Below are 72,089 nucleotides of genomic sequence, written 5' to 3'. Positions count from 1 at the left end.
TTGTATTTCTGTGAGTTGAGTGGTGATCTCCCCTTTATCATTTTTTATTGTGTCTATTTGATTTTGTTCTCTTTTCTTCTTTATTAGTCTAGCTATCAGTCTATCTATTTTGTTAATCTTTTCAAAAACCGGTTCCTTGATTCATTGATTTTTTTGAAGGGTCTTTCATGTCTCTATCTCCTTCAGTTCTGCTCTTAGTTATTTCTTCTCTTTTGCTAGCGTTTGCATTTGTTTGATCTTGCCTTTCTAGTTCTTTTTTTTTTTTTTTTTTTTTTTGAGAGGGAGTCTCGCTCTGTTGCCCAGGCTGGAGTGTAGTGGCACGATCTTGGCTCACTGCAACCTCCGCCTCCTGGGTTCATGCCATTCTCCTGCCTCAGCCTCCCAAGTAGCTGGGACTACAGGCCCCTGCCACCATGCCTGGCTAATTTTTTTTTTTTTTTTTTGTATTTTTAGTAGAGACAGGGTTTCACCATGTTAGACAGGATGGTCTCGATTTCCTGACCTCATGATCCACCCACTTCGGCCTCCCAAAGTGCTGGGATTACAGGCATGAGCCACTGCACCCGACGCTTCTCTTTTAATCGTGATGTCAGAAGTGTCCATTTTAGATCTTTCCTGATTTCTCCTGTGGGCATTAATACTATAAATTTCCTTCTACACACTGCTTTAGCTGTATCTCAGAGATTCTGGTACATTGTGTCTTTGTTCTCATTGGTTTCAAAGAACTTATTTATTTCTGCCTTAATTTCATTATTTACCCAGCAGTCATTCAGGAGCATGTTGTTCAGTTTCCATGCAGTTGTGCGATTTTGAGTGAGTTTCTTAATCCTGAGTTCTAATTTGATTACACTGTGGTCTGAGAGACTGTTTGTTATGATTTCCGTTTTTTTGCATTTGCTGAGGAGTGTTTTACTTCCAATTATGTGGTCAATTTTAGAATAAGTGTGATGTGGAGCTGAGAAGAATGTATATTCTGTTGATTTGTGGTGGAGAGTTCTGTAGATGTCTATTAGGTCTACTTGATCCAGAGCTGAGTTCAAGTCCTGAATATCCTTGTTAATTTTCTGTCTTGTTGATCTGTCTAATAATGACAGTGGGGTGTTAAAGTCTCCCACTATTATTGTGTGGGAGTCTAAGTCTCTTTGTAGGTCTCTAAGAACTTGCTTTATGAATCTGGGTGCTCCCTTATTGGGTGCGTATATATTTAGGATAGTTAGCTCTTCTTGTTGCATTGATTCCTTTGCCATTATGTGTTGCCATTCTTTGTCTTTTTTGATGTTTGTTGTTTTAAAATCTGTTTTATCAGAGACTAGGATTGCAACCTCTGATTTTTTTTTTTTTTTTTTTTTTTTTTTTTGGTTTCCATTTGCTTGGTAAATATTACTCCATTCCTTTATTTTGAGCCTACGTGTGTCTTTGCATGTGCGATGGATCTCCTGTATACAGCACACTGATAGGTCTTGAATTGTTATCCAATTTGCCAGTCTGTGCCTTTTAATTGGGGCATTTAGCCCATTTACATTTAAGGATAAAATTGTTATGTATAAATTTAATCCTGTCATTATGATGCTAGCTGGTTATTTTGCCCATTAGTTTATGCAGTTTCTTCATAGTGTCAATGGCCTTTACCTTTTGCTTTGTTTTTGCAGTGGCTGGTACTGGTTTTTCCTTTCCATATTTAGTGCTTCCTTCAGGAGCTCTTGTAAGGCAGGCCTGGTGGTGACAAAATCTCTTAACATTTGCTTGTCTGTAAAGGGTTTTATTTCTCCTTCACTTACAAAGCTTATTTTGGCTGGATATAATATTGTGGGTTGAAAATTCTTTTATTTAAGAATGTTGAATATTGGCCCCCACTCTCTTCTGGCTTGTAGGGTTTCTGCAGAGATATCCACTGTTAGTCTTATGGGCTTGCCTTTATGGGTAACCCAACCTTTCTCTCTGGGTGCCCTTAACATTTTTTTTCTTCATTTCAACCTTTGTGAGTCTGATGATTATGTGTCTTGGGGTTGCTCTTCTCAAGGAGTATCTTTGTGGTGTTCTCTGTATTTCCTGAATGTGAATGTTGGGCTGTCTTGCTAGGTTGGAGAGGTTCTCCTTGATAATATCCTAAAGTGTGTTTTCCAACTTGGTCCCATTGTCCCCATCACTTTCAGGTACACCAGTGAAATGTAGATTTGGTCTTTTCACATAGTCCCATATTTCTTGGAGACTTTGTTAGTTCCTTTTCATTTTTTTTCTCTAATCTTGTCTTCACACTTTATTTCATTAAGTTGATCTTCAATCTCTGATATCCTTTCTTCTGCTTGATCCATTTGGCTATTGATACTTGTGTATGCTTCACGAAGTTCTTGTGCTGTGTTTTTCAGCTCCATCAGGTCATTTATGTTCTTCTCTAAACTGGTTATTCTAGTTAACAATTCCTCTAACCTTTTGTCAAGGTTCTTAGCTTCCTTGTATTGGGTTAGAACATGCTCCTTTAGCTCAGAGGAGTTTGTTATTACCCACCTTCTGAAGCCTACTTCTGTCAATTTGTCAAACTCCTTCTCCGTCCAGTTTTGTTCCCTTGCTGGCAAGGAGTTGTGATCCTTTGGAGTAGAAGAGGCATTCTCGTTTTTGGCACTTTCAACCTTTTTGTGCTGGGTTTTCCTTATCTTCATGGATTTATCTACCTTTGATCTTTGCTGTTGGTGACCCTCTGATGGAGTTTTTGCTTGTTTGTCCCTTTTTTTTTTTTTTTTTTGATGTTGATGCTATTGCTTTCTGTTTGTTAGTTTTCCTTCTAACGGTCAGATCCCTCTTCTGCAGGTCTGCTGCAGTTTGCTTGGGGTTTACTTCAGACCCCGTTTGCCTGGGTGTCACCAGTATAGGCTGCAGAACAGCAAAGATTGCTGCCTGCTCCTTCCTCTGGAAGCTTTGTCCCAGAGGTGCACTTGCCAGATGCCAGCTGGAGCTGTCCTGTATGAGGTGTCTGTCAAACCCTGCTGAGAAGTGTCTCTCTGTCAGGAGGCTCGGGTGTCAGGGACCCACTTGAGGAGGCAGTCCGTTCCTTAGCAGAGCTCAAGCTCTGTGGTGGGAGATCCACTGCTCTTTTCAGAGCTGGCAGGCAGGAATGTTTAAGTCTGCTGAAGCTGCGCCCACAGCCGCCCCTTCCCCCAGGTGCTCTGTCCCAGGAAGATGGGAGTTTTATCTATAAGCCCCTGACTGGGGCTGCTGCCATTCTTTCAGAGATGCCCTGCCCAGAGAGGAGAAATCTAGAAAGCCAGTCTGGCTATAGCTATAGAGGCTTTGCAGAACTGAGGTGGGCTCCGCCCAGTTCGAACTTCCTGGCAGCTTTGTTTAACACTGTGAAGGGAAAACCCCCTACTCAAGCCTCATTAATCATGGATGCCCCTCCCCCTACCAAGCTAGAGTGTCCCAGGTTGACTTCAGACTGCTGTGCTGGCAGTGAGAATTTCAAGCCAGTGGATCTTAGCTTGCTCGGCTCCACGCGGGTGGGAACCCCTGGCAAGAAAACTTGGCTCCCTGGCTTCAGCCCCCTTTCCAGGGGAGTGAATGGTTCTGTCTCGCTGGCATTCCAGGCACCACTGGGGTATGAAAAAAACTCCTTCAGCTAGCTTGGTGTCTGCCCAAATGGCCACCCAGTTTGGTGCTTAAAACCCAGGGCCCTTGTGATGTAGGCACCCAAGAGGATCTCCTGGTCTGTGGGTTGCAAAGACCATGGGAAAAGCATAGTATCTGGGTCAGATAGCACCGTCCCTTGAAGCATGGTCCCTCAGGGCTTCCCTTGGCTAGGGGAGGGAGTTCCCTCACCCCTTGTGCTTCCCGAGTGAGGCAATGCCCCACCCTGCTTCTGCTGGCCCTCTGTGGGCTGCACCCACTGTCTAACCAGTCCCAATGAGATGAACCAGGTACCTCGGTTGGAAATGCAGAAATCATCCACCTTCTGTGTTGGTCTCACTGGAAGCTGCAGACTGGAGCTGTTCCTGTTCAGCCATATTGCCCCCGCTTTCAGGGTTTTAAGAAAAAAACGTACAAAGTCATAGAATTCTGAGAAGACATTAATTATTTTTGCCTATTACATGCCAAGTACTATATATATATATAAGTTATATATATATATAACTTCTTATTTTTAGGACAGCCCTTCTAGTTATATAGCATCATTACCTTTTACTAGATGAGAAGTCTAAAGCTCAGAAAGATAATCATAGAGATAGAACCTGAGTTCCTATATTCCTAAGACTTAGTGCATACTTAAGTGTCTTAGCAACTTGAAGCATTTTGGTGCTGATGCCCTCTTCTTCAACCATCTCGTCTTACGAAGTACACACTGGCATAAATTAAGTTTAAATTTGATTTAAATAGTAAAAATATTATTTTCTAAAACCCTCTTCAGAAATATTAGAGTAGGCAGAATTATGAAATTCTAATTTATAACTCAGGGCTAATATTGGTGTGCCAATTTATCTATTTTTGCCAAATAAATTGAATTAAACATTTATTTTAATAAAATCTAAGCCATAGTTTGCTTTATTTTCCCATTGTTAGATTATTGAAATATACTCAAATGAGATAGAGTAGCTCAGACAAAGGGGTGTATGGGATTCAATTGCCAAATGATAGATTTCTCCCTCCCTTCCTCCCTTGAATATACACCAACTTTTTTAAAAAAAGAAGTTACTTATTGATACAATAACACTGTGTAACAAAATACTAGAAAATGCAAGAGCTTTAAAATAGTAAGCCTTTAAGTCAGGAGTCTGTGGGTTGGCAATTTATGCTGCACTCATATGAGTTCTTCTGGTCTTAGATGGGCTCACTCATATGTTTGGTGGTTGGTAGTTGATAGTTTAGTGATAGGAGCCACATGTATTTTATCATGCAGCAGTCTAAATTAGGAATGTTCTCATGCTGAAGGCAGAGTAGCAAGAAAAGAAACAGAAACACATAAGTACTTTTTAAATCCTTTGCTTGCATCGAGTTTTTTAATATCCAATTAGCCAAAGCAAGTCACAAGGTCAAGCCCAGAGTCTACAATGAGTAATGATATAGGAAGGATTGATACAGAGTGCCATTAACACACTCCATAAATCATATTCCACTCTTGACACAATCATTCACATCCTTCACACATGCAAAATATGCTTACCCGTAAACTAGGATCTCAACAGTCTTATTCAGTCAGGTCATCAGGCCCCGAATCTAGGATCTCATGATCTATTATCAGGTGCTGATATGGCTCAGATAACAATTTTCCTAATCAAAAGACCAATAACAATTTATTGGTCACTCAACATTCAGTGATGATACAGGGATTGGATAACTACATAAAGACTCTTGTTCAGAAACAAAAAATAAAAATAAAAAGGAAGCATATAGCACTGGTGTATAGTAATTATTGCTGGGCAAGTGTGGCTAAGACCCCACACAGGGGTGAAGAATGCTCCTTAATTACATCGTTACACTTCCTTGGAGTCGCTTACCTGTCCATTGTTCTTCATGGTCTTTACCTTCGTTGTCTGAAACATAATTCTTTTGCCATTCTGCTCGGTCACTTTTGAAGAAGGCATTTAAAAATATGATTTTTGAGCAACTTCTTAGCCTGCTTCCTGTGCATAGAATATTGAAATCCCAGTGCTTTTCAGAATTTATAGTCTCATTCTCTTTTAATCAAGCCTAGTAGCACTATTTCCCATGCAACATCTTTAAAACTTTTTGGGCTTCACATAAATGCAGTTCAAACTCACTCCATTGCAAAAAAGCCACAGACATAATTCTTTTTGAGATGGCCTTCTGTCTCTATACTTCATAGTGTTTCTTTAGGCCTGTCAGGTGGCTATAAGACAATGCTCTTAATATTCTTAGAAACACTTTTCTGTAGTTGAGAGAATCTATATAACATCTCCTTAATTACTTCAAAGATCTAAACAAAGAGTCTTACAAAATTATCTTGGTCTTTAGTACTAAGAACATGTTTCTGGCAGCTCCCTGGATTTGATTTTTTACTAGCTTGAGAAGATAAAGAGGAGAAAAAGTTATTTTCCAATCCAGTGAATTATGGGACTCTCTAAATGTTACTCACAAACTGGGCAGTTATTTACTTAGCTCATTTCTTTTCTGTTGTATCTTATCATACACTGCCAGTAAGATCCAGTTGACATTTTCAATATTTTGCGTGGAGATATCTTTGTTCCAGTATAAATGTTAATTTGATATATTTTCCATATTCAATGTTACCACATGTTTTGCCAAATGTTTCACCACTAGATAACACTGTTTGCCATTTATTCAGGCTGCTTTAACAGTTTCCTCACCACTTTTCTACTCTCTACTGTTTCCAAACTCTTTTACCACTCTTTACCCATTGCCTTTATAAAAGTCAATAACACATATTTTAGGTTTCTACTAGAGTGGCATTTAGCTTTCAAAATCAAACTTTTGTATATTTGTTATCTATTACTATAATAATGCTACATAACAAAACAAATCCAACTTAGTGATGCAGAACACTAGGTATTTATTTAGCTCATAAGCCTGTGGGCTAATAATTTAGAATAGACTTAACTGGGCCATTCTTCTGGTTTTAGTTGGGCTCACACACACATCTAGTGGTTGTCTGGCTGTCAACCAGGATAATAGCCATGACTGGGCCACATGTCTCACCCCACCTGGCAGGCTAGCCTGCACATTTTTTTTTCATGGTGAAGCCAGAAAAACAAGAAAAGAAGTAAAAACACCAAATACTTTTTAAAACCTCTGATTGCATCTTTTTTGGAAAAAAAAAATATTTTGTTTGCCAAAGCAAGTTTTGTGGTAAGGCACAGAGTTAATATAAAAAGATACTTACAAAGAATGTTGATACAGGGAGACATGAAAAATTGGGGTTATTAATGCAATAAATTTAAAACACTTATTATATAACCATCTCAATTCCGTTAACTTTTTTTCTTATCAAAAAGATGATAGAAATCTCCAGGAAAAGGAATTGCTGTGCCTTCCATGGTTTGCATGTGTGCCCCCTCTAAATCTCATGTTGAAATGTAATCCACAGTGTTGCAGGTGGGAGGCGTTTGGTTCATGGGGACAGATCTCTCATAAATAGCTTGGTGCTGTACTTATGATAATGAGTGAACTCTCACTGAGTTCACACAAGATATGGTTGTTTAATAGAGAGTGGAATCTCCATGCTCTATCTTGCTCCTGCTCTCATCATGTGATGTGTTGCTCCCACTTCATCTTTTTCCATGAGTAAAGTTCCCTAAGTTTTCGACAGAAGCCAAGCAGATGCCAGCACTATGCATCCTATACACCTTACAGAACCAGTTAAACCTCTTTTCTTTATAAATTTCCCAGCCTTAGGTATTTTTTATTTATTTATTTATTTTTTTTAATTATTATTATTATTATACTTTAGGTTTTATGGTACATGTGCGCAATGTGCAGGTAAGTTACATAAGTATACATGTGCCATGCTGGTGCGCTGCACCCACTAACTCGTCATCTAGCATTAGGTATATCTCCCAATGCTATCCCTCCCCCCTCCCCCCACCCCACAACAGTCCCCGAAGTGTGATGTTCCCCTTCCTGTGTCCATGTGTTCTCATTGTTCAATTCCCCACTGTGAGTGAGAATATGCGGTGTTTGGTTTTTTGTTCTTGTGATAGTTTACTGAGAATGATGATTTCCAATTTCATCCATGTCCCTACAAAGGACATGAACTCATCATTTCTTATGGCTGCATAGTATTCCATGGTGTATATGTGCCACATTTTCTTAATCCAGTCTATCATTGTTGGACATTTGGGTTGGTTCCAAGTCTTTGCTATTGTGAATAGTGCCGCAATAAACATACGTGTGCATGTGTCTTTATAGCAGCATGATTTATATTCCTTTGGGTATATACCCAGTAATGGGATGGCTGGGTCAAATGGAATTTCTAGTTCTAGATCCCTGAGGAATGGCCACACTGACTTCCACAAGGGTTGAACTAGTTTACAGTCCCACCAACAGTGTAAAAGTGTTCCTATTTCTCCACATCCTCTCCAGCACCTGTTGTTTCCTGACTTTTGAATGATTGCCATTCTAACTGGTGTGAGATGGTATCTCATTGTGGTTTTGATTTGCATTTCTCTGATGGCCAGTGATGGTGAGCATTTTTTCATGTGTTTTTTGGCTGCATAAATGTCTTCTTTTGAGAAGTGTCTGTTCATGTCCTTCGCCCACTTTTTGATGGGGTTGTTTGTTTTTTTCTTGTAAATTTGTTGGAGTTCATTGTAGATTCTGGATATTAGCCCTTTGTCAGATGAGGAGGTTGTGAACATTTTCTCCCATTTTGTAGGTTGCCTGTTCACTCTGATGGTAGTTTCCTTTGCTGTGCAGAAGCTCTTTAGTTTAATTAGATCCCATTTGTCAATTTTGGCTTTTGTTGCCATTGCTTTTGGTGTTTTAGACATGAAGTCTTTGCCCATGCCTATGTCCTGAATGGTAATGCCTAGGTTTTCTTCTAGGGTTTTGATGGTTTTAGGTCTAACATTTAAGTCTTTAATCCATCTTGAATTGATTTTTGTATAAGGTGTAAGGAAGGGATCCAGTTTCAGCTTTCTACATATGGCTAGCCAGTTTTCCCAGCACCATTTATTAAATAGGGAATCCTTTCCCCATTGCTTGTTTTTGTCAGGTTTGTCAAAGATCAGATAGTTGTAGATATGTGGCATTATTTCTGACGGCTCTGTTCTGTTCCATTGATCTATATCTCTGTTTTGGTACCAGTACCACGCTGTTTTGGTTGCTGTAGCCTTGTAGTATAGTTTGAAGTCAGGTAGTGTGATGCCTCCAGCTTTGTTCTTTTGGCTTAGGATTGACTTGGTGATGCGGGCTCTTTTTTGGTTCCATATGAACTTTAAAGTAGTTTTTTCCAATTCTGTGAAGAAAGTCATTGGTAGCTTGATGGGGATGGCATTGAATCTGTAAATTACCTTGGGAAGGATGGCCATTTTCATGATATTGATTCTTCCTACCCATGAGCATGGAATGTTCTTCCATTTGTTTGTATCCTTTTATTTCCTTGAGCAGTGGTTTGTAGTTCTCCTTGAAGAGGTCCTTCACATCCCTTGTAAGTTGGATTCCTAGGTATTTTATTCTCTTTGAAGCAATTGTGAATGGGAGTTCACTGATGATTTGGCTCTCTGTTTGTCTGTTATTGGTGTATAAGAATGCTTGTGATTTTTGTACATTGATTTTGTATCCTGAGACTTTGCTGAAGTTGCTTATCAGCTTAAGGAGATTTTGGGCTGAGACAATGGGGTTTTCTAGATATACAGTCATGTCATCTGCAAACAGGGACAATTTGAATTCCTCTTTTCCTAACTGAATACCCTTTATTTCCTTCTCCTGCCTAATTGCCCTGGCCAGAACTTCCAACACTATGTTGAATAGAAGTGGTGAGAGAGGGCGTCCCTGTCTTGTGCCAGTTTTCAAAGGGAATGCTTCCAGTTTTTGCCCATTCAGTATGATATTGGCTGTGGGTTTGTCATAGATAGCTCTTATTATTTTGAGATACGTCCCATCAATACCTAATTTATTGAGAGTTTTTAGCATGAAGGGTTGTTGAATTTTGTCAAAGGCCTTTTCTGCATCTATTGAGATAATCATGTGGTTTTTGTCTTTGGTTCTGTTTATATGCTGGATTACATTTATTGATTGGTGTATATTGAACCAGCCTTGCATCCCAGGGATGAAGCCCACTTGATCATGGTGGATAAGCTTTTGGATGTGCTGCTGGATTCAGTTTGCCAGTATTTTATTGAGGATTTTTGCATCAATGTTCATCAAGGATATTGATCTAAAATTCTCTTTTTTGGTTGTGTCTCTGCCCGGCTTTGGTATCAGGATGATGCTGGCCTCATCAAATGAGTTAGGCAGGATTCCTTCCTTTTCTATTGATTGGAATAGTTTCAGAAGGAATGGTAGCAGTTCCTCCTTGTACCTCTGGTAGAATTGGGCTGTGAATCCATCTGATCCTGAACTCTTTTTGGTTGGTAAGCTATTGATTATTGCCACAATTTCAGAGCCTGTTATTGGTCTATTCACAGAGAGTCAACTTCTTCCTGGTTTAGTCTTGGGAGGGTGTATGTGTTGAGGAATTTATCCATTTCTTCTAGATTTTCTAGTTCATTTGCATAGAGGTGTTTTAGTATTCTCTGATGGTAGTTTGTATTTCTGTGGGATCGGTGGTGATATCCCCTTTATCATTTTTTATTGCGTCTATTTGATTCTTCTCTCTTCTTTATTAGTCTTGCTAGCGGTCTATCAATTTTGTTGATCCTTTCAAAAAACCAGCTCCTGGATTCATTAATTTTTTGAAGGGTTTTTTGTGTCTCTATTTCCTTCAGTTCTGCTCTGATTTTAGTTATTTCTTGCCTTCTGCTAGCTTTTGAATGTGTTTGCTCTTGCTTTTCTAGTTCTTTTAATTGTGATGTTAGGGTGTCAACTTTGGATCTTTCCTGCTTTCTCTTGTGGGCATTTAGTGCTATAAATTTCCCTCTACACACTGCTTTGAATGTGTCCCAGAGATTCTGGTATGTTGTGTCTTTGTTCTCGTTGGTTTCAAAGAACATCTTTATTTCTGCCTTCATTTCGTTATGTACCCAGTAGTCATTAAGGAGCAGGTTGTTCAGTTTCCACGTAGTTGAGCGGTTTTGAGTGAGATTCTTAATCCTGAGTTCTAGCTTGATTGCACTGTGATCTGAGAGATAGTTTGTTATAATTTCTGTTCTTTTACATTTATTGAGGAGAGCTTTACTTCCAAGTATGTGGTCAATTTTGGAATAGGTGTGGTGTGGTGCTGAAAAAAATGTATATTCTGTTGATTTGGGGTGGAGAGTTCTGTAGATGTCTATTAGGTCCGCTTGGTGCAGAGCTGAGTTCAATTCCTGGGTATCCTTGTTGACTTTGTGTCTCGTTGATCTGTCTAATGTTGACAGTGGGGTGTTAAAGTCTCCCATTATTAATGTGTGGGAGTCTAAGTCTCTTTGTAGGTCACTCAGGACTTGCTTTATGAATCTGGGTGCTCCTGTATTGGGTGCATATATATTTAGGATAGTTAGCTCTTCTTGTTGAATTGATCCCTTTACCATTATGTAATGGCCTTCTTTGTCTCTTTTGATCTTTGTTGGTTTAAAGTCTGTTTTATCAGAGACTAGGATTGCAACCCCTGCCTTTTTTTGTTTTCCATTTGCTTGGTAGATCTTCCTCCATCCTTTCATTTTGAGCCTATGTGTGTCTCTGCATATGAGATGGGTTTCCTGAATACAGCACACTGATGGGTCTTGAGTCTTCATCCAATTTGCCAGTCTGTGTCTTTTAATTGGAGCATTTAGTCCATTTACATTTAAAGTTAATATTGTTATGCGTGAATTTGTTCCTGTCATTATGATGTTAGCTGGTTATTTTGCTCGTTAGTTGATGCAGTCTCTTCCTAGTCTCGATGGTCTTTACATTTTGGCATGATTTTGCAGTGGCTGGTACCAGTTGTGCCTTTCCATGTTTAGCGCTTCCTTCAGGAGCTCTTTTAGGGCAGTCCTGGTGGTGACAAAATCTCTCAGCATTTGCTTGTCTGTAAAGTATTTTATTTCTCCTTCACTTATGAAGCTTAGTTTGGCTGGATATGAAATTCTGGGTTGAAAATTCTTTTCTTTAAGAATGTTGAATATTGGCCCCCACTCTCTTCTGGCTTGTAGGGTTTCTGCCGAGAGATCCGCTGTTAATCTGATGGGCTTCCCTTTGATGGTAACCCGACCTTTCTCTCTGGCTGCCCTTAACATTTTTTCCTTCATTTCGACTTTGGTGAATCTGACAATTATGTGTCTTGGAGTTGCTCTTCTCGAGGAGTATCTTTGTGGCGTTCTCTGTATTTCCTGAATCTGAGTGTTGGCCTGCCTTGCTAGATTGGGGAAGTTCTCCTGGATAATATCCTGCAGAGTGTTTTCCAACTTGTTTCCATTCTCCCCATCACTTTCAGGTACACCCATCAGACGTAGATTTGGTCTTTTCACATAGTCCCACATTTCTTGGAGGCTTTGCTCGTTTCTTTTTATTCTTTTTTCTCTAAACTTCCCTTCTCGCTTCATTTCATTCATTTCATCTTCCAGGGCTGATACCCTTTCTTCCATTTGATCGCATCGGCTCCTGAGGCTTCTGCATTCTTCACATAGTTCTCGAGCCTTGGTTTTCAGCTCCATCAGCTCCTTTAAGCACTTCTCTGTATTGGTTATTCTAGTTGTACATTCTTCTAAATTTTTTTCTAAGTTTTCAACTTCTTTGCCTTTGGTTTGAATATCCTCCTGTAGCTCGGAGTAATTTGATCGTCTGAAGCCTTCTCTCAGCTCGTCAAAGTCATTCTCCATCCAGCTTTGTTCCGTTGCTGTTGAGGAATTGCGTTCCTTTGGAGGAGGAGAGGTGCTATGCTTTTTAGAGTTTCCAGTTTTTCTGCTCTGTTTTTTCCCCATCTTTGTGGTTTTATCTACTTTTGGTCTTTGATGATGGTGATGTACAGATGGGTTTTTGGTGTGGATGTCCTTTCTGTTAGTTTTCCTTCTAACAGACAGGACCCTCAGCTGCAGGTCTGTTGGAGTACCTGGCCGGCCATGTGAGGTGTCAGTCTGCCCCTGCTGGGGGGTGCCTCCCAGTTAGGCTGCTCGGGGGTCAGGGGTCAGGGACCCACTTGAGGAGGCAGTCTGCCTGTTCTCAGATCTACAGCTGCGTGCTGGGAGAACCACTGCTCTCCTCACAGCTGTCAGACAGGGACATTTAAGTCTTCAGAGGTTACTGCTGTCTTTTTGTTTGTCTGTGCCCTGCCCCCAGAGGTGGAGCCTACAGAGGCAGGCAGGCCTCCCTGAGCTGTGGTGGGCTCCACCCTGTTCAAGCTTCCAGGCTGCTTTGTTTACCTAAGCGAGCCTGGGCAATGGGGGGCACCCCTCCCCCAGCCTCACTGCTGACTTGCTGTTTGATCTCAGACTGCTGTGCTAGCAATCCGTGAGACTTCGTGGGTGTAGGACCCTCTGAGCCAGGTGTGGGCTATAATCTCCTGGGGCACCGTTTCCTAAGCCCATCGGAAAAGCACAGTATTCGGGTGGGAGTGGCCCGATTTTCCAGGTGCCTTCTGTCACCCCTGGAAAAGGAACTCCCTGACCCCTTGCGCTTCCCAAGAGAGGCAATGCCTCACCCCTGCTTCGGCTGGCGCACGGTGCAGTCACCCACTGACCTGTGCCCACTGTCTGGCACTCCCTAGTGAGATGAACACGGTACTAGTAATTCAGAAATCACCCCTCTTCTGCGTCACTCACGCTGGGAGCTGTAGACCGGAGCTGTTCCTATTCGGCCATCTTGGCTCCTCCCCCCAGGTATTTTTTATAGTGACAGAAAATGGAACTACACAATGCCCTTTTTGGTTTTGCTAAGAATAATTTTGAAACACGTATTTTTGAAATAGAATATATGGAAAACAGCAATAGTTCAAACAGACAAAGACTTAGATGAGGCTTTTCAATATCCAATGCCTACAGAGATCAGGAAGCTAGTGCAAGTTGCATATCCCATATTTAAAATGTTCCAGACCAAAGTGTTTCAGATTTTTTAGTTATTCAGATTTTGGAATATTAGCATGTACATAATGAGATATCACAGGGTGGAACCCAAGTCTAAACATGAAATTTATGGAAGATTTTGGAGAAGGTATGATACATTTTTTGTGTACATTTAAAGACTGCTGTTATTTTCTTCAGGATAAGCCCAAGTGCTTACAAGGATCAACAAATAAAGTCACAGGTAGATAGATTTTGCTTCAATACAAGAAAAAAAAAACAACTTACAGTCATACTTGCCTGAAGATGAAATAAAATAGATCAAGAAGTAGATTTTGGTAAAAATCCTCCAAGTAATGGGAAACAGTCAGTCTATGATGTGTTAGGAATGTTGCAGAGAGGATTCAAATTTTTGATAGAGGAGAAGAGATTTCAATTATGTGGATTTCAGAGTCTTTTCCAATTCTGTTTTTAGTACTTATGATTCTATTAGGAGCATAGAATATTTTAAGTCAGACAACCAATATATGCTTGAAAATCTTACATTCACTATCAAAAAAGTAATAGAAGAAATTTTGAAAGAACAAAATGAGAGCCATAGGGCAGAAGAGAAACCAAAATTAATCTGAGGTTAATGTCACAAGTGATATAAGCTGCCAAGTCACTTTTGAAGCAGGCTTGGATAAGAGATCAGCCATGGATGAAGCAAGACCATTTTGGAAGTGAATGAGAAACAGTCACTGAGGATGGTGAAGTAATTCAAGCATTAAATTAATTCTTACATGTTTACCAAATGAATGACGAACAATATGCCTACTCTTCTGTGTTTCAAGAAAAGTTTTTTAAGTTACAAGGGTGATTGAAATGTCAAGTATCCAGATAAGATTAGTGCCATGTTTTAACCCTAAATTAGTCCTCTTCCATGTTTCTGTATTATCCAATAGAGAAATCTTAAGTCTTATCTTTGACTCTTTGCATCTGGGTTAAGTAGCACCAGGAGCTGGCAAAATGGAAACCACAGTCATATCCATAGCATTTCCGTCTGTTTGAGACCAACCAGTCTTAGTGCCCACAGGGCAGAACAGCCCTTCACAAAATTGAATGGAAAAGAATTGGCTGCATTTCTCATCCTGAGGCACTAATGCAAACCTGGATTTCATTTCCTAAATTCTTGCTCATGTAACCCAGTTTACTTGAGTTTGCTAATTTTCTCTATTTCTCTATCTGTATTAAGGATAAGTTTCATTTCAAAATAATCAAGGTATAAGAGGAAACTGCATCTGCTACAAAGAAAATTGCAAAGGCAGAACAAAAGTTACACATACTGGATTTCTACTGGAATCATTTTTGTATTAATGCAGGACTACAAATAAAAATTGATGTGTCCCTTGAGTTCAACGAGATTATAGTTTCTGGATTAAGACAGTACAAAAAATACTCCAATTGGTGTACATTAATTTAACACTCACTAATGGCTTAGGTACTTTCACATAGTTGTCTTAAAGTGAATATTCTCCACACTTTACAGATGAAAAAATATGAATTGCCTGTATGGTGACCATATGTTTTCTTTTTTGCCCTGGCCAGTCCCAAGTTACATCTGCTTTCTTAGTATAATTTTCAACAGCATCCTGCTTCATTCTCCAACGTTACCCAGTTTTGATTACAAATTTTATGGTCACTCCAATTGTAACAGTAATAGATGGCAGACATGAGATTAAAATTATGGTCTTCTGATTTCTTCCGCTCTATTAAACATGATATTAAAGTGGATATTATATAGTGGAAATATGACAGAAATCAGCTGCTATCTTCTGAAAGTCCACTGTTAGTATTGCCATTTCCAGATAATTACTTATTCATCTTTGTATTAGCATCTTGTCCCTTTGTGACTCATGCTATCTGCTCTGTAATCTTTCTCTGTCTTCTCCTAGCAGTATCGCAGTCACTACCACATGTTTCAGCTGAATACCATAGAACCCCGATATTTGCATTTGTTGAAGCATTCAACACTCTGGCTTGAAACTTTCTTGACTCCATAAAATCACAATCAATACATTAAGACATTCATTCCCATGGCTATTTCTTGGATACCAAATGATTATCAGAAATTATTCTACTTCTTCAAAACAAAAACTCTAGTATCACTCATACACCAAAAATGCCTTTTGTTCCAGCTTTTGTACCATCGTTTCCATCTAACCAACTTTCTTTAGTCTCATAATTGCTTTCTGTTGGTTGACCCCCATGTTTTCTGCCAGATAATCAAACTACTCTTAGCCTCACTTTCTTTTTTACCCAGCCTGTACTCTATGAAAATCTTGTCTATTCTTATATTTTTTATTATTTAGTTTTATTTTGGTAACATGGAAGCAGGGTCATGTGTTTCTACCCACAGCACATCAAAGAAATCCTGGGTCATAATAGGTACTCAATACACATATGTTGAATAAATAAAGTAATGATGTCAGGGTGACTGTCTCCTCTTCATTAAATTTTCTGCTTCCAATTCTCATAATGGAGCTACAAGTAGCATATTTGAATGTGCTATCTGGCATAGCACTGGTCTAATAAGGCTGTAGTAAGGAGGAAAATCCTCAGGTGGGCCAGCTTTGAACTACTACATGAAAATAAAATGATACCCTAATCTTTGATCAGCTATGTCACTTGCTATTACTTTTTGAATTGAATTTTATAAAATTAGTACTTGTAAATCTGTTTATTGTCTCCTAGATACTTAGCCACTTATTTTAATTGTTCCTAGCCTTTGAGATCATGCTTCAAATGGCTGGATGTCCTATACGAATAGTAAATTTAGAGGCATATCTAGCAATGCATTTTGCATATAAAAGTTGCCCCATAATTGACTAATGGATAAGCATATTTTCTCACACATGCACTAAAAAAATAAAAGGGTAATTATGTGAAAATAGTCAAATGGAAACATTAAAAATAGTGTTTTAAGTAGGACACACCATTCATCAACCAATATTTTCAAAATATAAACACCTTCATATAATAAAATATTTATAAATATTTGACTATTTTATGATAACTCCATGATATAAGTAGGTTTTGTGAAATATATTTTTTATTCATCCTGAATTCTATTTGCAGTCCAGATTTGTCTGCAACTTCTGCGTAGTTTCACTTTATTGGTCTTTGGTAGAAATGACTAGTTACTTTCAGAACAATCCATCTATTGAGGACACCTAGAATATATAGATAAAATATAAAAATTAACATTGTAACATTAAAAATGCAATGTAATATACACTACACACATATATGTCTCTCTACACACACACACACACACATGCACACACACTGCAAAACTACAAATTAGAGTTCAGAGTTCATAAATAAGAAAGGTTCTTCTTAAACACCTCAGATTTTCATTTGAGAGGCTAAAGGGCTACACTCCAGATTAACAATAAGCTTCAGTAGACGAACGCTTGTAAGGACACTCAAACCCTCACTCAGTTAAGGAAATCTGGAATTGTGAGTGCCCTCATCTAGCTGTTTACTGGATTCAAAATTAAATCAACTCTAAAGAAAGATAACATCATCTAGAACCTCAAACTTATCTACATTTTATATGTAACTCTTTAGCTTTTAATAAAATATAACCAACTATATACAAAAAAAGAGTTAACAAAATAAAGAAAAAATACACTAAAAATAGATTCATATACTGGAATTATCAGACAAGTACTATAGAATAGCTGTAACTATTACAGTAAAAAAATTAAAGAAAAACATTGGTAGAGGACTAGACACTAAAAATTAAGAATCATATATTAAATTCCAGAATTTGGAAATAAGTTAATTAAAAGTAAATACTCAAAAAAATAGGTTAAACAGCAAAGTGGATGCAAATGAAAAAAAGAATTAATTGGAGATTAATCAGAAAATAATATTCATCTTGAAGCATAGAGAAACAAAAATAGATTAATGTGAATAAAGGCTTAACATTGGGCCTGAGCCTTGGAAATTACAGATTTGTGTAAATGTGTCTGTATCTGCTTTGTTTGCTTTGTGAGACTGCACTTAGGTTGGAGAAGCTATGAGTTGGCAACTAGGGCTTGGGCCTATATGAACAGAATAATATTCAATTATGAAAAACTAAAGCTAAGATATCTTTGTTTCAGAGTGATCCACACACATCTTGACTTTCATCTGGTAGCTGTACGTGCTCTATATGAATGAAAGACCCACAGAATCTATATATTCTTGGGTATTTGTTGGGCATCCTGATAGGATAAAGGTGCCATATCTGCTGAATTTCTTGCCTTTGCACTTGTATCCACAATTGTGGTATTAGAAATGTAAATATAAAATATAACATAACCAAATATTAAATTTGATTGGAGACGTGAAAGAAGATTGGGCAGAAATAGTATTAAAGATATAGTTGCTGAAATTTTCCAAAACTGTTAAAAGACATTGAACCACAGATTCCAGAACTATAAACCCCAAGAATATGAATACAAATAAAACAACATCAAGGCACATCATAAGGGAACTATTGAAAAACAGGAAAATATTAAATCCAGCAGAGGAAAAACATTAGCATCAAAGAAGCAACAATAGGACTATTAATAACAATAGAAAAATGTAATGACATTTTCAGAGTTCTAAAAAATAGTTGTTAATCTATACTTCTATAAGCAATAAGAAGAGCCTTAATAATAAAAGCATCAAAAGTCTATTTATCATTTAGGTTAAGTAGCAGGTATTAGACAACACTTTCTACCAAAACAATTATAATGATATAAAGTAAGAAAACCCCTAAGGGAGCCAAGACTTCAGGGGTCAAGTTCAAAGAGAACATGGAGGAATTCTGGAGTGTATAAAACACAAAGAGACCTGGCTAAAGGTATCAGAGAGTACTCAAGTCATCCAATACCTCAAACATTATTCTCAAAGAGAGAATGACACATTGGAGTAACCCTTAAATCGTGGATATTTTCCCTCTTAAAATATTTGTCAATTCTGGCAAGGAACATGAAAACTAACAGATTGCAGATTTCTTGAGCTTACAGTAGTCTCACTGGGCTTAAAATACAAATATTAGAGTTCAGGTCTACCAAAAAAGCTATTATTTAAGGGCCAAAACTCCAGAGAAAAGGGAACCAAAGAGAAGCAAGGCCAACATTCTGCACACAATTTTCTGCTGAAGCATTTTTATCAGTTCCAAGCTGCACTGGTATGGAGGATTATTTTGGGAACCCAAACTAAATGTACCTGTAATAGCTAAAAGGCTAAGCAGAGACTTCATCAGTGCTATGGTGCAGAGAAGACAAAAATTAGATTTCAGAACCTACAAAGGAAGAAACACCCTGGTAAATGACAAAAGCCTGCTGGTAAGACCCTGAAAGGGATACATCTAAGAGAAAGGACAAAATGTAAACAGACCAACTTCAATAGGATCCAAGTGATTTGACCATATTCTATCCTCCTGCAAGAAGAAAAGTAACTCTTCTCCAAATAAAAATAGTAGGATCCAGAGACTTTACAATTGTTTGTGCATGAAGTCCATATCAATAAATAATAAATAACTGACAGGAATGGTATGAAATGAGACAAATTGACTGAAACCTAAGAGAAAGGTCAGCCAATAGAAACAGACCAATTGGTGGTCCAGATATTGAAGTTATCAGACACAGACATATAAATAACTATATGGAATATCTTCAAGAATATAGACAAAAAGATGGACAATTTAATAGATGACCAAAATAATTAAATGAAAATCCTAAAATTAAAAAATAAAACAACTCAAATTAAGAATTTGATTGGTTTAATAAGAGAAGCAGACAGCGTAGAATAGATCAATAGTCAACTGGAAGATGTCAGTAGAATATGTAGAGAATTAAGCTTAGAGAAGAAAAGGATGAAAAATATAAACAGCCTATTATATGTGTAACTGGAGTCCATGAAAAAGATAAGGGAATATATCAGAAGACTATTTGGAATAATAGCCAATAATTTTCCAAAATTGATTAAATCCATCGACATAGATAAAGACCATCTATGTATGTGAGCACACGCATGCACACATACATGTATGTGCACACACACAAAGCACATCATGGTAAATCTTCTGAAAACCAAAGAAAACGTTAAAATCCGTTGAATGAATAATAAACGACCCATATACTTTAAAAGAACACTGATAAGGCTAACAGCTGATTTTTTCCACAGGAAGGACTGAAGAAAGAATAAAATGTGACTTATTTGAAGGACTGAAAGCAAATTAATGTAAACTCACCGTTCAATTTACAGTGTAAATATCCTTGATACATGCAAACAAAATAAAGCATCTTTAGATAAATAAAAGCTGAAATATTTAATTACTATCTAATCTACAATAAAAGGCATACCAAAAAATAAATATTTATGAGAGTGAAATAATTTAAAGGAGAACTACAGTAATGAAAAAATAATGAATAACCCCTGAAAGGGTAAATTTAAATGGATAGTAACCATTTAAAGCAATAATAATGTTGAATTGCATGACTTTAGAAATGTGTAGAATCAAAATTCTTGGCAACAATAGCACAAAACATAAGAGGAAGGTGAAGTAAAGTATTAGAAGATTCGTGCATTATTTGGAGAGTAATAAAGACACCAATGTCTATTACATTTTAATGAGAAAAAATGCATGTTGTAATCTTCAGGGTAATCATGAAACAACATGAAAACAATTTATTACCAGCAAGGCAACAAAATAAATAATAGAATTAAAAACACTTGATTCATCCAAAAGAATGCAAAGAAAAAGAGACGAATATAAACAACCTAGTCCAAAAGAAAGTAGATATAAACCCACAAATATCAGTAATTACATTAAATAAAAATGACTACAGACTCCAAATAAAAGACAAATATTGTCAACTAAATATGAAAATAAAAGCCAAATATATGCTGTGTACCAGTGACATACTTAAATATCAGAAAATATAAAACTTGACATTAACAGGGTGGACAAAATACATCATGCATACGACTAACCCAGAGGAAGCTAATCTAACCATACTAAATATCGGAGAATTTAAGGTGAGAAAATAGAGCTGGAGGGAGACAAAGAGGCAAATTTAATAATGATAAAAGGACAACTCAATAGGAAGAAATAATTCTAAATCTGCATGCACTTAATATAGTTTAAAAATATATAAAGCACACATTAGCAGGAAAGGAGAAATATACAAACTCATAATCAGATTGGGAGACATTTTAACACACCTCTCTCACTAAGTGACAAAACAAGCAGACAGAAAGACTCATGAGAATGCAAAAGTTATAAACAAATTGTTTTTAGTTTGGGCTTTCCTGCTTTTTCAGAAGCAGATCTGGAGGCAAGAATTTAAACAGTAGTAATTGATTTGGGAGATCCAGGGAATATCAGTAGGTGACTGAGGAATTTTTAAAGAAAAGAGGAGTCAGTTACTGCTGTGTGCTCCTGTGGGCAAAAGAGCTTATTTTGTGAATGACCTCTGAGAAAATGGTAAAAAACAAACAAACAAACAAAAACTACTCCACACCTTTCTCAGTATTATACCAACCAAGGGAGGGACAAAGGCTAATAGACATAGAATATTTATACACCTGCTTCCAAGAGGTGTATAAATCAGTTAAGGGCTGTTCCCTAAAGGTATACATTCTCCAGCACTTCTGGTCTGCCATGTGAACACGGATAGCATAAACTTCTATCTTTCTATAAAAAGCCCTCAGGCACAGAGTTACTTCAAATGACCAATAAAGCAGAGCATGTGATAGTGTCAAGAATATGGACGAGGTACTAGCAGCATCTGCTGTAACAATTAACTAAAATGACCTAATTGACATTTCTAGAACACCAAATTGAAAAACTATAGCATACACATTATTTCCAAGTGCACATGGAACACCTCCAAAGTAGACTACATGATGGGCTATAAAGCAAGTCTCAACAAATTTTAAATGATTAAAATCCTATTGAATATGTTCACTGACAGTGACATTAAACTATAATTTAATAAAAAAAAAGCTGTAGGAGTCCACACATGTCTGTATATTAAATACTTTACTCCAAAATAACCCACTGCTCTACTTTTAAGAAAAACTGATTTCTAATATGGCAGGGAGGGTCTCCCTGAGGTGAAAAATGTATGCCAAGACATGCAAATCAGAGAATAAGGATTGTAAAAAAAAAAAAAAAGTATGTTTCATTGAGAGGGAATAATATATGTGAAGGCAATAGAAGTCAGGGAGGACTTCTTGTAAGAGACATCTTGAAAGGGCTGTGAAAAATTACTATGATTTGGCTGGATAGAGAGAAGAAAAAGCAAGGGCATCACAGGCAGAAAGAACAATATGAGTGAAAATAGGAATGGACACAAAAATATTGGCAATAGTAAACCTGAATGAAATCAAGACTTTTTGTTGGGTAGCTGTGGGAAATTAAGCTGGATAATCAGGATGGGATAAGATAATTGTGTGGAGGGCAAAGATTAGCTATGGCCCAATACTCAAGAGATGCCTGTGCATATACTTATGTAGCAGACTTCTTTTCTAAGGGAGCCTTCAGTAGAACATTGTTTGAAAACCTAAGTTTACCCACAGAGATATTAAAAGCCACTGAGTAAACATACCTTTGTAATAGCACTTGTAATAATATCCCACCTTCTGTTCCAAGGAAGGCATTCCTCTGTTTAGTATATACTGTAACAGCAAGTTGCTATCAAGCTGAATGTTATTTAGTGACAGATTGTTACAGTAGACAAATCTAATAGAGCCCATCCTTGGTCTTTCAGCAGGCACCAGAATGAATGTTTTGGCTGAGTATTCTATACATTTACCATGGAAACACAGAGGGTTTAGCAGCATTAAAAAAATTTGAGCACAATTCAAGTCACTTAATACAGTTTAAGACTCAACAATCATGTACTTAAATTCTCTTTCAGTTAATTTCAGTATATCTTCCTTTGGTGGTTCAGAAGGGATTTTAGGTCTTACAGGTAGTCTCAGGTCATTTATGGAAACACTAATCCTTACCAGACTGTGTGTTCACACATAGTGATACTAGAAGCCTTGAATCTGAGGTGGCTAAATAATATAATTTCTTATAAGGTGATACTCTAGAATGGTATGGGGAAAACAGTGATAGGGTATTGGAAAAACTTGGAGAAGAACCTGCCAACAGGTGTACAGCTTTGGAAAAGGAGAGTGTTTCCTGTGTTGGACATGAGGGATGTAGAACTGTATGTTCTCCTTAGAATCCCCAAAGAAGATAGTGGTTCAGCCCTAAGTCAGAGTGGATACATTTTCTAGCTCTATTTATTACCTTGACTTCCTTCAGCTTCCTTAGCCTAGCTGCTCACTCCAAGATGAGAGTACTTCATCTTCCTTGGATTCTGTTTCCTTAGGGTCCCAGTCTCAAGAGTTATGAAACCCAGAATTTTGTGAATGGAGAAATTAAGTTAGGAAACCATTAGTAGGAATTCAAAGGGAAAGAGATAAATTGCAATATATGCAGGGTGTTATGAAAAACTCAGAAAACAGAGACAAAATATATTCTACTTTTAAAACTATTTCATTTGGTTTTTGTTTCCAAGATGGTAGATTACAGGCATTGCTAACATACCTCTCCCACTTAGAAGGACAAAACAGTGTCTAGAGATTCACACTGTGAACTTTTTTCAAAAAGTGATGCAGGAACTGAACAGGAAAACCAAAGGAATCTACAGATCCTTTGAAGGAAGTAGGAGGCTGCAACCTACACAGCAAGTCAGGCAAAAGGCTGTGAGTCCCCAGAGTGTGAGGGGAGAGGCACAGCCTCTGGGACACCCCCCATCCGCCGCCCCCCTCCCCAGGGTCTTAAAAGTCCAAGCCACAGGAAAGGCCTTAACCCTATCCAGCACAGTAATAGACTTATGGACTATCTTGGAATATAAAAGTAGAAACAGTGGCAGGAAGACCCTTGCATGCACTCCCAGTTTCCAGCGTGGACTGAGGGAAACCATTCCTTACTGTTTCTCACAGGGAACCCTGTGGAGGACAGTCAAATAGTTTAGGCAGTGGTCACTGGTTGAAAGAAGCTCCCAAGTAGGTTTTATGATATAACTTTGGGTGGGGATGATGAACTCCTTTGACCAGGGCCGGGGTGAGAGAGAGTGAAAAGCAGGCTGCGTCTGTGAGTATAGGAGCCACAAGTGCAGGAGTCAGGCACCTGGCTTTGTAGTGAACAGGGAAAGGCATGGCCTGAAAGCTGTGGTTGCTATCTCCGTGGAGAAGCTTATGACTCAGAGCAGTTGTGAGTTCTGAGTGCAAGATGTCCGGAACTTAGCCCACTGCTACCAGTGGAACACTGCAGGAGTGGATATAATTTTCCAAGTGTGTGGAATTTGTGTGCAGCTTACCACCACCTGCTACTCCCTATTTCCTGTGTAAACTGTTCTGCACAGCAAAGGCAGCAACAGTCCCCTCTGGAACATCAACTGAGTGGCCTGAGAACTGCTTCCATCCCCTGACATCCACAAGGGCTACTGCTTGCCCTGCACATGGAGACTCAGAGCACAAACCTACCTGACCAAGCCCCCACCTAATTTTTCCCTGCCATCTGCCCTGGTAGCTCAACACAAAGGACAGAAACTCTTAGGAGCTATATGAGAGAACTACATAAGGCCCTGCTCATTGCCTGAGAAACCAGAGTATCCACCCTGGGCAACATAAGGCAAGCAAAACTCCCGCTACTACTACTGCAGCTAGTGCTCTTTTGCAAGTACCACCTCCTGGCTGGAGGCCAACCAACACAGGTCATTACAATATCTCTTGTTAGAATAATACTGCTCCCAGGAAGGAGAAAATGGCTGCACAATCTCAACTATCACCACTTCCTGCATCACTCTGGCTAATCAGGAGCTCCTGAGTCTGTCCACATGACCAGTTTATTACTACTGTAACTGGCCATCATGAAAGCCAACATACTAAGGGTCTCAATAGCCAAGTAATCTCAGAGTCTACATTACTCCCCTGCCGTTCTCATTAGAGCTGGTGCTGCTACCCGTTACTGGAAGACGTGAGGACAGATCACATCACCGGATCCACTGCAGACATTTCCCAGCACCACCCTGAAGTATGGAAACTTCACTGGGCAGCTAGACCCAAAGGAGCAACAACATTCACAATAGTCTGGCTCCCAGGGACTCCCACTCCTAGGAAAAGTGGGAGTACACCACATCAAAAGAACACCCCCTGAGACAAAAAAATCTGAACGGCAGGCCTTCAGCGCTAGATCTTTCCACTGGTGGGAAGTATCTTTCCATAGAGTCATAATTGCAGTCCTGGGCTCAGCAAGGAAAGATTTCAGGTCTAACCCAATAGTCAGACAACTCTGGTGCACATGAAGGGTCTTGGAGAAGGAGACATCTTTCCCACCTTGTCCAACACTGCAAGCACATTTGGGGCTTCTCCTATGAAAGCCTGGCATGGGTGCAACTATAGACAGCTTTTCTGGAACACATCAGGGTGATGGCTGCCCTTCAGGAGGAACATCCTCCAAGTTCAGGCTTGAATGAGAGACAGAGTCACAATTCCTCTCTACTTGAAACATCAGCATTCATGCAGATGAAAAGAGGTAACTGTCTGATCTGAATAGCTGGAGCACTAGGACAGGAGTGTGTCTGACCAGTGGGTAACTTTCCTGTTTACTTGGCAGGGAAACTGAGTTGACTCCAACCTTTGCCCCTAATAAGACCTCACTGTGACTCACTGAGAGTTTTTCCAGCCACTTCTGTCAAGGCTAGGACCTCTGCCCACCATAGGGTATTGCACTTACCCACCAGCTTTAGCCACAGCCAGTTTCTACCCAGGGACACCTACCATACTGGCCTGAAGCCTGAACCATCAAATCATTAAATAAAATACTGGGGAAATATAAATAAATAAGTAAATAAATAAATAAAGCATGCCACAGGAGAATGAGACAGGCTTCAAGAGCCCTTTACCATCCCAACCCCATATGAAGGAGTAAACTTGTTCACACAATGAGCACATTGCTACGACAACCAGCATATGAGAAACTCACCTGTATTAGTCTATTCTTGCACTGCTATGAATACCTGAGACTGGGTAATTTATAAAGAAAAACGGTTTAATTGGCTCACAGTGCTGCCGGCTGTACAGAACACATAGTGGCTTCTACTTCTGGGGAGGCCTCAGGAAGCCTCCAATCATGGCAGAAAGCAAATGAGGTGCATGATGCTTCACATGGCTAGAGAAGGAAGTAGAGAGAGGGGGGAGATGCCACACACTTTTAAACAACCAGATCTCATGAGAACTCACTATCACAACGGCAGCACAAAGGAAGATGGTATTAAATCATGAGAAACTGGCCCCATGAGCCAATCACTTCCCACCAGGCTCAGTCTCCAACCTTGAGGATTACAATTGAACATGAGATTCAGGTAGGAACACAGATTCAAAGCATATCACCACCATACAAAGACTATAACCGAGGACTCTTACAGAGTCTTCACCCTTGAAAGCACCAAGAACTGAATTAAGCTATAATTAACTATAAGCATTAAAGCCACATTCTTAAGGGGAAAAAATAAATTAAAAAATAAACAAAAAAGAAACAGTCAAATCAAACATAAATTCCAGAATATTTAGAAGAAATAGCTTACCCAACTAAGAAGGAACCAGAAAAATAACTCTGGTAATAGGACAAAACAGGATTCTATAACACCCCCAAAAGATCACACTAGCTATCCAGCAATGAATTCAAAACAAGATGAAATATTTGAAATACCAGATTAGGAATTCAGAAGGTTGATTATTAAGCTACTCAATGAGATATCAGAGAAAGGTGAAAATCATCATAAGAAAATTTAAAAAGCAGTTCAGGATATGAATAAAATCTTTCCAGAGTGATAGATATAATAAAGAAAAAACAGTCAGAATTTCTGGAAATAAAACACACACTTAGGGAATTACAAAATGCAGTGGAAAGTTTTAACAATAAACTAGAACAAGTGGAAAAAAAAATTTCAGAGCTCAAAGACAAGGCTATTGAATTAACCCAATCTGACAAAAATTTAAAAAAATCAAAATCAATGAGCAAAGTCTCCAATAAACATGGAATTATGTAAAACAGCCAAATCTAAAAATAATTTGTGTTCCTGAAGGAGAAGGGAAACAAAATCTGAAAAACTTATTTGAGGAAATAATTGAGGAAAGCTTTCATGGTCTGGATAGAGACCTAGATATCCAAATTTAAGAAGCTCAAATAACTCCTGAGAAATTTATTGCAAAAAGATTTTAACAAAGGCATATATTCATCAGGCTATCTAAAGTCAACATGAAGAAAATAATTCTAAGAGAAGTAAGGCAAAAGCATCAGGTAACCCACAAAGGAAAACCTGAGAATAACAGAAGACTTCTCAGCAGAAACTTTACAAGCCAGAAGGGATTGGGGTTCTATTTTCAACCTTTTTAAACTGAACAACTGTCAGCCAAGAATTTTGTATCCACCAAAAAATAAGTTTCATAAATGAAAGAGAAATAAATTTATTTTCAAACAAATGCTGAGGGAATTTGTCACTACCAAACCAGCACTACAAGATATGGTAAGAAGAGTTCTAGATCTTGAAACAAAAGCCCGATCTGCACCAAAATAGAACCTCTTGAAAGCTTAAAACTCACAGGCATATAAAACAAAAATACAATTTAAAAAAATCTAAGTAACAATTAACATGATAAAGAGAACAGTACTTCACATCTCACTATTTACATTGAACTTAAATGGCCAAAATGTTTCACTTTAGAGATATAGAATCACAGAATAGATAAAAAACTACCAGCCAAATGTCTGATGTCTTCAAGAGACTTTCCAAATTGGAAAGATTCCTATAAACTCAAGGTAAAAGTTGGGCGGGGGGAGATATTCCACACAAACGGAAACCAAAATTGAACAGTAGTAACTTTTCTTAAATCAGATAAAAGCAGACCTCAAAGCAGGAACAGTAAAAAAAGACAATGATGGTCACTATACAACAAGAAAAGAATCAATGTTAAGGGGCGGGACCAAGATGGCCAACTAGAAGCAACAGTGATCAGAGGCTCCCATCAAAAAGAACAAAAAGTGTGTGCAAATCCAGCACAGGCATCCAAGGTATCCAGGTTCTGTCATCAGGACTGACTGGGCGGCTGTGATCCACAGAGAGGAAGGAAGAGCAGTGTGGTGAAGCCACCCACCTGAGAGCCATACAGGGCAGGGGAGCCCCCAACCCCCAGCCAAGGGAGGCAGTGAGTAAGCATGCTACCCAGCCTGGGAAACCATGCTTTTCCTGAGAACTGTGCAACCCATGGATCGGAAGATCCCACTCATGAGCCCATGCCATGGGGGCCTAGGGTTCCAACCACAGAGCTGTGCAGATACTCAATAGCCACTCACCTAGAATCTGCTCAAGCCTGCTGAGTTCCCCAGAAAAGGGGCAATTGCCTGCTGTCTAAGCCACCTGAGCTCCTTGGGAGAGGGACAGCAGCCAACACTGGGACTGCTAGCTGTGTAACGCATTAAGCTCCCGGGGTGGGAGAAGGGTGGCAACCATCTCCATAGCTCCAGGCCATGCTTTACCCCTGCTAGAGCCAAGGAGGCTGGATGGCTTGGTCCCAAGGGGTATTCCCCATAGCCCAACACATCAGCTATGGCAGCTGTGGCCACAGTGCCTCTTTAGGCCTGACCCTGACCCATCCCTCCTCACTGGGGAGTGCTTCCCTGCAGGAATTCCAACTCCAGACAGGGGCTCAGGGACAGAACTCTGATCTCCCTGGGCCTGAGCCCCTGTGGGGAGGGGTGGCCATAGTCTCCACGGACCAGCAGACTTAGTCGTTTCTCCCTCTAGTTCCAAGAAACTTGGGCAGCACCTCCCCTCCACCAAGGGAGAGCCAAAGTGCTTCATTAAATGGGTCCTGTTCCCTGTGCCACCCAAATGGGTGAGACTCTCTAACAGGGGTTGTCAGACATCCTATAAAGGAGCATTCCTACTGGCATCAGGTTGGTTCCCTTAGAGGTCAGAAATACCAGAAGAAGGAACAGACACCCATCTTTGCTGTTCTCCAACCTCCTCAAGTGACATCTCCAGGCACAGGAGTGAACCAGATGAATAGGGCCTGAAGGGAACCCCCAGCAAACCACAGCAGCCCTACAGAAGAGAGATCTTACCATTAAAAGAAAAAACAAAAAAACAGAAAGCAACAACAACAGCATCAACTAAAAAAGTCCCCATAAAAACCTCATCCAAGGGTCAGCACCTCAAAGATCAAAAATGGACAAACTCATGAAGATGAGAAAGAATCAACAACAACAACAAAAAAAAAACACTGAAAACCCAAAAGGACAGAGTGCCTCTTCACATCAAAATGATCACAACACCTCTCCAGCAAAAACTGGAAGGAGGATGAGATGGACAAATTGATAGAAGTAGGCTTCAGAAGGTGGGAAATAACAAACTCTGTTGAGCTAAAAAAGAAAGATGTTCTAACCCAATGCCAAGAAGCTAAGAACCTTGATAAAAGGTTACAGGAGCTGCTAACTAGAATAACCAATGTAGAGAGGAACATAATTGACTTGATGGAGCTGAAAAACAGCATTAGAACATCTTGAAGCACACACAAGTATCAATAGCTGAATCAATCAAGGAGAAGAAAGAATATCAGAGTTTGAAGACCATCTTGCTGAAATAAGGCAGGCAGACAAGATTAGAGAAAAATGAATTAAAAGTAACAAACAAAGCCTAAGAGAAATATGGGACTACATAAAAAGAATGAACCTACAATTGATTGCAGTATCTGAAAGAGACAGGGAGAATGGAACCAAGTTGGAAAACACACTTCGGGATAATATCCAGGAGAACTTCCCCAACCTAGAAAGACAGGCCAACATTCAAATTCAGGAAATAAAGAGAATACCAGTAAGATACCCCATGAGAAGATCAACCCCAAGACATATAATCACCAGATTCTCCAAGGTTGAAATGGAGGAAAAAATACTAAGGGCAGTCAGACAGAAAGTCCAGTTCACCTACAAAGGAAAGCCCATCAGACTAAACACGGATTGCTCAGCAGAAACAATACAAGCCAGAAGAGAGTGGGGGCCAATATTTGACATTCTTAAGAAAAGAATTTTCAACCCAAAGTTTCATATCCAGCCAAACTAAGCTTCATAAGAGAAGGATAAATAAAATCCTTTGCAGACAAGCAAATGTCGAGGGATTTCATCACTGCTAGGCCTGCCTTGCAAGAGTTTCTGAAGTAAGCACTAAATATGGAAAGGAAAAACTGGTACCAGCCACTGCAAAAATACACTAAAATATAAAGACCAAAGACACTATGAAGAAACTGCATCAACTAATGGGCAAAATAACCGGATAACATCATGATGACAGGATCAAATTCACACATAACAATATTAACCTTAAATGTAAATGCACTAAATGCCCCAATTAAAAGACACAGAGTGACAAATTGGATAAAGAGTCAAGACCCAGTGTTGTGCTGTACTCAGGAGACCCATCTCATATGCAAGTACACACATATTCTCAAAATAAAGGGATGGAGCAAATTTACCAAGCAATTGGAAAGCAGAAAAAAAAAAAACAGGGGTTGCAGTCCTAATCTCTAACAAAACAAACTTTAAACCAACAAAGATAAAAAAAGACAAAGAAAGGTACTACATAACGGTAAAGAGATCAATTCAACGAGAAGAGCTAGCTATCCTAAATACACATGCACCCAATACAGGAGCACCCATATTCATAATACAAGTTCTCAGAGACCTACAAAGAGACTTAGACTCCCACACAATAATAGTGGGAGACTTTAATGCCCTACTGTCAATATTAAACAGATTAACAAGACAGAAAATTAAGAAGGATATTCAGGACTTGAACTGAATTCTGGATCAAGTAGACATAATAAACATCTACAGAACTCTCCACCCCAAATCAACAGAATATACATTCTTCTCAGCACCACATGGCACTTATTCTAAAATTGACCATATAATTGGAAGTAAAAAACTGCTCAGCAAATGCAAAAGAACTGAAATCATAACAAACAGTCTCTGAGACCACAGTGCAGTCACATTAGAACTCAGGATTAAGAAACCCACTCAAAGCCACACAACTACATGGAAATTGAACAACCTGCTCCTGAATGATGTCTGGGTAAATAATGAAATTATGGAGGAAATCAAGAAGTTCTTTGAAACCAACGAGAACAAACAGACAATGTACCAAAATCTCTAGGACACAATTAAGCAGGATTAAGAGGGAAATTTATAGCACTAAATGCTTACATCAGAAAGCTAGAAAGATCTCAAATCAACACCCTAACATCACAATTAAAAGAATTAGAGAAGCAAGAGCAAACAAATCCAAAAGCTAGCAAAAGACAAGATGTAACTAAGATCAGAGCAGACCTAAAGGAGATAGAGACACGAAAAACACTTCAAAAATCAATGAATACATGAGCTGGGTTTTTTTTTTTTTGAGAAAAAAATAACAAAATAGATAGACTGCTAGCTGGACTACTAAATAATAAAAGAGAACAAAATCAAATAGACAAAATGAAAAATGATAAAAGGGACATCACCACTGACCCCACAGAAATGCAAACTACCATCAGAGAATACTATAAACACCTCTAAACAAATAAACTAGAAAATCTAGAAGAAATGGATAAATTCCTGGACACATACACCCTCCTAAGACTAAACCAGGAAGAAGTCAAATCCCTGAATAGATTAATATCAATTTCTGAAATTGAGGCAGTAATTAATAGCCTAACAACCAAAAAAGCCCAGTACCAGATGGATTTACAGCTGAATTCTACCAGAGGTACAAAGAGAAGCTGGTACCATTCCCTCTAAAGCTATTCCAAACAATTAAAAAGGAGGGACTCCTCCCTAACTCATTTTATGAGGCCAGTATCATCTTTATATCAAATCCTGCAGAGACACAACAAAGAAAAGAAAGTTCACACAAATATCCCTGGTGAACATTGATGTGAAAATCCTCAATAAAATACTGGTAAACCGAATCTAGCAGCACATCAAAAAGCTTATCCACCACAATCAAGTCAGCTTCATCTTTGGGATTCAAGGCTGGTTCAACATATGCAAATCAGTAAATGTAATACATTACATAAACAGAACAAATGACAAAAACCACATGATTATCTCAATAGATGCAGAAAAGGCCTTTGATAAAATTCAACATCCCTTCATGTTAAAATCTCTCAATAAACTAGATATTGATGAAACATATCTCAAAATAATCAGAGCTATTTATGACTAACTTACAGTGAATGTCATACTGAATGGACAAAAGCTGGAAGCATTCCCTTTGAAAACCAGCACAAGACAAGGATGCCCTCTCTCACCACTCCTATTCAACTTAGTATTGGAATTTCTGGCCAGGGCAATCAGGCAAGACAAAAAAATAAAGGGTACTCAAATACTAAGAGAGAAAGTCAAATTGTCTCTGTTTGCAGATGACATGATTCTATATTTAGAAAACCCTGTCCTCTCAGCCTCAAACTCCTTAAGCTGATAAGCAACTTCAGCAAAGTCTCAGGATATGAAACCACTGTACAAAAATCACAAGCATTCTTACACACCAACCACAGGCAAGCAGAAAGCAAAATCATAAATGAACTTTAATTCACAATTGCTACAAAAAGAATGCAATACCTAGAAACACAGCTAACAAAGGATGTGAAGAACCTCTTCAAAGAGAACTACAATCCACTGCTGAAGAAAACAAAAGAGGACACAAACAAATGAAAAAAAATCCCATCCTCATGGAAAGGAAGAATCAATATCATGAAAATGGCCATACTGCCCAAAGTAATTTGTAGATTCAATGCTATTCCCATCAAACTACCATTGATATTCTTCATGGAATTAGAACAAAAAACTACCTTAAATTTCATATGGAATGAAAAAAAGAGCACGTATAGCCAAGACAATCTTAAGCAAAAAAAAAAATGCAGGGGGCATTATGCTACCTGACTTCAAACTATACTACAAGTCTACAGTAACCAAAACAGCATGGTACTGGTACCAAAACAGACATACAGACCAATAGAACAGAACAGAGATGTCGGAAATAACACCACACATCTACAATCATCTGATCTTTGACAAACCTGACAAAAACAAGCAGTGGGTAAAGGAGTCACTATTTAATAAATGGTGCTGGAAAAACTGGCTAGCCATATGCAGAAAACTGAACCTGGACCCCTTCCTTACACCTTAAACAAAAATTAATTCAAGATGGACTAAAGACTTAAATGTAAAACTCAAAACCATAAAAACCCTAGAATAAAACTTAGGCAATGCCATTGAGGACACAGGCCTGGACAACGATTTCATGACAAAAATGCCAAAAGCAATTGCAACAAAAGCTAAAATTGACAAATGGGATCTAATTATGTTAAAGAGCTTCTGCACAGCAAAAGAAACTATCATCAGAGTGAAAGGCAACCTATAGAATGGGAGAAAATTTTTGCAATCTATTTATCTGACAAAGGTCTAATATCCAGAATTTGCAAGAAACTTAAACAAATTTACAAGAAAAAAAAACCCATTGAAAAGTGGGCAAAGGATATGAACTTCTCAAAAGAAGACATTTATGCAGCCAACAGACTTTTGGAAAAAAGCTCAACATCACTGATCATTAGAAAATTACAAATGAAAACCACAATGGGATACAATCTCATGCCAGTCAGAATGATGATTCTTAAAAAGCCAAGAAACAATAGATGCTGGCAAGGCTGTGGAGAAATAGGAATGCTTTTATACTGTTGATGGGAGTATAAATTTGTTCAAACATTGTGGAAGACAATTCTTCTAGGATCTAGAACCAGAAATACCATTTGACCCAGCAATCCCATTACTGTTATATACCAAAATTAGTATAAATTATTCAACTATAAAGACACACGCACATGTATGTTTATTGCAGCACTATTTACAATAGCAAAGACATGGAAGCAACCCAAATGCCCACCAATGTTAGACTGGATTAAAAAAATGTGGTATATATACACCATGGAATGCTATGCAGCCATAAAAAAGAATGAGATAATATCCTTTGCAGGGACATGGATGAAGCTGGAAGCCATCACCCTCAGCAAACTAACACAGGAACAGAAAACTAAATACTGCATGTTCTCACTCATAAGTAGGAGCTGAACAATGAGAACGCATGGACACAGGTAGGGGAGCAACACACACCGGGGCCTGTCAGGTTTTGAGGAGCTAGGGGAGGGAGAGTATCAGGACAAATAGCAAATGCATGTGAGGCTTATAACCTAGATGACGGGTTGATAGATGCAGCAAACCACCATGAAACACGTATACCTATGTAAAAACCTGCACGTTCTGTGCATGTATCCTGGAACTTAAAATAAAAAATAGAAAAAAAAGAATCAATCCAATAAGAAGGCATTACAATCCTAAATTTATGTGCACCTAATAGTGGAGCTCACACACAGATTCATAAAACAATTACTACTAGACCTAAGAAGTGAGATAGAAAGCAACACAATAATAGTAGGAATCTTCAATGCACTACTGACAGCACTAGACAGATCAATACACTACTGACAGATCTTCAAGATAGACAGTCAACAAAGAAACAGTGGACTTAAATGACATGCTAGAACAAATGGACTTAACAGATATTTATAGAACATTTTACCCAAGAACTTCAGAATATACATTTTTCTCATCAACACATGGAACATTCTCCAAGATAGACCATACTATAGGCAACAAAACAAGTCTCAATAAATTTTTAAAAATTAAAATTATATCAATATCTTATCAGACCACAGCAGAATAATATTAGAAATCAACTCTAAAAGGAACATTCAAAGCTGTGCAAATATATGGAAATCAAATAATTGGTTCCTGAATGACATCTAGCTTAACAATGAAATCCAGATGGAAATCTAAAAGTTCTTCAAATTCAATTATAATGACACAAGTTATCAAAACCTCTGGGATACAGCAAAAGCACTGCTAAAAGGAAAGTTTATAGTGCAAAAAGCCTACATCAAAAAGTCTGAAAGAGCACAAATTGAAAACCTAATGTCATACCTCAAGGAACTAGAGAAATAAAAACAAAACAAATGTACAACTAACAGAAGAAAAGAAATAACAGGTCAGAGCAGAACTAAAGGAAATTTAAAGAAAAAAATTACATGAGATCAATGAAATAAAAAGCTGGTTAAAAAAGAAAAACTAAATAAAATAGATAGACCATTAGCGAGATTCACCAAATAAAGTAGAGAAGGCCCAGCACAGTGTCTCACACCTGTAATCCCAGCATTTTGGGAGGCCAAGGCTGGCAGATCACTTGAACTCAGGAGTTTCAGACCAGCACGGGCAACACGGCAAAACCTCATCTCTACAAAAAAATGAAAAAATTAACAAGGTGTAGTAGGTGTGTACCAGCAGCCCCAGCTACATGTGAGGCTAAGGTGGAAGGATTGCTTGAGCCTGGGAAGTCGAGGCTGCAGTGAGCATAGATTGGGCCCCGCACTCCAGCCTGGGTGACCAAGCAAGAACTATCTCAAAGAAAAAAAAAAAAAAAAAAAAGAACAAAGAAGATTCAAATAGCCTCAATTTGAAATGAAACTGGAGACATTACAACTGACACCACAGAAATACGAAACATCATTCAAGACTACTATGAACACCTTTATGTGTACAAGCTAGATACACTAGAGGAAATGGGTATATTCCTTTTAACATATAACCTTCCTAGATTAAATCAGGAAGAAATAAAAACCCTGAACAGACCAATAACAAGCAGCGAGATTGAATCAGTAATTTAAAAATTGCAAACAAATAAAAAACCCAGGACCAGATGGATTCACAGATGAATTCTACTAGACATTCAAAGAAGGATTGGTACTAATCCTACTGAAACTATTCAAAGATTGAGAAAGAGAGAATCCTCTCTACATCGTTATATGAAGCTAGTATCACCCTGACACTAAAACCAGGAAAGGGCACAACAAAAACAGAAAACTACAGACCAATTTCCCTGATGAACATAGATGCAAAAATCCTCAATAAAATACTAGCTAACTGAATCCAACAGCACATCAAAAAGATAATACATCGTGATCAATTCGGTTTCATCCAAGGATGCAGAGATAGTTTAACATACATAATTCAATCAATGTGACGTACCACATAAGCAGAATTAAAAACAAAAAAAAAATATTATCTCAGTAGATGCAGAAAAAGCATTCAACAAAATCTGGAATTCCTTTATGATAAAAAATCTCAAACTAAGCATAAAAGATACTTACCTCAAATTAATAAAAACTGTATATGACAAACCCACAGCCAATATCATACTGAATGGGGAAAAGTTGAAAGCATTTCCCCTGAGAACAGAAAAAAGACAAGGGTGCCCACTTTCACCACTCCTTTTCAACTTAGTTCTGGAAGTCCTAGCCAGAGAATTAAGCAAGAGAAAGAAATAAAGGGCATCCAAATTGAAAAGAGAAAGTCAAATTATTGCTGTTTGCAGATGCTATGATTATATTCCTTGAAAATCCTAAAGACTCCTCCAAAAGACTCCGGAACTTTATAAACAAATTCAGTAAAGTGTCAGGTTACAAAATCAATGTACACAAATCAGCAGCACTGGTATACACCAACAACACCTAAACTGAGAATCAAATCAAGAACTCATTTCCTTTTACAAGAGATGCAAAAAAGGGAAAATATCTAGGAATATACCTAGGAATTTCACCAAGGAGGTGAAAGATCTCTCTACAAGGAAAACTCCCATAAACTGCAGAAAGAAATCATACATGACACAAACAAATGGAAACACATTCCATGCTTATGGATTGAAAGAATCAATATGTGAAAATGACCATACTGCCCAAACCAATCACATATTTAATGCAATTCACGTCAAAATATCAACATCATTTTTCACAGAATTAGAAAAAAAAATCCTTAAATTCATATGGAATAAGAAAAGAGCCTGAATAGCCAAAGCAATCCTCAGCAAAGTAACAAATCAAGAGACATCACATTACCCAACTTCAAATTCCATTACAAGGCTATAGTTATCAAAACAGCATGGTAGTAGTATAAAAGCAGGCACATAGACCAATGGAACAGAATAAAGAACTCAGAAATAAAGCCAGGTGCATACATCCAACTGATTTTCAACAAAGCATACAAAAATATTACCTTATTTAATAAATTATGCTGGGAAAACTGGCAAACCACTTGTAGAACAATAAAACTGGATCCCTATCTCCAGCTTTAAACAAAAATCAACTTAAGATGGATTAAGACTTATATATAGGACCTGAAACTATAAAAATTTTAGAAGACAACATTGGAAAAACTCTTCTAGACATCGGCCTAGGCAAAGAATTCATGACTAAAACCCCAAAAGCAAATGCAACAAGAACAAAAATAAATAAATGGGACCTAATTAAACTAAAAAGCTTCTTCACAGCAAAAACAATAGCAATAATAATCAGTAAACAGGCAACCTACAATGTGGAAGGAAAGATTTGCAAACTACTCATCTAACAAAAGGCTAGTATCTAGAATCTACAAAGAGCTCAAACTTATTAGCAAATAATAATAATAACAGTAATAATCCCATCAAAACATGGGCAAAGCATGGTACTGGTATAAAAATAAGCACACAGACCGATGCAACAGAATACAGGATACAGAAATAAAGCCAAATACTTACAGTCAAGTGATCTTCGACAAAGCAAACAAAAACATGAACTGGGGAAAGGACACTCTACTCAACAAATGGCGCTGGGCTAATTGGCAAACCACATATACAAGAATGAAACTGGATCCTTATCTCTCACCTTACACAAAGATCAACTCAAGATGCGTCAAAGACTTAAATCCAAGATCTGAAACCATCAAAATTCTAGAAGATAACATCAGAAAAACCCTTGTAGACACTGTCTTAGGCAAATACTTCATGACCAAGAACCCAAAAGCAATTTTAACAAAAACAAAGATAAATAGATAGAATTTAATTAAACTAAAAAGCTTCTGCACAGCAAAAGAAATAATCAGCAGAATTAACAGACAACCCACAGAGTAGGAGAAAATCTTTGCAAACTCTGCAACCAACAAATAACTAATATCCAGGATCTTCAAGGAACTTAAACAAATCAGCAAGAAAAAAATAAACAATCCCATCAAAAAGTGGGCTAAGGATATGAATAGACAATTCTCAAAAGAAGATACACAAATGGCCAACAAACATATTAAAACAATGCTCAACATCACTAATGATCAGTGAAATACAAATCAAAACCTCAATGAGATACCACCTTACTCCTGCAAGAATGGCCATCATAAAAAAATCAAAAAATAATAATGTTGGCATGGATATGGTGAAAAAGAAACACTTTTACACTGTTGGTGGAAATGTAAACTAGTACACCCACAATGGAAAATAGTGTGGAAATTCCTTAAAGAACTAAAAGTAGATCTATCATTTGATTCAGCAATTCCACTACTGGGTATCTACCCAGAGGAAAATAAATCTTTATATGAAAAAGACACTTGCACATGCATGTTTGTGGCAGCACAGTTCACAATTGCACCAATATGAAACCAATCCAAATGCCAATCAATCAACAAGTGGATAAATATGTGATATATATGTATATGTGTGTGTGTATATATATATATATGTATATATGTATATATATATACCATGAAATACAATTCAGCCATAAAATGGAATGAAATAATGGCAGTAGCAGCAACCTGGATGGAATTGGAGACCATTATTCTGAGTGAAGTAACACCACAGGAATGGAAAACCAAACACTGTATGTTCTCACTCATAAGTGGGAGCTAAGCTACGAGGATGCAAAAGCATAAGAATGTTACAGTGAATTTTGGGGATTCAGGGGAAGGGTGGGAGGGGAGTGAAGGATAAAAGACTACATATTGGGTACAGTGCACTCTGCTAAGGTGATGGATACATCAAAATCTCAGAAATCACCACTAAAAAATTTATCCATGTAACCAAACACCACCTGTCCCACAAAAACCTATTGAAATAAAAAAGAAAAATTTTAAAAAGCAATTAAGAAAAAAGTGGACAAAAGCCATGAATAGACAATTCTCAAAAGAAGATATGCAAATGGCCAAAAAACATAAGAAAAAATGCTCGTCATTGGTAATGATCGGGGACATGCAAATCAAAACCACAATGGCATACCACATTACTCCTGCAAGAATGCCCATAATCCAAAAATAGAAAAATAATAGATGTTGTTGGGAATGTGGTGGAAAGGGAATGTTTTACGCTGCTGGATAGAATGTAAATTAGTACAACTTCTACGAAAAACAGTATGGATATTTCTTAAAGAGGTAAAAGTAGTTCTACTATTCAATCTAGAAATCCCACTACTGGGTATCTACCCAAAGGAAAAGAGGTCATTATACGAAGAAGACATTTGTACATGTATGTCTATAGCAGCATAGTTCATCATTGTAACAATGTGGAACCAAACTAAATGCCCATAAACTAATATGTAGATAAAGAAAATGTGGTATATATACACCATGGAATACTACTCAGTCATAAAAAGGGACAAAATCATGTATCTTACAGCAACTTGGATGGAGTTGAAAGCTGTTATTCTAGATGAAGTAACAGGAGTGAAAATCTAAAACCGTATGTTCTCACTTTTAAATTGGAGCTAAGCTATCAGAACACAAAGGCATAAGAATGATATAATGGACTTTAGAGACCCAGAAGGAGGAGGGTAGGAGTGGGACTATGGAAAAAAACTACCTGTTAGGTACAATGTACACTTCTCGGTGATGGGTGCACTAAAATCTCAGAATTCACCACTCCATAATTCATTCATGCAACAACAAAAAAACACTTGTACCCCAAAAGCTATTGAAATTCAAATATTTTAAAATTTAAAAATAAAAAATAAGTTATTTCAAGGTCCAGTCAGATTTAAGGCAAGAATTAACATTTAGTTAGATTGGATCCTCCTATTTATTATTATTTCTATTCATAATATATTCATAACATTATTCCTGTTTTATAAAAGAGAAAACAGAATGATGTATTGATAAATAAGCTGATGTATATAACCTGCCCATAGTCACACAGCTAATGAATATTTGAAACAGTATTTAAACTTAGATTTGTCTGATTTCAAAACCACTTTCTTCATACTATTCCATACACTCTCACCTTAACATTGGCAATAGCTCAGGAAGGTAAAAAGTAAAACAATAATATGGATAGCTAACATCTTGAAAGCTGTGTGCCAGGTAGTGAACTAAGCACTTCCCATGTATTATTTCAACTTAACTAATTTTAAAGTTTTAGAAACCAAGAAACAGAGGGCTTAAGTAATATGTTCAAGGTCTCATAGTAAGTGAGCAACCAGGATTTGAACTTAGGCTGTGTGATTCCAGAGTCTACTTTTTAAAGCTTTATGACATATTCAAACAGAGAGTATCATAAATATGTTAGCTCGATTTTGGTATTCAAAGTCAGGATGCCCCTAGACCTTCATTCAACTAGGATGTAAATGCCCATTTAGGAAGCTGTGTTCATACTTTAAATTTATTGTATTGGTTTTGCTCCTAACACTCCACAAGAAGATACTCCAATACCCAGCAAAGCGGAGTAGAGAGGGTTTTATTCATGGATAATGCCATTTGGCAAAGGGATATCTCCTGCAGCATCCAGTGCCTGTTTTGAAGGGGCAACATCTGGCTCAGAGCCCAAGGTAATATTCTGGACTCAATTATGTAAATTTATGCCACACGGCCCTAGATTAACTCACCAACATCATCTGAACTGGTTCATTTTATGTATTATTCCCTAGCATGGCCTTTGTTGTCTCACAGAGCTCCTACATAACTAACCAACTCCATATTCTTTCCTCTCTTTGATTCTTCAAGGGAAAAATCCCACAGCAGTAAGTTGCGTATATTTGTTCCCAAGCTTGTGATATGCCTGAAGGATTTCAAGTACTGTTCAGTTCTCTAGAAATCCAATTCACATACATAAAAATAAGATACAAAAGATCAGATCCCTTGATATATTAATTGAGTAGTGATTTTACCTCTAATTACGCTTGCTGTAGAAAGGTCAGGGTTTGAAATGGTACAATAGATTGACCACTCCTCCACTCATACACTACTCATTTATAAGGTTTGTGTCAGAGAGGGAAAAAAGGCCTGATAGCTGTGTTCTCAGTTTCCTACATTCCATCTGACCTTGCCACTAAGGAGTTATTCCTCAGGGGATACACCTGTATCTGAGGCATGTCTAAATCAGGCACAAGGTGATGAGGCAAAGCCCCTGCTCTGGTCAGTAGCTCTCTATATGCAGGAGTGGATAAACTATGGCTTTTGGGACAAAACCAGCCTGCTGTTTGTTTTTGTAAATAACATTTTATTGCAACACAGCCACACCTATCACTTTATGTATTAACTGTAGCTGCTTTTCCATGCAACAGCAGAATTTAGTGGCTTAACTAAGAATGCATATCCTGAAAAATTGAACATGTTTACTATCTGGCTATTCACACACACACACACAAAAAAACGTCAATTCCTGGTCTACAGCAATAACTGTCTTGGAGTCTACAAATGAACACACATTAACCAATATAAACAAATGTTCATCAGGTGCCTTCTATTCCCCTCCACCCTCCTGTTGCTCTCTCTCCATCTTTACTGAAGCACCCAAAAAGAAGATGCCCCATAAAATGTAATGTGGAGTTTTTATCTACAACCATCTGATTTTTGACAAACCTGACAAAAACAAGCAATGGGGAAAGGATTCTCTATTTAATAAAGGGTGTTGGGAAAACTGGCTAGATATATGCAGAAAACTGAAACTAGACCCCTCCCTTGCACCTTATACAAAAATTAACTCAAGATGGATTAAAGACTTAAACGTAAGACCTAAAACCATAAAAACCCTAGAAGAAAACCTAGGCAATACCATTCAGGACATAGGCATGGGCAAAGACTTCATGACCAAAACACCAAAAGCAATGGCAACAAAAGCCAAAATTGACAAATGGGATCTAATTAAACTAAAGAGCTTCTGCACAGCAAAAGAAACTATCATCAGAGTGAACAGGCAACCTACAGAATGGGAGAAAATTTTTGCAATCTATCCACCTGACAAAGGGCTAATATCCAGAATCTACAAAGAACCTAAACAAATTTACAAGAAAAAAAAAAACCCCATCAAAAAGTGGGTGAAGAATATAAACAGACACTCCTCAAAAGAAGACATTTATGCTGCCAACAAATATATGCAAAAAAGCTCATCATCACTGGTCATTAAAGAAATGCAAATCAAAACCACAATGAGATAGCATCCCATGCCAGTTAGAATGGCGATCATTAAAAAGTCAGGAAACAACAGATGCTGGAGAGGAAACGGAGAGATAGAAACACTTTTACACTGTTTGTGGGAGTGCAAATTAGTTCAACCATTGTGGAAGACAGTGTGGCGATTCCTCAAGGATCTAGAACCAGAACTACCATTTGACCCAGCCATCCCATTACTGGGTATATACCCAAAGGATTATAAATCATTCTACTATAAAGATACATGCACACGTATGTTTATTGTGGTACTATTCACAATAGCAAAGACTTGGAACCAAACCAAATGCCCATGAATGATAGACTGGATAAAGAAAATATGGCACATATACACCATGGAATACTGTGCAGCCATAAAAAAGGATGAGTTCATGTCCTTTGCAGGGACAGGGATGAAGCTGGAAACCCTCATTCTCAGCAAACTAATACAAGAACAGGAAACCAAACACCACACGTTCTCACTCATAAGTGGGAGCTGAACAGTGAGAGCATATGGACACAGGGAGGGGAACATCACACACCTGGGCCTCTTCGGGAGTGGGAGGCTAGGGGAGAGATAACATTAGGAGAAATACCTAATGTAGGTGACGGGTTGATGGGTGCAGCAAACCACCATGGCACGTGTATACCTCTGAAACAAACCTGCACGTTCTGCACATGTACCCCAGAACTTAAAGTATAATTTTAAAAAATTGTTAAGTGGAGTTTTTAAGGGAACATGTGATCTCAATAAGTGGAAGAAAGAATGAAATGCTAGAAAAACTTCAGAATATTGAGCACTTAGTAGGGCTGAATTGAAAGGAGGAAAAACTTAGGAGGTTTCAAGTAGCATAAGGGCAATTAGGATATTGGGAGAGAGGATTATTTGGAGCATGACAGGCTTCTAGTGCCTATTTTTAAGTTTTACTAGAAACTTCTTGACTCATACACAGCATATATGAAGTTTAAAAAACCTCTTATTTGGACCATGCATTTCTTCATGCATGCATTCATTTATTCAATATAGTTTTGAGCCAGGCACTAGGTTGGGTGCTGAGAATACAACAGTGAATAATCAGTGCTGTCACTGTTTTAATGCTGGCTACAGATTAGTAGGAAAAACAGGAAATAGAAGAGTAGTCACAAAACTATATAATTCTGATTAGCACCACACAGGAAAATAAAGGATAGTCTAAGAGTGTATAATAAGAAATACTGATCAAGATTGGGAGCTTAAGGGTGGGTTATCAATAAAAACAATATTGATTAAAAACATTTAAGCTAAGACCTGAAGGGTGGATAGCAGTTTGTATGAATATCACTTTCTCCAATCCCTATTCTTGCTTGGTTAGAATAAGACTACTATAAGTAGGAATTTGGCATCTTCAAGGATCTGAAAGAATCCACAATAAATTAGAAAAATGACAAAATAGTAGCTGGGCTTGCAGGAGAAAGCCACCAGGACTGACAGTCCAAGACAGAAAAAAGAAGAGAGAGAGACCAAAGAGCTTTCAATAAGCTTGCCTTGTTTTTTTCTACACATTTATTTTGTTTTTTGGATAAAACACAGTCCTTGAGAAGGAGAGTGTAGGAATGGAGAGATAAACTGGAAATATTCTCCCCTAGACTCCTCTCCGTAACTCCCTTCCTCAATCAAAGAGAAACAAAATCCCCTTTATATGAACTCATAGGCGCAAGAAAGTTGAAAAAGAGTCCTCCTCCTAGGTAATTATAAAGATGTACTTTGTTGATGAGGCAGCAGAGTAGAAGTTAAACTTATATCTCTAGTTAAATTGTTAGGGCTTGAATCCTGGCCTTGATAATTACTCTGTAACACTGAGCAAGTCATTTAATCTCTCTGTGTGTCAATTTGCTTAAACACAAAATGATAATTACAGGAAAGGATTTGGGAACATGATGACAACAGCAGCACAGGTTTTGAATCTCTAAATTCTCAGAAATAAACATAACAGCTAGATATCAAATTTAAAACTCATGCGTAACACTTGCAACAAAGTAGGTAACAAGATATTACCACAATCCCAAAATACAAGCATATGAGCATGATTGATACCAACATGGTAAGAACAGCATGATATCAAGAATTGTGCAGAATAAAGCAAAAGGAAACAACAGGGCATTTGATTAACCTAAGAACACACAGAAAAAAAATAAAAAACTTTCACTAGAAATACAGCTGACTTGAACTGAGAATAGCAGCTGAAACTGGTTGGGAATAGAAGAAAGTAGATAAAGATATGATATAGATGATGTTAAGTAAAAACGATGTAGCCCTGAATTGGAATTGAAAGTATGCATATGAACTCATGAGGTATTATCTCTGTCTAGCTACATATCTAACTATCTCCTCCAGCTCTATCCATGGAAAACACTAGAAACATTGAACAAGAAGCAATAAGCACTCTAACATTCACATTGTGGACTTGAAACACCATGTTCCATCAAAAGAAAAGCATTTTAAATAATTGGCTGATTCCAGGTCAGGCACATATTATCATAAAATAGTGAGTATGCTACCAAGAACTATTAGGGTCATGTTAAAAGAACTCACAGACTAATTTGAAGCCAAATTTATTAAAGAAGTACGGGAAAGTGAGCCTCAAAAAGGATTACAGTAGGGGCATTATGACAGCAAAATGTCATTATTGGCAGCTCCAAGCTCTCGTTCCCCCACAGAAAAATATTTTTGAAAAATTTAAAAAGTAGAATTTATCAGATCTAACCTTGTCAGAACTCTGGAAAACAGTCAAAGATTTAGAACAACTAAGAAAACAGTGAATCAAGAAAAGGGCAATTTCATAACACAAAACTTTGTGGCATTTTTAGTAGCCCTTGGCATGCTCTCTTTAGTATGGTAATAATCTTGAAGAAGGAAGCCTGCATTCCCAGTGTGCGAGACTGATTTCAGGATATAAAGGGAGCAGAACAGACTTCATTCACAAGTTATTGTATATGCCTGTTCTACCCTTCCTGGAGAATACTTGAGGAATAGACACAAGATAATCATACCTGTTTCCCTTAACTTAGAGGTCAGGCTGAAAAAATGACAGGCTTTGCAAAAAACATTCTGCAAGCTGGAATATCCGGAGAAATCTGGAGCAAAATATTATGGAAAAAACATACAATAGTCCACCTAAGTATATTCCACCCAAAAGAGGAGAGACTTTTGGGGAATCAGTACATTCAAAAGGACCTGTGTAATCAGAAGAATCAATATCATTAAAAAGACCATATTGCCCCCCAAAAATCTATAGATTCAATGTGATTTCTATCAAAATAACAACAACATTTTTCAAAGAATTAGGAAAACAATTCTGAAATTTATATGGAATCAAAAAAGAGCTCGAATAGCGAAAACAATCCTAAGCACAAAGAACAAAGCTGAAGGCATCGCATTACCTGACTTCAAATTATACTATAAGGCTATAGTAACCAAAATTATGTGGCACTGATATAAAAATGGACACATAAATCTATGGAACAGAATAGACAACCCAGAAATAAAGCCACATACCTACAGCTAACTGATATTTGACAAAGTCTATAAAAACATACACTGAGGAAAAGACACCCCATTCAACAAATGATGCCAGGAAAATTGGATTGACACATTCAGAAAAATGAAACTGGACCCCCTATCTTTTACCATATACAAAAATGAAACAAAACAAAAATAGGCAAATGTAACTTAATTAAACTAAAAAGCTTCTGCACAGCAAAGGAAATCATCAACAGAGTGAACAGACAAGCTGCAGAATTAGAGAAAATATTTGCAAACCATGCACCCATCAAAGCACTAATACCCAGAATCTACAGGGAACTCAAAATATCTCAACAACAACAACAAAAACATCCAAGGAACCCCATTAAAAAGTGGGCAAAGGACATGAACAGACATTTTTCATAAGAAGAAATACAAATGGCCAAGAAGTATATGAAATAGTGCTCAACATCACTATTCATCAGAGAAGTGTACGTTAAAACCACAATGAAATACCACCTTCTACCATTCAGAATGACTATTATTGAAAACCCCAAAAATAACAGATGTTGGTGAGGATGCAGAGGAAAGGGAACCTTTATACTCTATTGTTGGGAATGTAAATTAGTATAAACTCTATGGAAAACAGTATGGAAATTTCTCAAAGAACTAAAAATTGAACTACCATTTGATCTCACTACCAAAAAGACCCACTTCTCTTTGTCTTTGTAGATTTGCTTTGTACAGAAGCACTCCTTCCAAACAATAATCCCACTACTGGATATCTACTCAAAAGAAAAAGAATCATTATATATTAAATATATGCACTGTTGTATGTTTATTGCAGCACTATTCATGATAGTAAAAATATAGAACCGATCTAAGTAATCATTAATTAATGATTGGATAAAGAAAAAAAAAAAATATATATATATATATAATGAAATACTATTCAACCATAAAAAAGAGTGATATGTCTTTTGCAGCAACATGGATGGAACTAAAGGTCATTATTTTATGTGAAATAACTCAGGAACAGAAAGGCAAATACTGCATGTTCTCATTTATGAGTGGGAGCTAAATAATGTGTATACACATGTATAGAAAGTGGAATAATAGACATGGGAGACTTGGAAGAGTGGGAGGATGGGAAGAAAATGAGGGTTGATAAGTTACTTAATGGATACAATGCACACTAGTTGGATAATGGTTATAGTAAAAGCCCAGACTTCACCATTAGGGAATATATCCATGTAACTAAACCACTCTTGTCTCCACTAAATCTATAAAGAAAAATTTAAAATTAAAAAACATATGTATAAAAGACCCATATATACAGGGAAATTTAGAAAGCCACATGCATGCAGAGAAAAGACCTGAGATGATGCTATGCTATCAACTAAGACTGATCCTTAAGGTCTGTTCAATCATGGTTAAATATAGAAGAAGTGCTTTTGTACAAAGCAAATCTACAAAGACTAATAGAAGTGAGTCTTTTTAGTCTGTTTCTTGTTCTTTGGGTCTTTTTAGCTCTTGACATTCAAGGAACTATCTGTCAAATATTAAGGAAACACATACATAAGGAAGTAACTTACACATAGCAATGAATATAGAATTTACAAAATAGTTTGGGAAAGTCACTAAACAAAAGGACTACTAGCCTTCTACAACAACAAAACAAAACAGTAAACCCTGGGGAAGGGGGATAATCTGATTTCCAGAGTTACCACATTGTAATATTCAAATGTTCAGCATTTAACCCCCACCCCCGCCCCCCCCAAAAAAAACCAAAGGTATACAAACAGACAGCGAAGTATGACCTATTTAAAGAAGTAAAATAAAGAAACTATACCTGAGGAAGTCTAGACATTGAACTTACTAGAAAATTGCTTTAAAACAACTGTCTTAAATATATTCAAAGAGCTAAAGGAAACATAGGCAAAGAACTAAAGAAAACAGGGGAAACAATATATAAACAAAGTGAAAATATAATAAAGGGAGAGAAATTATGAAAAAAAACAAATTCTGGAGCTGAAAATTGTAAAAACTAAAATAAAAAATTCATGAGAATTGTTCGACAGCAAACCGGAGCAGACAGAAGAAAGAATAAGTGAACGTGGAGATAGTACAATTAAAATTATTGACTCCAAGGAGAAAGATAAAAGAACAAAGTAATGTGAACCAAGCTTAAAGAGTCCTGTGGAACACCATCAAGTGGGGCAACATATACAGTTTAGAAGTTCCAGAAGGAGAAGAGAGAAAGACAGGAAGAAATAATATTATGAATAAATAACGGCTAAAAACTCCCCAAATTTCATGAAAGACATGAATCTATAAAGCTAAGGTAAATAAACTTCAAGTAGCATGAACTCAAATAGACCCACATTACCATATTATAATCAAACTGGTGAAAGACAGAGATAAACAGAGAATCATAAATACAGCAGGAGAGAAGTGAAACATCACATACAAGGGATTACCAACATGATAAGGACCATATTTCTCATGTAAAACTGTGGAAGCCCCAAAAAACAGCTGTCAACCAAGAATTCTATAACTGTCAAAACTATCCTTCAAAAACAAAAGAGAAATGAAGACTTTCCCTGATTTTAAAAGCTCGAAGTAACTTCATACCACTAGAAAGACTCTAAAAGAAATGCTAAAGGGATTCCTTCAGCAGAATACACTACAACTCAACAGCAACACAAAAACAATTCTCTGTTTAAAAATGGGCAAATTATTTAATAGACATTTCTCCAAAGAAGATATTTGACTGGCCAATAAGGACATGAAAAGATGCCCAAGAACACTAATTATTAATAAAATGCAAATCAAAACCAAAATGTAATACAAGTTCACACCCATTAGAGAGGTTATTACCCAAAACAAAACAGAAAATGACAAATATTGACAGGATGTGGAAAAACTGAAACTCTTGTTGGTGGGAATGTGAAATTGTGCAGCTACTGTGGGAAACATTATGGTGGTTCCTCAAAAAATTAAGCATAGAATTATCTTATGATCCAGTGACTCTACATTTAGGTATATATACAAAAGATTTAAAAGCAGGAACTTGAACAAATATTTATACACCAATGTTCATAGCAGCATTATTCACAATAGCCAAAATCTGGAAACAGCCTGAATGTCTATTGATGAATGAACAGATTTTTTAAATGTGATATATATGCATAATATAATATTATTTTGTCTAAAAAATAAATTATAATATACACTACAATATGGGTAAATCTTCAACACATTATGTTAAATGAAATTAGGCAGGCACAAAAGACAAATATTGTATAATTCCACTTATACGAGTTTCCTAGAATATTCAATTCACAGAGGCACAAAGGAGAATAGTGGTTACCAGCAATTGTTGGTAGTGGGGAATAGAGAATTATTTAATGGGTACAGATTTTTAGTTTGGGGTAAATGACAGTTCTGGAGATGGATAGTGGTGACAGTCGCACAACACTGTGAATGTTCTTAATATCACCAAATTGTACACTTGAAAACAGTTAAAATGGTAGATTTTATATGTATTCTACCAGAATAAAAATTTAAAGATAAATAGATACATAGACAGATAGATAATAGACACATAGTTAGATAGATAGATAGATAGATAGATAAACAGACAACAAAAGATAAATAAGAGGGTATGATAGAAATGACAAGCCAAGGGTCAGAAAGTTCAAGCCCACATTTGAGAACATTCAGGAAAGCACTTTAAAATGATGTATATGTAACCAAGTTTATACCCTATTCTTTCCTACTTTCTTATTAAATTATCTATGAATATATAGAAAAAGTAAAAAAAAATTCATAATAATGAAAAAACACTGAAAATGAATATCAGAATTTGGAAGGAAGGTCTACTAAATAAAAGATCCAAGGAGTTGAACAAAGGTTAACAACCAGTGGCTGAAACATGGGTTTCTACTTGAAACAGCAAACTCGGGCTTAAAGTTGATAAAGTGCTTTGAGTCAGGCAATAGGCACTGAAACAAATATCCAAGGTCAGTTAGGATATTTATATCTAGTCCTCTACTACTCAAGTACCAATCTTGAGTAAGGCAAAATGTGATGCACAGGCCACACACCTAGTACCTCTCCTTGGCAGTATGGTTTTCACAACTATAATGATGTACATCAAATAAGAAATGTGAAGAGCACAGGTAGTAGTGAAGACTTGTACATACAATTTTTCATTTTTATGTTTGTGTTTTTCCTATCCCAGTGTCAGAAAATAAGTGGTAGAAAATTGCAGAGCTGCACAATGTAAATGTATCTGTTACTTCAGAAGTTGAGTTAGGAAACAACCACACAAATCTTTCTCCCAGCTTAAAGTCCAAGGATAGGGATGCCATGTTTTTTTCTTTCGTGTGCATTAGCTTGTTTATTTCAACTACTTTAAAAATGAGAAAATATTGTGAAATGGTTCTATGAAGTGGTATACCTATCTCTCAATTGTAATAACTGCTTCTGAGCCATGTATTTTCTCTTTTAGAAGAGAGTTTAAGTTTTATTTATTGGTATTTATGATTCAGACTATCTGGCAGTCTTCTCCCAGTGGCCACTAAGTAGGTCCAAGGAAAGAAAAGAGAAAACATTTACAAGGAGCCCATGGAAAAGTGCTAAAGATTCTCTATGCTTTGATTCTTCAATACAATTTTAAAAAGAAACAGTCTTTTAGGCTCAAGCTTATGGCATCACAGAGAAAATATTTAATGAGTCAGGCATGGTGGCATGTACCTGTAGTGCTGGCTACTTAGGAAATTGAGGCAGAAGGATCACCTGAGCCCAGGAGTTTGAGGCGGTAGTGTCCTATGATTGTGCTTGTGAATAGCCACTGCACTCCAGCCTGGTCGACATACTGAGACCCTGTCTCTTTAAAATAATGTTTAAGTATAATTAAAAAAAAAACAGAGAAACAGAAAGATATAGGTAACAAAAACAATACAAGGAGATGCAAATGTGCCAATGGTTAAAAAGAACAGAAATCCAAAAAAAAAAACAAAAACTGACATAAATGTGTGATATGAAGAAAATCTATTATTGTGTCTTTACCCTGCATTCTTCAAAATTAAGAATGAGTATAAAACAAAACAAAGTATAAATCAGTAAATAAGCATGGAAAATGGAAATTGAAACTATAAAATTTAGGTGTCCTAAAGAGGGAACAAAACCATTTGAAATGAATAACTAAATATCAGAAATGAAATTCTCTGGATCTAAGGAAACAATGCTTAAGAATAGGAAGAAAAATGTCAACTTTTGTTCTGGATAAATTAATAGAAAAATAGGCCTGTATGTAGACATAAACTAGTAAAATTTTGGATTTAAATGTACATAAAATATCCTAATATATTCAAGCAAATAAAATTGGGTTACTCTTCCAGATATACCAACCTGATTTTTACTCCTTTCTTAAAACAATGGCATAAGAAGATACATATTTTAACAAAAAAGTGTATTTTCAAACCATTACCCTTGACCATTCTATGTTGTTGCCCCAAAACAGAACACATTAACCAAAGTATGCACAAATCTGCTGTGGAAATTGGGCAAATATGCTTTATAGATGCCACAAATAACAAGAAATTTATCTTTGAAATAAGTAAAGTTGGCCTTACCAAAAAATTTGAGCTTTCATATACTCAAACCTTTGCCCTGAAAAAACAGTGTGGGATCACAAGAATTATTCTGATCTTGGAAAAACCACTAATAATTCCAGTAATAAGAAGATGTGAGTTTTGGTATTTTATAAGTTGGAGAACATGTTGCTGGGACATTTTTAGCCTCACACAACCTTATTAGAAACAGCTACACCAAGAACTTTAAGGACAAATATGGCCACAACAAATATAAATCATTTGCTATCTCCCTAGGATAGCTGTTTCTTGACATAGTAGATAACTTCCCTAACCTGTAGAACTGTTTTTATTTTCTGTTTTATGTGTTTGCTTTATGACCTTCTTTAACTTTATCCTCACTATTGTATTATGAAAGAATTCCAGTATTCAGAAAAAATTAAAGAATTTTGCAGTACACAATTGTATATCTGCCTAAATTATACAATTACCATTTTACTATTATTTCTTTAATTTTCAAACTTAAGGTATACTTTAAATATAGTAAAATGTATCCTTTTAGGCATTTAGTTATGCCAGCTTTGTCAAACACCTTCAGTTATATAATACCCCCCACAATCAAGAAATAGAACTTTATTTTATCCTTTAAATTCCCCCATACCCATTTCTATTCTATCCCCATCCCCCCACTCTCAGATCCTAGCAATCATTGGTCTGTTTTCTATCTTGAGTGTTACCAAATTTAACAAAGAAAAATACAGGTTTTCGAGAATACTTATACTATTTTAAATAATTTATCTGAAATTCAAATTTAACAGAGTATTCTATATTTTATTCAGCAGCCTTTCTGTACTTATCATTTTGGTGCCCTATTAAAAAAAAATATGCAGCTAAACCCAAACTTCAAATACATTTGTTCCTGTGTTTTCTTCCATAAGATTTATCGTTTTCTATTTTACTATTAGGGCTATAGTCCAATTTTAATTTTGCATAAGGCATGAGATTTATGCTAAGATTCCTTCTTTCTTTTTTGAATGGAAATGTCTAATTGTTTCAGCATATTTCCTTTAAAATATTATTATTTCTCCATTTAATTGCCTTTGCACCTTTGTCAGAAATCAAATGGTCATATCTCTGTGGGTCTAATTCTGATCTCTCTGTTCTGTTCCCTTGATCTTTTTTTTTTTTTTTAAATCAATGCCACACTGTTTTGATTACTTCAGCTTTAGAGAAAGTTTTGAAATTATGTATTGTTCAAAATGTTTTGGCTATTCTAGTACGTTTGCCTTTTCATATGAATTGTAGGGTTAGTATTTTTTAAATTTTTGAACAGAGATCCTGTAGGGATTTTGATTGACATTAATTTGACTCTATAGATTTATTTGGAGGAGAGTTTACATCTTCATCACAATTAGTCTTTGAGTTAATGAATAAAGTATATCTCCTCATTTATTGGGTCTTTAGAATCATTTTTAATATATCAGCAATAGCATATATAACTAAAATTAGATATATTACCAACTATACAAAATAAAATAATTATTAGAGAATAATATGAACAATTGTACACCAAAAATTAGGTAGACTAGATGAAATAGAAAACTTAGAAATGAAGAACTTACCTAAACTGACTCAATAAAAAGCAGAAAAACTCAACAGGTCTTTAACAATATATATATTGAATCAGTAATTAAAAACCTATGAAAAATTTAAAAAACAAATAACACAAATTCTTCTCAAACTCTTGCAAAATATAGAGCAGAAACCACTTCCTAACTCATTATATGAGGTTAGCCTTGCCTTGATTCCAAAGCCAGAAAAAGATATCAGAATAAAATAAATTTACAGACAAATATTTCTTATGAAGTTAAATGCAAAAATTCTCAAGAAAATACTAACAAATGGATTCCAACAGCATATTTAAAGGATTATACACCATTACCAAATGGGATTTAACCCAGGAATACAAGGGTAGTTCAACATAAGTAAATCAATCAATGTAATATACTACATTAGTAGAACAAAAGAAAAAAAAACACATGATCTTCTCCTTGGTGCACAAAAGGCATCTGACACAATCCAATATACTATCAAGACAAAAGCACACATAAACTAGGATGTGGGTAGTGATGACGGTTATGCAACATTGTGAATATAATTAATGCCACTGAATTGAATTGTACACATAAAATGATTAAAATTACATAACTTGTCACAACTGAAAATTTAAAACAAACATTACAGTGAATTAAAACAATTAAATATGTTAAATCCATGAGTACATATTTATATTCAAAGATAAGTGACTTGTTCAACTTTGGAGCTTCACCCTTATTTTATGTTGAAATAGGTAAATAAAGGAAAAGATGAAGCATTTATCCTGCCACTTCTGTATGAATTTTACCCCTCCATAATGAATTAGGAGATGAAGTGATGCATCTGTTTATAAGTAAACAAGTGATAGTAGAATTAGAACTTTTGCCATTTTCAATCGTAATGAATTACTCGGTCTAGACAGTCTGCATTAGTAGCTGCAACGTCACAAATAGAGAACCAAATATCATGTTCTTTATGATTAAAAAACACAAAACCACCTACGGTTTTACTAAAAATATCAAAACTGAGTCTAACCTGAGCTAGATTTCAGGTCCAGCCTCCAATTTGCAGAAAAGACTAAAGACAGAAAAATGTGCTTAATTACATCATGAGTATACAGTATATTCTTCGGGTTCTCCACCAAATAAGTTTTAATAAAAGCAAAGGTTTAGAGGAAAAACATATTGATTAAATAAAATTTATAAAAATGTTTCATAAAAATTGATAATAAATATAAGGAAGCTGCTACTATAAAAGTAAGATAGGTGTTATTTTAGAGGGAGAGGGGAGAAGTTTTTGAATGGACAGCAAAATTGGAAGGATTTATGGGGTTGATGGTATGATTCTGTTTCCTAACTTGGGTTGGGTACACAGAAGTTTGACTTATAATAAGTCACTATACTATATATACCTTCAGTGCATTTTCATAATTCATTTCATTTTGCAATAACATATTATAAATAAATTATTTACAGAGAGATGTATTCACAACATTTTTGAAGTGGCAATATTAATGTTACTACCTTAAGGGAGGAAGTTGTAAGAGTTAAGTGAGAGTATATATAAAGCACTTTGATATGACTGGCATGTTTAGAATTCTATTATTATTATGGCACACCTTATTTATTATTCCAAAACTAATAGTTAAGTCTATATATAGTTATATTACCAATTTAAATACATTTGCTACCTCATAATTAGCACAACCATAGAGGTAATATATTCATCCTTATATTAAGCTATAAAATATACACTGTATATAAATATATAATGTATATACTGTATATGTACTCCATATAAAATAACAGTACATATTTTGCCCATATTTGGGCAAAAGCTAGGGACATGACTAGCTTTTGCCCAAATATGGGCAAAATATGTACTGTTAAAGTACAGTCATATGCCACTTAATGATGGGGATATGTTCTGAGATATCTGTCCTCAGGCAATTTGGTTGTTGTGCAAACATCATAGAGTATATTTTACAACCTAGATGGTATAGTCTACTCTACACCTAGGCTATATAATATAGCCAATTGCTCCTAAGCTAAAAAAGAGTACAACATGTTACTGTTCTGAATGTGGTAGGCAATTATAACGAAATAGTAAGTGTTTGTGTATTTAAAAACATCTAAACATAGAAAAGGTACAGCAAAAATATGCAATAAAAGATTTTTAAAAGTACACCTGTATAGAGCACTTACTGTATAATAGGGCTTGCAAGATTGGTAGCTGCTCTAGGTAAGTTGTTGAGTGGTTAGTGACTTTGTGAAGGCCTGCACTGTACACTTAGGCTACACTAAATCTATAAAAGAATATTTTTCTTCCTTCAATCTTAGGTTAATTGTAACTTTTTTCCTTTATAAACATTTTTTTGAGACAAGGTTTTACTCTGTCATCCAGGCTGGCGTGCAGTAGTGTGATCGTGGCTTACAGCAGCCTCTACTTCCCAGGTCAAGTGATCCTCTCACCTCAACCACAGGAGTAGCTGGAACTACAGTCCCAAACCACCATGACCAGCTAATTTTTAATTTTTTTGTAGAGACAAGGTTTCACTATGTTTCCCAGGCTGGTCTCGAACTCCTGAACTCAAGCCATTCGCCTGCCTCAGCCTCCCAAAGTGCTGGGATAAGAGATGTGAGCCACTGTGGCCAGCCTATAAACTTTTTAACTCTTTTATATTAACAATTAACTAAAATACAAGCACATTATACACCTGTACAAAATACATTCTTTCATTAATCTTATTTTATAAGCTTTTTCTATTTTTAGTTTTTTTTTTCAACTTCCTAAAAGTTTTGTTAAAAAGTAAGACATAAACACACATTAGCCAAGGCCTACACAGAGTCAGGATCGTCAGTATTATTGTCTTCCACCGCCACATCTTGTCCCACTGGAAAGTCTTCAAGGGCCATAACACACATGGAGCTGTCATCTCCTATGACAGCAATGTCTTCTTCTGGAATAACTCCTGAGGACCTGCCTGAGGCTGTTTTGCAGTTAACTTTTTTTTTAAAATAAGTAGAAGGAGTACACTCTAAAATAATGTTTAAAATTATAGTAAATGCAGGCTGGGCACTGTGGCTCATGCCTGTAATCCCAGCACTTTAGGAGGCCAAGGCAGGCGGATCGTTTGAGGTCAGGAGTTCGAGACTAGCCTAGGCAACATGGAAAAACCCCATCTCTACTAAAAGTGCAAAAATTAGCTGGGCATGGTAGCTAATACCTGTAGTCCCAACTACTCAGGAGGCTGAGACAGGAGAATCATTCGAACCTGGAAAGTGAACAGGTTCAAACTTTTCAGTGAGCAGAGATTGAACCACTGCACTCTAGCCTGGGCGACAGAGCAAGACTGTCTCAAAAAAAATAAAATATAGTAAATACATAAACCAGTAACATTATTTATCATCATTATCAAGTATTAATATTATGTACTATACATACTTGTATAATATGTGTTCTATTTTTCTACAACTGGCAGCATAGTAGGTTTGTTTACACCGTCATCACCACCTGTGAGTAATGCATTGTGCTACAACTTTAGGACAACTATGACTGACATCACTAGGCAATAAGAATTTTTAAGCCCCATCATAATCCTATGGGATCACTGTGATATATGCCATCTGTCATTGACTGATGCCTCATTATGCAGCACATGTCTGTATCTGTTTTGCGATAATAATGGTGAGTTAGGACAGCAATGCAAGATGGCAGCCACCACGGGCTCAGAATGTTTATGAAAACCAAATATACAGCCTTAAAATAAAATATGGATCTAAATCATTCCCTTCTGTAAAATTTGTAACAAAATTTAATATGAATGGAGTCAATAGTTCTCTTTTTTTAATTTCAATAGGTTTTCACAAAACAGGTGATGTTTGGTTACATGAATAAGTTCTTTAGTGGTGATTCCTGAGATTTTGGTGCACCCATCACCTGGGCAATGTACACTGTACCCAGTATGTAATCTTTTATCCCTCACCTCACTCCCACCCTTTTCTCAAAGTCCCCAAATTCCATTGTATTATTCTTTTGCCTTTGATCCTCATAGCTTAGCTCCCACTTATGAGTGACAACATACAGTGTTTGATTTTCCATTCGTGAGTCACTTCACTTAGAATAATGGTCTCCAATTCCATCGAGATTGCTGCAAATGCTATTATTTTGTTCTTTTCATGATTGAGTTTTATATATATATATATCTCACAATCAATAGTTCTAATGGAGTAGTGGACCCAAGAGCCATATCAATGCTATCAAAATGGCAAAATTCATGTTGTATTAAAGTTTTCCTGCAAGAGCTTTGGCACCTAATGATGTCTAAGGAAAATATGAAACTCCCTCAGCCAACTGAAGGTCAGTGTTACAGCAATTAATCAAAAATAAAAGAACACAGACCTTCCTCCTTCCCCTCACCTTTCAATTAAGGAAGTCTTCATTTTCCACAGTAGTAAATTTTCTAGATACTTCTTGCAGATCTCAAAGTACTGGAAAGGGAATTCCTATTCAAAGGAAATTTACCTTAAGATACTGTAAGTGACACTAAATTTTTGTCCATTTCAAATACATAAGTTGTGCTATAACAAATCATCTTGTCAAGTGTAACCACTGTCCACGTAGTTGAACTTCTGGAATGAATACAATATATTTAAATTGTTCCCATCATAACTAGTGGGACACATCTAACTCAACTGTGAAAAGACATATTACACAATCATGTTGTTGCTAATTACATGGCCTGAGATCTCTGCCTTTTCTTGCTAGCCCTCACCCCTGCTTCTCACCTTCCCTGCAATAGCCCTCTAGCCTGGGGCCTTGTTAGATTAGATTAGATGTGAAGGTTTCAGGTCACAGCCTGTGGGACTAATGGTGGGTGTGTGGGGTGCTTTAGATGCATCCCTGCTTTCTTCCTTTAAGTCTTAAATGATGCCCCCTCCAAGCTGTATGTCCTGTCCCTACATTCCTTCACTTCCACTCTTGGCCAAAGCATAGATTGTAACCCCTCTGATCCCCTCTGAGATTGGCCTTCAATGAGTAATTTAGCGCTCTCCCCATATCTTTTCTTCCCCACCTTTATGGAGAGGCACTGCTTTTTTCTCCCTCTTCCTCAAGTTCCTTTTTGTACCATCACTACACAATGCTTTCCATGACACTTCCTTGCTTTGACCAGAAGCCATCAGGTAAGGTTGAAAAGACTCTCTAACTGCTCTGGTTACATTTTGGAACTGCATTTATTCACTCTCCATCAGCCTAAGAAATGCATATTGAGTCCTCAGCTCTACCACTCTCTGCTGTCATCATCAGCTGATGGGTTTTTTTGGCTCAGGTTTTGATAAGGTGAAAATAACAGTCACCAAGTTTATTCAGAACTCTCAGCTGTCAGAGTACTTGGTGGTTAAACTTGGAAAAAGGCCACATGAAGATATGTGTAAGCACACATGATCCCTCTGAATTATTTTCTTTTTCTGTAATTGCTTTTGCTTCTAAAAATTGGATAAGTATTAAACAAGACTTTCTTTTGGTCATCCTTGCAGTCCATTGTGGCCTAGTCTGGAATCTGACAACTGAAACAAAAAGAAGTTTAAATCTGGCACATACTTTGGTTTTGGTGCTGCTGCTTCATGAGATCCTCAGCAGGGGTTTAACAAATAACTTGGTGTGCACAGCAGATCATTGTTGGTGGGCTTGACTTCCCGGCAAATTGTTGTATTACTCCACTTTCTGTTTAGGACTACTAAATGCTGAAATACGGACGAGTACAGAAATAGAAGTAATTCATTGTGTAAAAAATAAATAAATAGTGGTGACTTGGAAAATTAATTCAATTTTAATTATAAAGCAAGTGACACTGAGCAAGGTACTTTGCCATTTACAAACTGTGTAAAATTTTGTGTGCAAGACATAACTATTCTGTTAAGCCACTGAAATTTGGGGGACATATAGCAGAATTGTCTTAACTAAGACATGTGAGCAAGTTATTTAACATCTTTGTATGTCAGTTTACTCCTATAAAATGGTTAATAATCTTTACCTCATAGGGCTATTTTAAAAATTAAAATAATCTGTTCAAGATTATTGAACAATGCCTAGCACCTAAGCCTCTCACTGTTATTAATGACCTTCTGGCTGTTTTTGTCAGAATTGGCTCAAGGACTGGGCACTTCTAATACTGTTATTGGTGGAAAATTCTCAGAACTGCAGCTGATTGGGATTGGAGCAGACAAAGACTGGCACACCTGGGTTTTGATCACCTTATTATGTTGCTTAATTTTTCTCTGTGGTGATCGCACATTCAAAAACACCTCAACCCTTTTCCTTTCCTGCTCTACTCCTTAATTATGTGTGCTGCTCAGTAATTTACAGGTTTTTTTTTTTCCAATTAACCACAGGAGTCCTGTCATGTGCAAAGTAGATCCTTCCAGAAGCAATTCAGAAGTTAATAATTCCAATAATATTAACCTGTGAGAATGCACTGTTTGACTGAGGCTGTGTGGCTATTCCCTTAAATGTCACTTGCTGCTTGCAATATGCTGGGAAGGATGCTTTGTTATAACTTGGCCTGCTTTCTGTGCTTTCTTTGTGGTCTCGAAGGTGAAATAGGTCATACTCTCAAAGTAATTAATTATGGCTAAAATGAAGAATTGTATTTTTGTAGACTGAACTCCTAGAAAATGGAAATATGAGGACATTGTCCTCTCTGGATGAATTTGCTTATATTTAAAATTTTTTAAACTGTGTATCCCTGAAAAAAATAAATTGAGTTTCACAGCTATGAACTGGAGAGTCACGTGGCTTTTCCATTTTGAAAACAAACAAAGGTTAAGAGGAGTGCCAAGAAGTAAATACTCCAAATTCTATTACCATGCGATTTCAAAGGGCATGACTAAGGTTCACCTTAACATCCATCTACAGTTGAGGAGGCTTTTATATAGGTTAGTGTTCCAGGGGTTCAAAATGTGACTTTCAAAATAGTCCCTGTCCTAGCTAGGCATGGTGGCATGTGCCTGTAATCCCAGCTACTCGGGAGGCTGAGGTGGAGGATTACTCAAGCTTAGGAGTTCACGACCAGCCTGGGAAACATAGTAAGACCCCATATCAACAACAAAAAAATAATAATAATTTGCCCTTCCTGTTGTAAATTGCAAGAAGCACAGGTAGCAGATATCAGAGGAGGGTTCTAATACAGTCTTCTCCTCCATTACTAGCTGTGTACTCTTGAACAGGTCACTCATAATTCTCAGTATAAAACAATTCCACAGACATGTATTGAACCCCAACTGTGCCAGACATTATGTCAGGTGTTGTTAAAGTGACAAAGATAAATTAGACATGGTCCACTTCTTTCTTCTATTACACAAGTAAGGAAATGGAAGCCATTGGACTACATGATTTCCAAATTCCTTCTCAATCCAGAATATCTTTGGTTCAACCAAGCCCTATGATTCATATATATTTCATTATTATACATTTCAAACTGAGTATTTTCAGGTTGCAGAAGTTTGGATGGGTTTTCTTATTTTTCCCAATGATCTGTCACTTCTGAAATTCCAAGGGAAAGGCATCAGATACAGCCTTTTTTCAAATTTGGGCTGCTGTAGGCACCTTTCCTTCTCTACAGTATTTCAGCTGAAACATAAGCTCAAACAATGGCTTATCTCAGTCCCAAATCCAAAAGGCCATCTTTTGTCTTAATAAGGTCATTGTAGTTAAGGTGGTTCACTACGTTCTTAAAACCTATGAGACTTTACTAACAAGGACTGCTTGCTAAGGTGACAGTCAGTGATGTGCCGAGTGGAAGAATAGGTTAACCTGCTGTGAAATTCCTTAATTTAGGTGATTAAGTATGCAAAAAAAAAATATGCTACAGCAACCTCAACAGAAAAATAGAGGAGAGAACATTTTCCCATATACTCTGGACTCTGAGAGGAGTAAAAGGAGAGGCTAAAATAAGCAGGTTTTACGTTACTAAAGGAGAAAGTGAAGCTTGAGGTTTGGGAATACTTGATAAAAAATCAAATAGTAATTGTGAAAGGCAAGAAGACACAAGGTCAGCTAATGGCCGGGTTCATCCATCCTCTCTCTATTGAGTAGGCCTCTTTCCCAGGGAAGATCCCAACTATATCCTAAATATCTCAAGAGCTGATATCACAGTAACTGAAATATGAGGATGTTGATGATGATGATGTTTGCTCATCTCTTAAATGGAGAATCATAATAATGGTATCTATTTCATAGGATTGTTGTGAGGATAAAATGAGTTAATATGTGAAAGTGTTCTTGGAATACAGTAGCAGTATACTTATTGTATACTGCAGAAAAAAAAAAGAATGCCACCAGTTACAAACTGAAGTAGACTACTCTTTTCATGGTTTTATTCTGATAATGTTTGTCACACACACTTGCATATGCATATACCTGTGCAGACTTTACAGTATGGTTGAATTGATGAGAGTATAGATGCATTTGAGTGTACATGGGTGGCCTTAATGTATATATGCATTTATGGGAGGGAATATATGTGTACTCAGTATCAGCATTATATTGTACTTGGAAATGATTAAATATTGCATTGCATAATTTTCCTGGTTCATTAAAAATTTTTTCAGTCTCTTTTCCTATTCATCCAGATGCCATCTATTTGACTGCTTCCACTCCTCTTTCTAATGCCCTTCCCAATATGCTAATATTCTTATCCTTTTGTATGACACTAAAGCATTTGCCATAAAAGAGACTGCCTGTCCTATTTTCCATGTACTAAATTTCAAAAAACTTCTGAAAGTAGCTGGCTTCCTGGTTGATTATTCTCACTAGCACAATGTCCTGAAGACCTCTTTCTACTGTGCTGGACTGATGCATAGAAAATACAGACTTTTAATACCTCTTCCTGCCTGCTAATGTAGTTATTTACCAGACTTGAAGATACTTTCTCTGTTTACCAGGATGTCAAATGGTGTCCAGAGACAAATCTAATAAGCATTTCCACTGTCTTGGAATTTATACATGACAATGAAACTCTAAGTCCAAATGAAAATTGGGGCATCCATAATAATTATGTGTAAGTTAGTACAAAGATAACATGTCATCTTTGTACTATCAGTACAAAGATAACATGTCAAAGTTCCGCCAACCCAAGGAAACATCAGATTATTTTAGGCGACTTAAAACAAAGATAGAAATTTTCTTTTTACCTTGGCTATTACTGACTTATTTAATCTGTATATGTTTTTTCTAAATAATGTAGCTACATTGTAACAGAGGGCTTCAATGTTTTTGCTTGTTTTGTTTGTTCCTAAGCCCTTTAAGATTCATGGGACCATGATGAACTGTTAGAGTTTCTTATGTCTCCCTCAAGTGATACCACTTAGGATTGGATAAATCTAGGTGGAATAACAGTAGTAAAGTTTAATGATAAAATGCCAAAAGTGAGTTTTAGGCATCTCAAGTTATTGTTTCATTAACATAAAGTCCTGTCATTCAAAGAAAAATACATCCTTGTGTACAAAATGTCAAGATTAGCCTAGACTAGAGACACTATATATAGTTTTAGCATTCATACTGATATACATATATAATACATAAATATTTATATATCTAAATATATATAAACAAGTATACCATATTTATGTGTCATATTTATATAAATATATAAAATGTGCTAACCAAGACACACTGCACTCAATCAATGAGTCTGCCCTATTAAACATCAAAATCAGCAAAGATAATTTAAATCATTATCCTTCTATATATTTCTTCCATTTTCCTCCCCCCCCGTCTTCCTCCCATCCTCCTTTAATCATTTACACACCACTTGCTGTGTAACAGGCACTGCGCTAACTGCTACTTATAGGGGTTACAATGAAAAGTATATTCCTTGCACTCAAAGAGCTCACAGTCTACATCCATGCACCTCCTCACTACAGACATTAACTGATCTTTGGGAAACTTTATTATAGCATCAAACACAGGTTGGTAAAAGGGTGCAGAGAAGTAGCACTTAATCCAAATTAAAAATACTACTGAAAAGTCAAAAAACAGTTTGATCTTTTTTGTCTCTCATAGTTGAGGTACTGATTTAAGCTTAGTATAGTTGAGGACTTTCTCCTGCACAGTTTTCTCAAAATAGAATGAACTAACTTGTATGGCTGTGATTCTTTATCACTTTGTATAATCAAGCATAGATTTGTGTCTGCTTGCTTTGAGTGTAAACAATGTGGAGGTTAGGCCCTTTCAAACTCTATATAATAATAATATTTAAATAAAATAACACAGAGCCCATTATAAGTCTTAAATGTCTCCTCCAACTGAAGCACTGCATATCATTTTGGGTCAGGACCAAGTGAATAAACAGCAGTATCCACCCCCATATCAAGAATTCTGCAATGCCTTTAGGCTATTTCTTCTCCAATGTGCACAGTTTTAACGCAAAATGTATATCCACTTTGTGTGTTTTTTGAGGGGGAGGAGGGTGGTACTTATACCTCCTGAATTTGATATCTGGCAAGAATTCTGGAGAATTAAAGCAGAATTAAGCTATGTTAAAAATAAATAAAAATCACAGGGGGGCAGGGCCAAGATGGCCAACAGGAAGCAGGGCCGGTTGGAGGCTCCCATCGAAAAAAACCATAATAAGCATTTGACTCCTTAATTGGCAACCAAGGTATTCAGGTTTTCTCATCAAAATTGACTAGAAGGCTGACGTGACTCACAGAGAGAAGGAAGAGCAGTGTGGTGCAGCCGCCCACCTGAGAGCAACATGGGGAAGGGGAACCCTCCTCCCTCCAGCCAATGGAGGTGGTGAGTGAGCGTGCTACCCAGCCGGGAAACTCTGCTTTTGCCGCGTAACTGTGCAATCCATGGATTGGAAGGTCCCACTCATGAACCCACGCCACCGGGGCATAGCATCCCAACCCCGAAACACAGATTCTTACAGTGTCTCAGCTGAAATCTGCTTAAGCCTACAGAACTCCTGATGGAAGGGGCGACCAGCACTGACTGCAGCTGACTGCTGTCTAAGCCCTTTGAGTTCTTTGCAGGAGGGGCAGCAGCCAGCCCTGGGATTCGCAACTGCCTAACAAGCTAAGCTCCCTTGGCAGGGGAAGGGCAGCATCAATTTCTATAGCTCCAGACTGCACTTTTTCTTTGCTGGAGCCTGGGAGGATAGAAGGCTTGGTCCCAAGACTTGTCCCCACAGCCCAACACACCAGCTGTGGCAGTCTGCATCCACAGTGCCTCTTCAGGTCTAACCCTGACCCATCCTTCCTCAGTGGGTAGGGCTTCCCTGCAGGATCTCCAATAACTCCAGCCAGAGGCTCACAGGCAAAATTTGGATCTCCCTGGGCCTGAGCACCTAGGGAGATGGGTGGCCAGAGTCTCTTAAGACCAGCAGACTTAGCCTCTCCTCTTAGTAGTTCTGAGGAATCCAGGCAGCCCAGACGACTGGGTTTCCCCCCAGCAAAACACACCCTCTCCATCTAGGGACAAAGTGCTTCATTAAACGAGTCCTGATCCCTGTGCTATCCAACTGGGTGAGACCCTTCAACAGGGTTTGTCAGATACCACATACGGGGGTGATCCTACTGGCATCAGGCTGGTGCCCCTCGAGGTCAGAGGTCCCAGAAGAACGAGCAGGGACCCATCTTTGCTGCTCTCCAGCCTCCTTGAGTGACATCTCCAGGCATGGGAGCAAATCAGATGAATAGGGCCTAAAGTGAACCCCCAGCAAACTGCAGGAGCCCTACAGAAGAGGAACCTATTGAAAGAAAAACAAACAAGCAAAAAGCAACAATAACAACATCAACAAAAACAACAACAAAAAGGCCCCCATAAAAACCCCATCCAAGGGTCAGCAGCCTCAAAAACCAAAACTGGACAAACTCACAAAGATAAGAAAGAATCAATGAAAAAATGTTGAAAACCCAAAAGGCCAGAATGCCTCTTCTCCTCCAAATGATCACAACATCTCTCCATCAACGACGCAGAACTGGACAGAGGATCAGATGGACGAATTGACAGAAGTAGGCTTTACAAGATGGGTAATAAAAAACTACAGTGAGCTAAAAGAGCATGTTCTAATCCACTGCAAAGAAGCTAAGAACTTTCATAAAAGGTTAGAGGAACTGCTAACTAGAATAACCAGTTTAGAGATGAACCTAAACAACTAATGGAGCTGAAAAACACACCACAAGAACTTCGTGGAGCATACACAAGTATCAAAAGCCGAATCGACCAAGTGGAAGAAAAGATGTCAGAGTTTGAAGACCAAATTACTAAAATAAGACATGCTGACAAGAATAGAAAAAAAAAAGAATGAAAAGGAATGAAAAAGCCTTCAAAAAATATGCGACAGAACCTACAATTATCAGAGTACCAGGAGGAGACGGGGAGAATGGAAACAAGCTAGAAAACACACTTCAGGATATTATCCAGGAAAACTTCCCCAACCTAGCAAGACAGGCCAACATGCAAATTCAAGAAATACGGAGAACACCACTTAGATACTCCACAAGAATATCAACCCCAAGACACATAATCATCAGATTCTCCAAAGTCAAAATGAAGGAAAAAATGTTAAGGGCAGCCAGAGAAAAAGACCAGGTTACCTACAAAGGGAAGCCCATTAGACTAACAGCAGATCTCTCAGCAGAAACTCTTCAAGCCAGAAGAGGTTGGGGAACAATATTCAATATTCTTAAAGGAAAGCATTTTCAGCCTAGAATTTCATATCCAGCCAAACTAAGCTTCATAAGTGAAGGAGAAATAAAATCCCTTCTAGACAAGCAAATGCTGAGGGATTTTGTTACCACCGGGCCTACCCTGCAAGAACTCCTGAAAGAAGCACTATACATGGAAAGGAAAAACTGGTACCAGCCACTGCAAAAACACACAAAAACATGAGGACCAATGACACTGTGAAAAAACTACATCAACTAGTGTGCAAAATAACCCAATAGCATCATGATGACAGGATTAAATTCACACAAAACAATACTTACTTTAAATGTAAATGGGCTAAATCCCCCAATTAAAAGACACAGACTGGCAAACTGGATAAGGAGTCAAGGCCCAGTGGTGTGCTCTATTCAGGAAACCCATCTTACATGCAAAGACACACATAGAATCAAAATAAAGGGAGGGAAATTTACCAAGCAAATGGAAAGAAAAAAAAAAAAAACTCAGAGACTGCAACCCTAGTCTCTGACAAAACAGACTTGAATCCAAATAAGATAAAAAAAAAAAAAAAAAAAAACTACAAAGAGTATTACATAATGGTAAGGAAACAATTTAACAAAAATCTAATTATTCTGAATATATATGCACCCAATATAGGAGCACTCAGATTCATAAAACAAGTTCTTAGAGACCTGCAAAAAGACTTAGACTCCCATACAATAATAGTAGGAGACTTTAACACCCCACTGTCAGTATTAGACCTATCAATGAGACAGAAAATTAACAAGGATATGCAGGACTTGAACTCAGCTCTGGATCAGGTGGACCTGGTAGACATATACAGAACTTTCTACCCCAAATCAACAGAATGTACATTCTTCTCAGTGCCACACGACACTTATTCTAAAATCAACAACATAAATGGAAGTGAAACATCCTCAGCAAATGCAAAAGTACTGAAATCATAACAGTCTCTCAGACACAGTGAAATCAAATCAGAACTCAGGATTAAGAAACTCACTCAAAACCACACAACTACATGGAAATTGAACAACCTGCCCCTGAATGATGTCTGGGAAAATAATAAAATTAAGGCAGAGATCAAAAATTTCCTTGAAACTAATGAGAACAAAGAGACAACGTACCAGAATCTCTGGGAGACAGCTAAAGCATTGTTAACAGGGAAAATTACAACACTGAATGCCCACATCAGAAAGCTAGAAAGGTCTCAAATCAACATTCTAATATCACAATTAAAAAAGCTAGAGATGCAAGAGCAAACTAATCCAAAGCTGACATAAGACGAGAAATAACTAAGATCAGAGAAGAAATACAGGAGATAGAGACACAAAAAACCCTCCACAAACTCAACGAATCCAGGAGCTGTGTTTTTTTTTGAAAAAATTAACAAAATAGATAAACCGCTAGCTAGACTAATCAAGAAGAAACAGAGAGAAGAACCAAATAGACACAATAAAAAATGATAAAGGGGGTCAGGTGTGGTGGCTCATGCCTGTAATCTCAGCGTTTTGGGAGGCTGCGGCAGGCGGATCAGGAGGTCAGGAGATCGAGACCATCCTGGCTAACACAGTGAAACCCCATCTCTACTAAAAATACAAAAAATTAGCCGGGCATGGTGGCATGCACCTGTAGTCCTAGCTACTCGGGAGGCTGAGGCAGGAGAATCGCTTGAACCTGGGAGATGGTTGTCAGTGAGCCGAGATCGTGCCACTGCACTCCAGCCTGGGTGAAAGAGCAAGACTCTGTCTCAAAAAAAAAAAAATTGATAAAGGGGATATCACCACTGACCCCACTGAAAGACAAACTACCATCAGAGAATACTATAAACACCTCTATACAAATAAACTAGAAAATCTAGAAGAAATGGATAAATTCCTGGATGCATACACCCTACCAAGACTAAAACAGGAAGAAGTTGAATACCTGAATAGACCAATAACAAGCTCTGAGATTGAGGCAGTAATTAATAGCCTACCAACAACAAGAATCAAAGCCCAGGGCCAGATGGATTCACAGTTGAATTCTACCAGAAATACAAAGAGGAGCTGGTACCATTCCTTCAGAAACTATTCCAAACAACTGAAAAGGAGGGACTCCTCCCTAACTCATTTTATGAAGGCAGCATCATCCTGATACCAAAAACGGGAAGAGACACAACAAAAAAAGAAAATTTCAGGCCAATATCCCTGATGAACATTGATGCAAAAATCCTCAATAAAATACTGGCAAACCAAATCCAGCAGCACATCAAAATACTTATCCACAACGAACAAGTCGGCTTTATCCCTGAGATGCAAGGCTGTTTCAACATATGCAAATCAATAAATATAATACATTACATAAACAGAACCAAAGACAAAAACCACATTATTATCTCAATAGATACAGAAAAGGCCTTTGATAAAATTCAACATCCCTTCATGTTAAAAACTCTCAATAAACTAGGTACTGATGGAACATATCTCAAAATAATATGAGCTATTTATGGCAAACCCACAGCCAATATCATATTGAATAGGCAAAAGCTGGAAGCATTTCCTTTGAAATTGGCATAAAACAAGGATGCCCTCTCTCACCACTCATGTTCAACATAGTATTAGAAGTTCTGGCCAGGGAAATCAGGCAAGAGGAAGAAATAAAGCTATTCAAATAGGAAGAGAGACGGTCAAGTTATCTCTGTTTGCAGATGACATGATTTTATATTTAGAAAACCCCATCATCTCAGCCCAAAAACTCCTTAAACTGATAAGCAACTTCAGCAAAGTCTCAGGATACAAAATCAATGTGCAAAAATAACAAGCATTCCTTTACACCAATAGGCAAGCAGAGAGCCAAATCATAAATGTACTTCCATTTAAAATTGCTAAAAAGAGAATAAAATACCTAAGAATACAGCTAACAAGGGATGTGAAGGACCTCTTCAAGGAGAACTACAAACCACTGCTCAAGGAAATAAGAGAGGACCCAAAGAAATGGAAAAACATCCCATCCTCATGGATAGGAAGAATCAATATTGTGAAAATGGCCATACTGCCCAAAGTAATTTGTAGATCCAATGCTATTCCCTTCCAACTACCATTGACATTCCTCAAGGAATTAGAAAAATCTATTTTAAATTTTATATGGAATAAATGAAGACCCTATATAGCCACGACATTTCTAAGCAAAAAGAACAAGCTGGAGGTGTCACACTACCTGACTTCAAACTATACTACAAGGATACAGTAACCAAAACAACATGGTACTGGTACCAAAACAGATATATAGACCAATGGAACAGAACAGAGGCCTCAGAAATAACACCACACATCTACAACCATCTGATCTTTGACAAACCTGACACACACAAGCAATGGGGAAAAGATTCCCTATTTAATAAATGATGTTGGGAAAACTGGCTAGCCATATACAGAAAACTGAAATTGGACCTCTTCCTTACACCACATAAAAAAGTTAACTCAAGATGGATTAAATACTTAAATGTAAAACTCAAAACAATAAAAACCCTAGAAGAAAACCTAGGCAAATACTATTCAGGACATAGGCATGGGCAAAGACTTCATAACAAAAACAGGAAAAGCAATTTCAACAAAAGCCAAAATTGACAAATGGAATCTAATTAAGCTAAAGAGCTTCTGCACAGCAAAAGAAACTGTCATCAGAGTGAACAGGCAACCTACAGAATGGGAGAAAATTTTTGCAATCTACCCATCTGACAAAGTTCTAATATCCAGAATGTACAAGGAACTTAAACATATTTACAAGAAAAAAACACCAACACCATAAAAAAGTGAGCAAAGGATATGAACAGACACTTCTCAAAAGAAGACATTTACGTGGCCAACAAACATATGAAAAGAAGCTCAACATCACAGATCATCAGATAAATTCAAAACCACAATGTGATACCATCTTATGTCAGTCAGAATGGCAATTATTAAAAAGTCAGGAAACAATAGATGCTGGTAAGATTGTGGTGAAATATGAACACTTTAATGCTGTTGGTGGGAATGTAAATTAGTTCCACCCATTGTGGAAGACAGTATGGTGATTCCTCAAGGATCTAGAAACAGAAATACCATTTGACCCAGCAATCCCATTACTGGGTATATGCCCAAAGGAACATAAATCATTCTACGGTAAGGACACATGCACACGTATATTTATTGCAGCACTGTTTACAATAGCAAAGACATGGAACCAACCGAAATGCCCATCAATGATAGACTGGATAAAGAAAATGTGGTATATATACACCATGGAATACTATGCAGCCATAAAAATGGATGAGATCATGTCCTTTGCAGAGACATGGATGAAGCTGGAAGCCATAATTCTCAGCAAACTAACACAGGAACAAAAAACCAAACACCACATGTTCTCACTCAAAAGTGGGAGTTGAACAATGAGAACACATGGACACAGAGAGTGGAACAACACACACCAGGGCCTGTTGGGTGGTGGGGGGTGACAGGAGGGAACTTAGAGGATGGGTCAATAGATTTAGCAAACCACCATGGCACACATATACCTATGTAACAAACCTGAATGTTCTCCACAGGTGTCCCGGTTCTTTTTTTTTTTTAAAGATATTAAAAAAAGAAAAGAAAAAAAGACAAAAGAAAATCACCACATGTGATTAAAGCAAAAAATTTTTAAAAACAGCAAAATTGCTGTAAAATTTTTTGTTTTAGTCCTTGATAAGAACCACTTGTGGAGAATAAACTTATTATTATAACATTGCTACTAATGTGTTTGTGCTATTTAAAATGCAGAAAATAATTTCAGTTGAATCAAAACTACATTTTTTTCTGCTGATACAAGCAAGCATCCATGTTTTTTATTTGCAGTGGTCTGTTGTTATTTATTTTCAGCGTCCTCATTTTAATGTAATATTCAGCTAAGGGATTGTGCTGCCAGTAAACTTTATGCTATTATTTCCAAAAGGAAAATAAAATTAGAAAAAAGAAATCAATATTCTGCATTCACTAAGAACACACTAATATATGTTTGACTTGCAGACACCACAAACATACATGAGTACACAAACACAATCATACATATATGTATTTAAGGAGAGAAAAAAAAGCATTACATTTAGTTCTGAAAACAAAACTAACAGCTAGTTTTAAAAAGTTGGTATTGCTCACAAGCTTTAGTCTTTATTACACTGCTATTTCCTTTATTCATTTCTCCCTTAGATCTCATCCACCTTTACCATTTCACCTATTACTCTTAGTAACTGACTCCATAATCTTTACCTCAAAATCTGTCTTTTCTCCAAATCATCACCTGACTTCTACACATCTCCACTTTGATGTCTCAATAGCATTACAAACAATAATCCAAATGTACGATTCCCTCCTCCTTCCTAGTCTTTTTAACGTCTATTGCCAGAAAGCAAAATCGTTTTTCTAATCATTTAAGCCGGAAACATTTGCTCTGACTCTTGCTTTTATTGTTGGCTGTTCACATGCAAACAGTCACACATTATATTGACCCTTCTTTTACAATAGCTACTGTCTTTCTTCTCTTCCTCATGGGTTCTACCTTATTTTAGATACTTAGTCTTAAATATAGCAACAATTTCCTAATTGAGCTCCATCTAGGCTCTCCCTCCCCAATCTATTCCACGTGTCTACCAGACATATCTCCCAAAAATAGCATTTTAAAACTTAATATTTGCTTAAAATCATTTAGTAGCCCTCCCAATTATTTTAAAGACAATGTCTGAAATCAGGGATCCAGAATTCAAGTTCCCACATATTCTGGCTCAGCTATTAATCTTTTAAATTATTATTTTACATTAATTTAAAAAGGTATATTGTTTACCATCTCTTACCATGTTATAAAAGGAGACTAAAATAGGAGAAATAAAAATAGTTTGCAATAAACAAGAAGACAATTTTCAGGCTTGGTGTGTACCTCCTGCTCTGTGTCTTTGCTTATGACATTTTCTCCACCAGCAAAACTTTCACTGATCTTTTTGTTGCCCAGCCTATGGCTACCCGTATTCAGTAAATGTTCATATCCACTGTGATCACTCTCTACTTGATCTTCTCTAGCTCTATTGTCTCTGTCACTTGGCATTTAACACCTTCTGCCTTGTATTGCAATGATCTCTCTCTATTTATCCTTTCACTCCTCATATAGATTATCTTCTAAAGTCAGCACAAGATAAGGAACTTCTCTTGTACCTCTCACGAACCCTAGCCAAATGCTCAACACGTGCTGGTGTTTGATTATTAAGTATATACTAAAACTTTGCCTTCCTGGTAGAGGGTAAAATACTTGACTGGATTCAATTCTTTATTTTGTTTATGCCAGTTTGTATGTCTATGTGTAGACATAGCCCAAATTAGCCTGCTATTTCTATAAATTATAACCTGCAGGGCCATACACCTAGTACCTCTTTGCAGATGGAGTTTCAAACTGTGACTGTTTCTTTTAAGCACATCAGTCAAAACCCTGGTTCAGAGTTATTTAAAGTGGTTTGTATTTTATGGTCCTATGAAGGCTTCACATTGCAACTGCTGAGCTTTAAAAACACAGAAACTAAAAAGAGGGTACAAGGAACTGCCATCTGTCCCCATAAACAATTATCAGCCGGCCATCTGCCCATATACTGGGTAATGATTTTAACGCTCGTAATATCTTACTGAGATACTCTCTCT

The 72,089-nt window shown here is 37.1% G+C and overlaps 1 protein-coding gene across 1 annotated transcript; it reads left to right on the top strand.

Annotated features, from left to right (window-relative positions):
• The first annotated feature begins 40,346 nt into the window (after positions 1-40,346).
• Positions 40,347-57,101, top strand: LOC100445315 (ubiquitin-conjugating enzyme E2 variant 1). Its single transcript, XM_009235216.2, has 3 exons — positions 40,347-40,424; positions 56,419-56,550; positions 56,910-57,101. The coding sequence occupies exons 1-3, from the start codon at positions 40,347-40,349 to the stop codon at positions 57,099-57,101; spliced, it is 402 nt and encodes a 133-aa protein (XP_009233491.2).
• Positions 57,102-72,089: the final 14,988 nt, after the last annotated feature.

Source organism: Pongo abelii, chromosome X, assembly GCF_028885655.2.
Source record: "Pongo abelii isolate AG06213 chromosome X, NHGRI_mPonAbe1-v2.0_pri, whole genome shotgun sequence".
Lineage (NCBI taxonomy): Eukaryota > Metazoa > Chordata > Mammalia > Primates > Hominidae > Pongo > Pongo abelii.
Note: the sequence above shows the minus strand (reverse complement) of the source record. Positions and strands in the feature narration are given on the sequence as shown.

Bases quoted from the DNA above. Each gene is read 5' to 3' on its own strand.
- LOC100445315 (XM_009235216.2), top strand. From the start codon at position 40,347: ATGCCATTTGGCAAAGGGATATCTCCTGCAGCATCCAGTGCCTGTTTT. The intron at 40,425-56,418 runs GTAATATTCTGG...ATGGTGAGTTAG, and splicing joins CATCTGGCTCAGAGCCCAAG to GACAGCAATGCAAGATGGCA. The intron at 56,551-56,909 runs GTCAATAGTTCT...TTCATGATTGAG, and splicing joins CAAAATTTAATATGAATGGA to TTTTATATATATATATATCT.